At 38.0% G+C, this 72,089-nt stretch overlaps 2 protein-coding genes and 1 long non-coding RNA gene across 10 annotated transcripts; 2 read left to right on the forward strand and 1 right to left on the reverse strand.

Annotated features, from left to right (window-relative positions):
• Window positions 1-3,086: 3,086 nt before the first annotated feature.
• LOC148130730 (uncharacterized) lies at window positions 3,087-15,739 on the reverse strand. Of its 4 annotated transcripts, none has more exons than XR_015749254.1 (3): window positions 15,406-15,739; window positions 13,026-13,157; window positions 3,087-6,539 (listed from the first exon to the last, which is right to left on the reverse strand). It is a non-coding gene; the product is annotated as an uncharacterized LOC148130730 (long non-coding RNA). The 4 variants fall into 4 exon arrangements; XR_015749255.1 differs by having other exon boundaries at window positions 12,830-13,157; XR_015749253.1 differs by lacking the exon at window positions 13,026-13,157 and adding an exon at window positions 7,715-7,869 and having other exon boundaries at window positions 15,406-15,725.
• Window positions 15,740-15,817: 78 nt separating this feature from the next.
• On the forward strand, window positions 15,818-43,001 carry AADAT (aminoadipate aminotransferase). The gene is made up of 14 exons (XM_026678878.2): window positions 15,818-15,965; window positions 20,588-20,703; window positions 22,170-22,338; window positions 24,518-24,650; window positions 25,449-25,523; window positions 27,018-27,227; window positions 28,513-28,578; window positions 29,291-29,373; window positions 29,871-29,967; window positions 30,716-30,777; window positions 33,628-33,692; window positions 40,878-40,984; window positions 41,071-41,172; window positions 42,316-43,001. Exons 2-14 carry the CDS (start codon window positions 20,637-20,639, stop codon window positions 42,355-42,357), a joined length of 1,278 nt encoding a protein of 425 aa, XP_026534663.2. The 5' UTR covers window positions 15,818-15,965; window positions 20,588-20,636; the 3' UTR covers window positions 42,358-43,001.
• A 4,807-nt stretch (window positions 43,002-47,808) lies between these two features.
• MFAP3L (microfibril associated protein 3 like) lies at window positions 47,809-66,652 on the forward strand. Of its 5 annotated transcripts, none has more exons than XM_026678810.2 (3): window positions 48,165-48,396; window positions 55,607-56,007; window positions 61,393-66,651. In XM_026678810.2, the coding sequence occupies exons 2-3, from the start codon at window positions 55,731-55,733 to the stop codon at window positions 62,256-62,258; spliced, it is 1,143 nt and encodes a 380-aa protein (XP_026534595.2). In that variant the 5' UTR covers window positions 48,165-48,396; window positions 55,607-55,730; the 3' UTR covers window positions 62,259-66,651. The 5 variants fall into 5 exon arrangements, with proteins under 5 accessions (XP_087819459.1, XP_026534595.2, XP_087819462.1 ...); XM_087963336.1 differs by having other exon boundaries at window positions 48,210-48,396; window positions 61,396-66,651; XM_087963335.1 differs by having other exon boundaries at window positions 48,386-48,490.
• The last annotated feature ends 5,437 nt before the right edge of the window (window positions 66,653-72,089 follow it).

A 72,089-nucleotide genomic window follows, 5' to 3' on the forward strand; every position in this document is an offset into this window, starting at 1 on the left:
TCACAATAAAGTAAATAATCTGAACCATTCTTTCATCTCTTTTCATCACATTCTTTGCAACTATATTTTCTTTACATAAAACTGGCTGCTAAAGCCCAAAGCGCATCAAAATAGAACCCAGGTAGAGTGGACTGATTGAATGATTCAAGAAATAAGTCAAGAAAAAGATACATCAGTGGATCATTCATAAGACATATAAACATATCCAACAGATTGTTTTTATCTCTCTGTAAGAAAACAAATTTGGAAACTATTATGCTTTGCATGCCTGCATAGATAAATGTCACTCACTTTTGTTTTCATACTTCATATTATGTGTGCAAAGATGCACAGTATTGTGAAGACATACGTCTTCAACAGAAAAATAAAATTTATAATTCAGGATTTCTGTGTGATTTTATTCAGTGAAACAGTCTTTAACATCACTTTGTAGTTCAGTTTAACTTTCAATATGCTTTACAAAAGCATATTGCATTTTAGGGCAATAAAGTACAGTGTGAATTCATTAAATCTGCTTTTATTGCTGCCACATAAAGGTTTATGTTTGATAGTAGAAACTCCCTCTTGGCAATGCATTTTTTGTTTTAAGATATGAACATGCTTTTCATCATAAATTTATGAAGTTAAATATTCTTCAGTCATTGCTTTTTTTCTGAGGCAAACATTTCTAGAAGTTTATCAGATTAAAGCTTAAGAATCACTTGGTCACTTGTTTAAACTAGTTCTGTAAATTACAATTGTATAATTACATGTTCAAGAAATACAGAAGTAATGGACTACCCTGAGCAAAGAAAAACTTAACATGAAATAAACAGTTTTTATAAAAATCTATCAATTGACACCATGCTAATAGTTATTACATTAAATAATTCAGCATAATATATATGACAGTTTCGACCTCCAAAATAAATTAGTGCTCTGAGCCGAGATTAAATTCAGAACATTAATTTTTCTCTGGTTGTCAGGCCAACCAAAAGGCCTGTCAAATCCACTTAGACAAAGCCTGCATCATGTAATAATATTAAAGAGGATAAAATATTAATATAGGCTTACAATGGAACAGTAGCCAAATAAGCTACAATAAGGTAACTTTAATATATTAAACCGATAATCTGTTCATCTGCTGAAAATGAAATTTAAAGGTCTAACAACAATGTTGAAAAACCAACCACATTAATGAAACTTTTCAAGATTATTGATACACATGCTATGAGTAAATATGCCAATATTACATTGCCAAACAAACCAAAATCAGACCTTTGTTTCTTTTTTTTCAATTTTCCAGTTGCTTTATCTTCTTTTCTTTCAATCTTTCATACAAATTACCATGTATTGCTTTTCCCTGCCAGCATTCTATTCATGTTTTATTATATTGTTTCAGTATTCATGTTTTGTTTCCTATACATTTAGTAAGATCCAATTTTTAATTTGCATGAAAGCTTTTTCTTTGTTGTCTTTTACATAATCAGTCAATGCCTGATTTGTTTCTTCTTTTACAGTTCGTTTGATTTGAAGTAAACCTCTGTTTTCATTTCTGTGGGGTAGATGTAATCTATCAATATCACTATGGGGATGGAATATACAGTGAATAGTCAGCAGTTTTCTTATTCTTTGGTCCAAATGGTCCAGTTCAGCTTCTGTTCAGGACAGGTAATTACAGGACAAGTATTGATGGCTTTGACAATGTTTTCACCATTCAATTTTATCTTTAGTATTTTTCTCACTCTTTGAATGTATTTTTTTTTATTAATCACATTTTTAACTTGCTTGATGTTATCCAGCTGTAAAATGCTGTCATGCCTGCCCCAGCTCAGGACCTTAGGAAAGAAAGGCCCTCAACTCCATTTGATTGAAGTAATATGTTCTTTTACTAAAGTCCAATGATTGCAGCAAAAAAAGGGCTAAATCTGAAGATTCCCATGCAAAAAGTTACAATTTTTTTCCTTTCCTTGCCCCCCTTGACAGTCCACCTCTGTCCAATAACATGCCATTTGGATGTTTTGAGAATGGCTTGAATGTTTGGCGCCACTTGATGCAATTTTGCATTCCATTCCTAGGCCAAGTGCTTTTGAAGACTGGTATATGCTAATCCTGACACCTCTGGTTACCATCAAGGCTGTCATCTTTACATCCCACTCTACTTCCTACTCTCAATATTCCATTGCCCCGTCCTCCCCCCTTGCATTTTATGACATGATGCCATCAAAGCATAGAAGCTGAAAATGGCAGATCTGACAAATGCCCAGATACATATCCAATAATCCCACAGGACTAAGTCCTGTTTGGTCAGCCATAACTCCTCAGTCCTATTGTCCACTTATCAACAGATGCCCAAAACTCTAAGATCTGAGACAGTCCTTGTTGACCCAGGCAGTGACTGATCCAGTACAGGATTTTTTTGTTTTTATTTTTTTGTCATCAAATGGATTGATAAATACACTTAGCCTGACTCTTATACTGACACCCATTTGACATGGATAATTCTTCTGGTTATTATTATTATTATGGTTAATCTTCAGTTCAATTCACAGTCTGAGACGGATAAAAACTTAACAGTTCAAGTCCTAACCAGGACCTAAGATTTATTAAGATAACATCTGAGTATATATGCAGTTCTAATAGGGTGGTTTTATGCAAAGTCAGAATATTCAGGATTAATATATTCAAAATTTCCATGTATTTCGAAAGCCCTTTGGTTATTGCTCTAAGGGCTCCTATTACTATTGCTAGAACCATTGATTTCTTCCTCCATAATTGCTCAACTTCAATTTTTAAATCATGATATTTTGTTATTTTTCTAGCTGTTTCTTTTGAAATTGTGCATCACCTGGTATTACAAAATCAATGAACCAGACTTTTTTCTTTTCCACAATATTGAAGTCAGGAGTGTTGTGGGCCAGATGTCTGTCTGTTTGGATCTGAAGGTTCTACAGGATCTTGACCTGTTCATTTTCAAGAACTTTTGTCAACTTGGTGTTCCCTGTGATTTTGCTGCATTTGAACTCAAACTTTTAACAAAGTTTCCAATGTATGTGTAAGCACTGGACTTTTCCCCTTCAACCGAAAAAGAATGAACTTCTGAGAGGTAGGCACTTCAAAAGGAATTCTTTATTGAAAGGAAGTCATCCCAGTACTAGTCAAAGCAGAATCTAAGATGCTTCCAGGCATACAGTAATAGATAAAGGGAGATAGAACCCCTCCCCTTATTTAGATGTGGATTTAGTCAAACAAAGAACCAACATGTTAATTCCCCACTCCCCTTTTCTGGGAATGTATCTTAGAAGAGTTTCCCAGGGAGTATCTTCCAGAGCTGGAATTTTTTTGGTCCCTTCTCCTCTTGCTATCTCTCCAAGAGGTGACAAGTTTCTAGACATCTGGCTCCAATTATCCAGTTGTATATCATGTGCAAATTATACAGATTCAATATAAGATTTAATATATTCAGGTTACATCAAAAAGGATTGCTTGTACCAACTCTCCCCCCCACCTTCTTCCATTGAAGAATGGCAGATACACAAATCTGACAGTATGATTTTGGCAATTTGATCATGATGTTTTAGATATTCAGCTGCAGGGTAATTGGTTCACGTGATTAATGAGGTGTAGAAAAGCGGGTGGGGGTAGGTTGAATTTTGTGTGAAGTCTGGGAGTGACTTCAGTGCTGAAGTTTCAGACATTACCGGTACCTGTTTTAATAAAAAACCTTAAGATGATGCCTGTCTCGGAGTTAATGATTAATTCAGATAATTTCTGGAACCCTGGCAAAAGGAGAATATTTGTAGCTCAGGGGCGGAAATGAGAGATCTTGGTGCTCTCTGACTGTCGTTATTTTCTTGCAGAAGTTTCATTACCCAAACTAGATAACATCATCAGTGCATTTGCTATAAGAGGGAGCTATTTGGAGCACAAAAATAAAACTGCTCAATCTGATTGCTTAGTATCTCTAATACTGCCTTTTATTATAGCATTTTCTACCATCTTTATCACAAGATCACAAATACCAGAAAACTACCTATATCTAAAACAAAAATAATCCTATAAGTATGTTATAACACTGGGTCTGGAAATTTATGCCACCTTTGTTAGGGGTATGCCCAGTATTTTCAAACTGAACCAGAAACTCAGAAAAAGAAAGAGGAATAAATGTTACAGCTTTTATTCCATTGGAAGCCCAGACTTCATGGGATTTCTTACTATTTTTCTTACCCAATGTTAGAGTGTGGGTTAGAGAAAATGTGGGAGGCTCCAATCACTTAACTTCTTTATTTTGCTATTGCAGAACTGGGTTCGGCAGCCGCAGCAGCTCCTTTTACAGCAGAGCTGCTCGCAGCTTCAACCAGTGACAGCTGTTCCAATTCTCGCCGCTGTGGACCAACCAACCAGAAGTGAGTATGCTAATACCTAACATCCCTGCCCACCTGGTTCGGTCCACCCAATCCTGTCTTTGCCTTCCATAATCATGTAAGTAGGCGGGGATTTTGAGGGTGCAACTGGACCTGCGCAGCTTAGTCGCTAGTTGGTCTTCAAACTGTTTGGGTGGATTTACCATCTCTCCTGTTCTTCCCATTGGAACCTCCTGGAACCTTCTGGCTGGGGTGGCCATTTTGTCTGCACTAGAGGCTGCCCTTTCGACTTCTTCATGGGCCTGTTCCTGTCTGGCTATGCTGCCCTGCTCTTGGGACTCAGGTATGTGCCTGATTTTTTCATTCGGTGCTATTCTTAATTGTTGAGGTTGTGTCTTGTTAGTTGTCAGGGCCTGCTCTGTGTTTTTTCTTGTTTGTGATGGGTGTCTCTCCTCCTCACTGTGTTCGCCTGTTTGAGGGGTCTCCCCCCTCCTCTCTGGATGTGTTGCGCCTTTGTGAAGGGTCTCCCCCTTCCTCCCTTATGTCTGGGCTGACCCTCGTCCCTCAGACTCTAAGTTGATCTATGTGTCCTCCAACTTCACCCATCTGTTGTCTTCACTCTGTACAAATGGGGCCCAGTTATCTGGTCCACCTTTGCGGGTATCCATAGGGGCTCCCGTTAGATTCTTGGTGTAAACTGGGTTCCCTGTTTGGAATGTCCGGTATTTGCTGGACAAATCGACTGGATTGTCTGGGTTATATATTGAGTGTAGTCTGTCTAGGGGCGGTCTCAGCTTTCTTCCCATGAGTAGTTCGGCAGGGATTTTATTTGTTGTTGCACTAGGCATATGTGCTGTATACTAGTTATCTATTTTGGCTTGTGTGTCCCCAGGTCCTAGCTTTTGGAGAGTTTCCTTGGTGTAGCGTACCATGCATTCACTTGCCCATTTGTGGATGTGTGCCTTATCCCATTCTGTGCTAGGAACCCTTTGAATTGGGTGGCCGTGAACTGGGACCCATTGTCGGATACTATTATGTCCGGCAGGCCATGTGTTGCAAATAGTTTTCTCAGATTCCTAATGATGGCCTCTGTTGTGGTGGATTGCATGATGCTGACTTCCAGCCATTTAGAATATGCGTCCACTACTATTTAAAATGTTTGCCCCTTAACTGGCCCGGCGAAATCGATATGTACCCTTGACCAAGGTCCCCTGAGTGTTTCCCACTCATGGGTGGGTGCTATGGGAGGTGATGGTCTGGACTCCTGGCAGGCCTTGCAGGTTGCTACCCAGGCCTCTATTTGTTTATCCATCCCTGGCCACCACACATAGCTCCTTGCCAAGGATTTCATTTTTACTATCCCCAGGTGTCCCGCATGCAACATCCCCATTATATCATCCCTTAGACTTTCAGGAGTTATCACCCGGTCCCCCCACAGTACACACCCTTTCAGTATTAATAGTTCTTTTTGCCTGTTCCTAAATGGTTTAGTCTCTTTGGCTGTTTCTGTCTCAGGCCATCCCCTCACTACCCAATTCAATATTTGCACCAGAGCTTTGTCCTTAGCAGTTGCTCTCGCAATGTCTGTCGCTGTCACCGGTGCTTCCTGAACTGTCTCTATCAGGAACGTGGTTGTGGCTGGCACTGGGTCCTCGTCCAGGTTGGTAGAGGGCATCGACTGAGTGCGTCGGCATGGTCAATGTCTTTTCCGGGTTTGTAGATTAAGTTGTAATCATAGGCGGCTAGGAACTCAGTCCAGCATGTCATTCTGGGTGACAGGATATTTGGTGTAGCTCTATCTCCTGTGATGATTTCCAGTAAAGGTTTGTGGTCAGTGACCAGGGTAAATTTCCTTCCATAAATGTGTTCATGGAATCACTTGATTCCAGTGACTGCGGCTAGGGCTTTTTTGTTGAGTTGACTATAATTCCTTTCTGGTTTGGACAAAGTGTTTGAGTAAAATGCTATGGGGACTTCTTTTCCATCTGCTAGTATGTGGCTGATGATTGTGCCGACCCCGAATGGTGATGCGTCACAGGTTAAGATTAGGGGTAAGATCTCACTGTACTGGATTAGTACACAGTCTGACGTGATTATATTTTTTATTTCTTGGAACGCTGTTTCTTCCTTTTGCCCCCAGGCCCAGGCTGCCTTCTTGTCAAGAAGTCTGTGGAGTGGCTCCGCCACTGTTGCCTTCTGTGGTAAAAATATATTGTAAAAGTTAATAAGACCAAGGAAGGCTTGCAAGTCTGTTTGTTTGTTGGCTTTTACTCACTTTTAGTCTATTGGCCAGGGGGCTTCTTTGATTGCTTTAATTTTACTGTCCGTGGGGTGGATCCCTTCGCTGTCTATTAGATAGCCCAGGAATTCTACCTTGTTGGCTGCCAGTTGGCATTTTTCCTTTTTTACTTTTAGCCCCACCTCTTTAAATCAGCTTAGGACTTCCCTTAGGCATTCTTGTAATTGTTCCTTGTCCTCTGCTGATATGAGGACATTGTTGAAGTAAGGCACCACCCCTTTAATCCCTTGTAATAGGCATTCCATGAGGCTCTGGAATAGCCCTGGGGCAACGCTGACCCCAAATTGCAGGCGCTTACATTTGAAAGACCCTCAGTGTGTTACGATTGTCTGAGCTTCTGCTGTCTCAGTATCTACCAGGAATTGCTGGTAAGCTTGTGCAAGATCAAGTTTTGCGAAGATCTTCCCCTGCCCCAGGGAATTTAAAAGGTGTTGCACCACTGGGATGGGGTACACACTCTGTTGTAGGGTGCAGTTCAGGGTGGCCTTATAGTCAGCACAGATGTGTACAGACCCATCTGGCTTTATAGGTGTGACTATAGGTGTTTCCCATTTTGTATGGTCTATGGGTTCTAGGATTCCTTGGGTGATGAGCTTGTTTAATTGCTCATCTATTTTGGGCTTGAGCGCAAATGGGACTCACCTCACTTTTAATCTGATTGGGGCTATGGTTGGGTCTAGGTTAAAAGAAATAGGGGACCCCAAATACTTGCCCAATTTTCCGTCGAACATGTCACAGAATTCCTCCATCAGGTTGTCTTCCCATTTGCTTTCGGTGGTGATGTGGATTCTGGTGACTTCAATCCCCAATGGCTTGAACCACTCAAGTCCAAGCAGGCTTGGCCGATCCAGGTCGACCACTGTTAAGGGTAGGATTCTGGAGTAGTTCTTGAAAATCACTCAGAATTTCCCTATGCCTATGATGGGAATCTTGTTCCCTTGGTAGTCTTTTAGGATTATTTTCTGTTTATTCAGCTGGTCTTTGGTAAGTTTGGGGCTTAGTCTTTGGATGGTGTCCCAGGATACCATCGATAGGTAAGATCTGGAGTCCACTTCCATTCGGCATTTCTTACCCTCTATGGTGGCCTGGACATGGACTTTCCTAGCATTCGTCGTGCTGGAGTGGCCCACCATCACTGTCTGGTGCGTTTCACTCCTCGCAGTGGCTGACTCTGCCGGCTCCAGCTGAATTGGCTCCGTCGGTGAGTTACTTTCTTTCTCCTGAATCCTTCACAGAAAAATATGAAACTGGACATGAAAGGGTTCTTTAAACTGAACAGTATGAAGCACATCAAGACATAAACATACCTAAAATCTCTTTGCTTTACCTATGTCTGCTGAGAAGATTAAAACTATAGTATTTTCTCATTTATTATCAATCATTTTAGTAACTTGGAGTTGCTTTGTTTTCCTAAGTCTTCCTAAAACTTCAAAACACTCTTTTTTTGAACTATTACCATCTGGCAGACAGTATAGGATAATAAAAACAAGGACAAATAGGCTGAAAAATAGCCTCTATCCCAGAGCAGTAATTATACTTAATTCTACTGTATATTGCAATATTAATGCAATATTGGGGTTGCAATTCATTTGTATAGAATGCGAAGGATGTGTGTTGTGTTTTATTTTTATAGTTAAAATGTACACTGAAGATGGCATTTAATTTAGTTGTATGAGGTGTAATGACAATAAAGTAAACTAAACTAAACTTCAGCAGATCAGTAAAATACCCTAGACACCAGAATTGCATTAACCCATGTAAAACTCAAATTAATCACTGCACTAAACAAATCCTCCAGAAGCCAGTGCTGAGAATACAGGCTGAAGGGAAGGTAATCAAAAATACCATATGCTTGAAGAAGAGTCGATATATTATGTCTGGGATAACTGGTATGAATGGTTTAAGAATAAAAAGAAATCAAAATGACAATTAGGTAAAGAATAAGAAATTATATAAATACTAATTTATATAAATATTCATATTTATCTATATTTATTTATATATTAAGTTGAAATTGTATAATGAAAGAAATGTGTACACAGAAAGATAAGGAAATGTAAAAGATGTCTTGATGTTGATATAATGATGTATAAAGTTTTATTTTATGTTTTTAATTTTGAAAACTAAATAAAATTTAATGAAAAAAATACCATCTGCTTTTTTTTATCAATTTTTTGGTTTCCATTAATAGGAATTTTAGATATACCTAAGATAGGTATTGTTCATACATAATACAAAGAGATAATATGGTTCTTTGGCTTTGTCAGAACATGATCAAAAACACTCAAGAGTAGTTTTGTGAGAACAGATCTTCATGAACATTTAATTACCTCAAAATCTCTCAATGATCTTCGTTTTATCTGCACAGTAACAAAAAAATCACTCCTGAAACACTGCAAAAATCACTGCATGTTGGCATTTCAAATAGTGAAGATAGTTTTTTTTTTGAAAAAAAACACACCCTATAATAAATTATTCTTCAAACCTAGAGATTTATATCCTTCAATTACTTTGTACTGTAGAATTGTGTCATTATTATTGCATTAAAAAAATTGGGGTCCCAAGACCACTAATGGCCCTCTCTCTAAAGATTTTGGGGTGAACAGTTGCAATTTTGCAATGAAAACTCTATTATTTTCACGTGATAATTGAGAAATAATTAAATGTAATGTAAAATGTTGCTTCCTGTATGTCACATAAGTAGTGATGTTGACTGAATTTCAATAATTTAAATTTAAATAAAATGTTTTTGTCTGTCAGTTTTTTGAAACATGATCTTCAGCACACACCATAAAATTTTTAGCATTCAGTCAAAAAATAAAAGGACAGGGGAATTTGGAATCAGAACCTTGGTATTTGCTCATTGATTTCTGATTACATGTAGGTGCTCATTCACCAATTTCTACCTCTCATTTATCTTTATCAGGTGAATCTCCAAATCCTATTATCTCAACAGTCAATACACAAATCATTTGCGTGAAGTTATTGATTTATAATGAACAATTGTATTAATGTTACACTGACTCCTCTGTAGTATTATTTTCTATTCATTATAGAGCCTCCCACCCTATCCCTGCTTTATAATAACTTACTGATAAATTATTTCTTCTTTTTTTATATAATGAGGACCAAGGGATAGAGATAACTAGAAATATGAAATTGGGGAAACAATGAACTTACTTCATAATGCCCTGAATTTTTGGCATAAGTAGTTGGGTTAGGAAAAAAGCAGTAAGCAAATTCCTTTGTGTAGTGTTAAGTTAAAATACAAACATTTCTACAAAACGTGTCACAGCAGCTGGTATCTTCATTAATAGCAAATATGCTAGAGCGTAATTTGTTTAGGATGAATTCCAAATAAATTGCTCATTGTGCTACTTCACCTTGGTTTGATATTTTTAGAGTCATTCTTCAGCCTTTCCATTATCATAGAGAAACACCACACGAAGGAGTCTAGGTAATTGGTACTCAAGGTCATATCATATCAATGTCATATCATACTGATTAAATTCAAACTATTTTATGTTAATGTTTTATTAAATGCACCTGTTGTGGTTTGCCGGCAGTCTGTGCAGGCGGCAGCAGAATCGGACAATGGGGAAGAACAGGGACCAGTTTGGGAGTCGGGGAGGACTTGGACAGGGGTCCTACATCCAATACAGAGATGGGACCAGGACCATCTGGGAGTTATGTCCTGACTCTGGAGCTTCCAGAATCTGGCAGCAGCAAGACAGAGAAACAAGGGGAGCCTGTTACAGTGCATGTGTGCTCAGAGCTGCCAGAAGGCAAGAACAGCTAAGACAAAAGGGGGGAATCAGGAGTAAGGCTTGGAGGTGATTGCCCCTCCCATAAGGTATAAAGGAAGTGCAGAGGTAGGAAAACCTTTGCAGAAAGCAATGTTGTTCGTCTGATCGGTTTGCACTCTGAAAGCTCCGTGGTGAATTTGTTCTCTGGTTTTGGAAAGACTAATTGGGACTTTAGTCATTGGCAGCACTTCAAGTAAGATAAGATGCGTTCTTATCAAGATGTCTTACTAAGAACTTTGACAGATGTCCCTGGGACTACTTATAACCGGTTAAGACTCATTCCAGGCTGTGAATGATGATAATTCACAGCCATTGAACTAAAATAAAAGAGTTTTGGATTTTATATGTGTTTGTTGATGTCTCAGGAAGCCTTGATCAGAACAGCACTTGTCCAAAACACACTTTTGGTCTCCAGTGTATTTTATGCTATCCTGTGTGTATAGTATTTTATTGACAAGAGCTTTTCTGTCAGCAAAGTTTCTATTTTGAATGTTGAGTAAACTGAAGACTACAAAGCAGCCTCTTCAACAAAATGTTATCTAAATATGTTGGACTACAAATCTCATCTTTCACAAGCTGGCTGAAAATATTGGAGGTTCTAAACCAGGGGTGACAGATTTGCAGCCCACGGCCTGGATGTGTCAAGCTCTGGCCACACCCACACCTGGTTTAGCGAAGGGGGGAAAATCATGATACATCATGTGACAGTGCTGTGATGCGAGTTTGACACCTCTGTTCTAGACCAACATATCTGAAGTACCAGGTACCATGCCCAGCTTGGACACAAAAGATTCAGATGCCAAGGAATCTGTTCTTTATGCATCAGATGAAATCATGGTTAGGAAGTAGCCAGCAATCAAGCATCTGAGGCTGGTTTTACCAGCACTATCTGGAACAACTGGACTCAGATTTTGATGACAGGAAACGTAAACAACCACCTAGTCCCGAGCACACCACTTTCTGTATCAAGCCCAGCATTTGCATTGAACTATCAGGTGATGACAAAATAGAAGAACATTACTGCTCAGCCAGTAATCCTTCTGAAACTCTCTCTAAACCCTGAGGCAGCTGGCATGACCAACTAGACCATTGGACGATGACTTGTCATTGTTATTGATATGCACTTTCTTCCAAAAAGAGAGGTAAAAAGGTAAGAAGTTCAAAGAATGAAATATATAAATCAGAGTATGGACCTAAAAAAAAAAGTAAGGATAGTTTGCAAAAATATAAAGATATGGAGAACTCAGTGAAACACATTGACATTTAGCTAAATTTATTTATTTTTATTACCTTCTGCCTTGAATTATTTTCTTATTATTTCTTATGCCTTTTCACTCTGCATAATATTGATTACTCCAAAATGAAACAGCATGATCAGTATGTATATAGCACTGTCAAGTCTTAACGGTAAGTCATTTATTGATATAGTAGAGATGTTACTTGTGCATGGCAGATGGGTCATGCTTTTTATATGAATATGTGCCTTCTACAGGAACATTAAAATTAGTAGTCATCTTGTTATAAGCAAGCATCCTTTGAAAAAAAACTATCTTTGTTTTCCCTTTGCATATATCCCATTAGCCTTTAGATAAAGAGATAATGATGACCAAAAATATCAAGTCAAACTGGACGTAAATAAAATCTTTTTAATGCCATATATATAACTGTGGGATTGTATTCCATTATGAAGCAAATCTGAACTAGCAAAGAAAGATTGCTGGTTCTAATCTGCACTCCACCTAATCAAAATATTTTTTAAAGATACTTTAATAAAATAAATAAGTAGGAATCTGGCATGCAACAAAGTAAAGCATCAGTCTCTAGTATCACATTTACCTGCAACTATGTTTTTAGTACTCAAAAGGTCCCACTAGAATGACAGTAAGCAATCTATAAAGCTACTGTAGTTCACCTTCTGGTAAATCGATTATTTGTGACGATATGTGCAATTGCGATTTGCTTTCTAAATTCCAGATGTGCTCCCAGTCTAAAAAATACAGCCTATTTCTATCTTAGTAGGACATGTCAACCCAATCATTACCATTTGTCAATCCTAGTTTATAAACTTAGTCAACTGTGGTTTATTCAACAAACCATTGTATGGAAAATGTGTAGATCCAGGTACTTGCATCCCAATAAACAGAGTGAAATGTAGAAATAATTCCAGGGTGACAAAGGTTGAAGATCACCTTATCTGTGAAAACTCACTGGAAGATTCTCTTAACCCAATCTTCCTCAGAGATTTGCCAGTATGGGTAAACAGAAATAGTATTGCATAGTGTTCTGACCCAGCTCCCCAAACATGACAAATTGCAGGCTAACAAGTCTGGACAGCTGGAAGATGAATAGTTGTCTGCCACTTATTCACCTCCACCCTCTACCTTTTATCCCCAGAGCTAGAAGTAGGGCCTTGTTAGCAGCAGTGACTCTTCCTTCCCCAGGATCAGCCCACAGCTTTCCACTGCTCTCCCCTTCTTTGCCTTCTGCACTGCGGCTGTTCCTCTTCTTCTTCATCAACTACCTCCAGACCTGGGGACTGTTGATTCTCCGAGGGCTGATGGATGGCTCAGGACTCACCTCTCTCTCTCTGCCAGCTCCATTCCCTCTTCCCACTCGGAGCTCCAAGATTGCCCTGATGGTGACCTTGACTCCCTCCTCCTCCTCCTCCTCCTCCTCCTCCTCCTATTCGGCTGCTGGAGGGACCAGCGGCTGACAGGCCACAATACATAGGAAATAAATGCAAAATATAAATCTAATGAATAAAATATATTTAATGTAAAGTCCAAATAATTTTGTTATATAGTCTAGGGCCCACATATTTCTGATGCTCTTTCAACTTCCTGATTCTCACTCACTGGTTTCTTTACATATCATATTGTTGAATGTTCCTCATTTCCAAGTAATGAGAATTTATGAGAGCTTCAGTGTTACTGAGTTTACTTTAATGAAAAATTATAAGAGCTTCAATGCTGTTGTGTTAGGTTTTCTTTTGCCAAATCACTGAAAACAATGCAATTTCATACACTTCATTTATAATTTCACTGTTAATGGGTCCTGACTGAAATTAACTCTTCCAGTAAAATTCACAATTGGTAATGGTTCAAGTGGGACTCATTTTTTCCAGCTGCACAAACCACCTGGAGTGAAGCAATTCCTATAAAATGCTATAAACTAATACAGTGCTGCTTGGAATTGTATTTTCTTCCTAGTTTACATTTATAAAAGTACATAGATGACATCTTGTGGTCAAGTAGAAATAATGATCAGGCCACAAAGGCACCATATATACCTAAGTAACCCACTTCCTTTAAGACTACAAAAATAGAATACTTAAAAAAGCTTGAAATCTTCCCTTGAATAACAACAGTTTAGAAATTATTTATGTACTCTGAATTAACCCAGGGGGTCATAGCAAATAAATCACTTTGTGAGTTACAGAAAATATGGCTTTAAAAACTTTATTCATATTGCAGGGTTGATAAAAGGCCCTGAAATGGCACTGGTATTAAATCCTAAAAGTTGCTTTGGGAAAACTCTTTGATATAGTAATGGTGTAAATTATCATTTCTTATGACATCAAAACAAAAGTCAAGATGACAATTCATAATTAAAGGGGACATATAACCATATGCATATTTGGCAGTCCTCTTTTTATCCTTCTAGGTTTCATTTGCTCCAACGTGGTTTATAAGAAGCCAAGTCTACATTTTTAAGTTCAACTGATATTCAATTGATGAGAGATTAATACAATATCTTTCCTAAAGAATTCACAAATTCACAGCATTGTGGTAAGAATAAAACTGGCTAAGGAGGACTATGTATTCTGTCTTACAGAGAGCAAGATGCCATAAAAATAGTAATTAGTCACAACATGTTTTATAACATTTAAATATCTGTGGATATATTTAATATTGCCCTGTATACTCACTGAAATCAATGGCACTAGATAAAATGAGGCCCCACTGATTTTAATGGGTTTGGTGAAGTGTCCTGCAGAAAAACAGCATGATGTAGTAGTTAAAATGTTGCAGAAGTAACAAGGAGACATGGGTTCTAGTCATCCTCTGGTCATAGGTCAGCTGAGAAATCTTGGGCCAGCCATTCCCTCAGAACCTCAAATACTAACATTCTCTGTGAAAAGCCAACTGATATACAAAAACCCTTGGCATCATACATTGTAGATTTCCAACAAGAACAAGCCTGCAACCACTACAAAAACAACTAAAGAACAAGTTTACCTTTATATTTCATAGGACAGTTATCTTTCAATTATTGGCCTATGTATTTACATTTTTCGTTAGTTATTGGGAGGGTTAACAATACTGTTTCGTAGGTTTTTATTTATCAGTTAGCTTGCCACAGATGTCAAGGGACCTTGCAGAAGTGTTCAGTGAGGAGTCTGGTATGCTCCCTCCCCATCATCTCATGGACTGTGCAATTGAGGTATTATCAGGGGCAAAATTGCCTAAGCCCAAGATGTATGCAATGACCCCAGGGAGATGGAGGGAACTGAGGAATTTCATGGACAAGAACCTAGCTAGAGGATTTACAGCAGCACTCGGTTTACAGCATCACTGAGTTCACCCCATTCAAAGTTGCCACAGGGACCATATTTGTACCCATGCCAGAATTTCCAAGGGAGCCTCCCTCCTCAGTAACATTAACCGAGTAAATGGGCACCCTTGGGAAAATTTAACACCAACAAGTTAGTGAGAAGGTTATTCAAAATACCCACGAAAATCAGGAGGGGGAATGAAACCTCAAGAAATATTAATAATGATATTAATCTAGGTTTGATATCTTTCCAGGTCTCCCCTTTTTCCCAGGGGGTCGGCATGTCAAGGTTGAATCACTTCTGAAATGTTTAGGTCTTATCCATTAAACCAGCCTGCGTGGGACCACGACGCTGCCCCGCCCACCCACTAGCCCCCATACTTCCTCCCACCGCAGGACTTACCTTCGCGAGCTGGAAGTGGAAGGTAAGGCAGAGAGGTACTGGAGGGGGGGACAAAAACACGCCCATTTTTGGCCGGCAGAAGGCTTCTGGGGTCTGAAAAGGTGGAAAACGGGGCGCGCAGATGCCCCGGGAGACCAAAAACATGCCCATTTGAATGAGAAGGAGGCAGGCAGGGAAGGAAGAAAGGAGAAAGAGAGAGGGGGGGGGTTGTGCGGAGGCAGCAAAAGAAGCAGCATTCCTTGGCTGGGAACCCAGCAAAGGCAGAAAGGGAAAGTAAATTTCAGACCCTGCAAACCAAGCGCAGTTCCTGCCACTCGCTGAAAAGGAAGGAAGGAAGAAAAGCTTAAATCCCCCCCCCGAACTGACATTTGAGCTCTCCCACTTCAGCTTTCCTGCTCAATTGCTAGCCTTCTTTAGTTCGGAAGCAACCACGTGGGAGAGGAGGAGGGGGTTTCTCCCTGAGTTTTTAAAATTGCGTTGCTTTACCTTGCAGCTCTCCACCTCTGGGGGCTTCGTTTCTGGGCTGGGAGCTTTTTCCTTTGGATTCGGAAGAAAAACAGGTGTGAGTAGAGGAGGCAATGAATGGGGCTTGTAAGGGTCCCTTCTCTGACTTTGGATTCGTCTCCTCTTGTATGTGTGTTTGCTAAGGTGAACATACTGCTAAGGATATCTTCCAACTCTGGCTTCAATTGTTTAATTCTTTAGTTCAGAAAAAGCCACGTGGGAGAGGAGGAGGCTGGGGGAGGGTTTTTTTCTTGTTGTTTCATTGCCTGTGTTCTGGGACCTAAATTAATTAGCTGTGTAATTACCAGATTAAGCCTATGTAACTTTAAAGCAGGCTGAGGAATTCTGGGAGTTGAAGTCCACAAGTCTTAAAGTTGCCAAGGTTGGACACCCCTGCTTTAAAGCTTTTCTTTCTCTGCCACCTCTCCGATTCTAAATGAAACTTGAGGAGGACCAGTCCTTAGTTATCAGGGAATCACTTTCTGGTCAGTCCTCCTGATTTGGCCTCTTTTAGATTTAATCAGCATTAAGGTATTGCCTGTAACATTTACTTTATATATAATATTTACCTTTCAAAACAGATTGGGTGGGTGGGGGTGAGGGAGCACATCCATGGGGTTTATCTTTGCCTACAGACAATCTCAATGGGGTTTATATAATTTGAAATCTGTCCGTTTTAAATAAAGTAAGAAATGCAGATTAATATCGCTGGAAGTAGTAACAAAAGGTCATTCCATGAGTTAAATGCATCAGAAATCAATTTACAATACATAAGATAAAGGTATATGGTGCATTCAGAGAAATGCAATGCTAATGGATTTTAAAGTGGTTCTCTTTCCCAAATCTTGGGGGTTTTAATTACAGTCTTAATTGGTGCAGTTCTCAGTCTGGCTTATTATGTGGTCTTCTGAAACATCACCAGGAGTTATTTTGAAGGAAATCCTGTTTGTTTTGTTCTTTTTCTAATGGCCTATTTTAAGGAGCCTGAAGCTCCTATTATACTGAAGTTAGGCAAGTGGCAAGAAAGTTTGTGCTCTTTTTCTCAGGGGGAGGTGTCTTATTAAAATAATAGATGCCTTGGGTTCAGCAAGTACAGCTTAGGAAGAACAAGGACAAAATGGACTGCTAAATTGGCCACCAAGCCACGTCTATAGAACCAGTAGTAAAAAAAAAATTGGATTCCACCACTGGTCATGCAGCTGAATTTTTCCAGAATAGTGGTCCTCTCAAATATATTTCTAGACGAATTGTAATAGGAAGAAGAAACATAATTAAAATTCTGCTCCTCAGCATACATAATAGCTGGGAAGGGTAATAGCTAGGTAAAAATACCTAGTATATCAGTGGGCTCGCATGTCATTTATTGGATCGTTGTTAATATAAGAGGTGATGGGTGGTTGCTTATTGGAAAAATACATTTCATATATAAATATATATTTCATGTACGATCCCTTAAAAAACATTTTTTTCAACTGGAGTCTTCCCAATGTGTTAGACCAATGGCCCCCAACCTTTTGGACAGCAGGGACCGATTCTATGGGGAAAGGTTTTTCTGCAAACCAAAGCGGGCATGGCTTTGCATGCTGCCTGCATCACACAGATGGGGCTTTGCTTGTTTTTGTGGCCTGGTTGCTGGCATGCCACAGACTGATGCTGGTCTATAGATCAGGAGTTGGGAGACCCCTGTGTTAGACTACAACTCATTTACTTACTAGGAAGAATTCCAAGCTGAAAAGTATTGGACAGTGGCTAGTTAGTGCTTCTGTTCAAGAATTCATAGCAAGAATAGAAAATGGAAAGGGTGAACAGAGTCATATATAGGTTATTTTTATTTTCTATATGCCTAAAACATTTTCAAGAAACCAGTTGCACTTATTGTTTTAGCAGCTTTACCAGAATCCCAAAAGCTGCATGATATAATATGTTTAACTTGCGTATGTCTACCACCCATGCAATGAAGGGTCACATAATTGCACTTTTGTATGTACACTGTATCACCTTTGCATCCTCTTCCCACATACACAAATACTTTGGAGAACTGTTTAAGTGGCACTTAAATACATCTTGTTTTGGAAAATGAAAATGAAGCCTTGAAGTAAGGGGTAGCAAATGTTCGAATTTACATGATAAGCGTCCCCTAGCATTTACGAACAAGTCCCAAAACTACGAATGTTGCAACACCACGGCAGTTGTTTGCTCTTACGAATGACTGCAGAGGCTCTGTAACATTCGCCCTGCCTATTCCACCCCTCCTTCCCCCTGCGTCGGGTCTCCATAAGCACTAGGCCTATGGATACTCACCTTGCGAAGATCTAGAGAGCATTCACTGTCTTGCCTTTGGTGTTTACACAGAGAACAGAGGCCTAATGTACCGCTAGATCCCTCTCGATCAGTAGCGCAAGAACGCACACTATTGATCTCACAGTACTTGAGGCCTTTGTTCTCTGCAAACAGAGGCCTGGATGAGAGCTGCAGCAAAAGGCTTTGCAAACGGAGGGAAGACCTGAAACTTCGAAGCTTTTCCTCAGTTTGCAAAGGCTTTTGCCATCTTTGCCAAAAGCCTTTGCTGCCCAGAACAGAGACCCTGGAGGGAGTGCACATTACTCCAGAGCTCTGTTTGTGCCAGGAAAGGCCTTTCCTCAAGGTCTCTGCTGAAGAGAAGCTCCGTTTTCAAGTGCACCATTTCCATGCAGACAAAGTTTGCGGTCTCTGTCAGGGCAACAGGTGTTTAAGCGGCCCGGGGTGGTGGTGGTTTGTAAACAGCGAATTGTTTGAAAACAGAGTTTTTCACTCCGTTCCAACCTCCCCCAGGGTCACTCAAACACTTTTCACCCAGATGAAGACTGAAAATTTCTGGGGTTCATGGTCTCGCACGAATTCAGGCACCCATCTGCTTTTGCAGAGAATGGGTGCCTGACATCCCGCGGGATCAGGGCACCCAGAAGGTTCCAGTCTCCACGGGAAAAGTGGTTGCATGCTAATGAGGGGCTTGGAGCAATGCGAGTTCGCTGCCCCAAAGCCTCACTTCATGCAAACGCTTTTCCACGCAGAGTCTGAAAGTCTTTGGAGGTGACTCACAGAGGCTGCCCGCCACTCCAGAAGTGGCAGGTAGGCTCGGTGATCAGAGAAGCTTAACGAGCCTCGCATTCGCTAATGCAAATGTGTGGGCGAAAGGGAGTGATCACGTTCAAGGTACGAGATTCACTCCCATAAATCTTTGGGGTTACAAATGTAATGGGCAGGCCCCATTACATTTGTAACTCGAGGACTTACCTCAGAGGTGGTATTCAGCAGGTTCTAACCAGTTCTGGAGAACCGGTAGCAGAAATTTTGAGTAGTTGGAAGAACCGTCAAATACCACCTCTGACTGGAGATTTTACTGTGTCTTTCCCCTGCCATGCTCAACAAGCTACGCCCACAGAACCCGTAGTAAAAAAAAATTGAATCCCACCACTGACTTACCTGTATGCAGGTGTCATATCTAGCTAGAACAAAGATTTTCAAATGAAACAGCAATATTTCTGTTTTTGAAATATATCCCCACTATCTCTAAAGTTCTCAATCCGAAGAACGTCCCAGTTAATTTGGTGTTTTATCTGCATTTTTTCCTGTGCCATTCTCAGACACATGTACATAACCCTTTATTTATTTTTTCTGTTTCCAGAAATCTTGAATCACGAAAGAGAAAAAAAAGATTCCTCCCTGTTGCAACTAGGAAATTTTTCCTATTTCATTTTTTCCCTGTTGGCAAATAAGTCTTAAATAAATCTCCCATCCCACATCAATATGAAACAATTTTAAATGCAAAGAAAGATATTGAAGAAGGGGCCATACAGTTGTTGATAACTTCTAAATCTACAGATTTAGTGTGAAGTGTTACTCCATGTCTATGTGCTTTTGCTGCCTTTTAATACTCTCAAGAAATGTATGTGCATTTGTGCTTATACCTGTTTATGTCAGGGATGCATTTATTGTGGGGGGGGAGGTACAACACTTACTTCTGAATGGCACAAGGGACAAAGAATTAGAACAAAGAAGGACAAACCCTGACTTTATTCCTTGTTAAAATTAATGTCCCTAATACTCCTTCTCATATATTTTTAATATAGGCATTCTGATTATGTTGTAATATATTTTGTAATCTATATATTTATATATTTTACCATTTCTTATTGGAGTTATGTATGTCCAGTTTTTGAAGTAGGGGTAAAAAACAAGATTTTTAACTGTCCAGATAATCAATTTTTTAAAAAAATCAAAATAGTTGGACGATGTCTTTTGTTTGGCAGTCCTAGAAAGTCCTAGGTATCCTTAAGAAGAGCTAAAATAGGGAACAGAAAATGGTGGTAATGTAAATAAGAGGCTTTCAACTTTATGACAAACAGCATGAAAATTATCATTAATTTTAATATTTCATATTGTACATCTTACATTGAATGTTTACTATTTTATGCTGTGTATCTTGACATTGAATATTTGGTAATATTTTCCCCAAAATTACATCTCCAACAGGAATATTTTTTGAGAAAAATATCTTCAACAAATAAAGTTTAAGTAATAAGTGATAGATGCGACCCATTCTCTTTTGAATGTTATAATTTCTTCAAATGCTTGTTGCTGGTAATAGTGTTTTAAAGCATGCATTTTGTGTGCTTATGTGTATTTGTCTTGATTTTAGCTATATCCAGTTAATTTGAAGATTGACTTTGCTACTTGGTGCATTAAGCATGAATTATTCACGATTCATTACTGCAGTAAGTGCAGCAAGAAAAGCATCTCCAATAAGAGTCCTCAGTAAGTATATATTTTGCAATTAGTTCTTCAGCTTTTCCTCAAGTTCTAGTTAGGGGATGTCATACACATGATTTTATTTATTTTGCCTTTGGCAAATACATGGACTTATAGTGATTGAAATATTAATGTCCATCCACCTAGCCATTAAAGGACAGGATGGTCTATATTGAAAAAATTAGACATTGGGCCTCTTAATGGGCATTCGGGCGCAATGTGATGGATATTTTGTCAAGGAGCACCACAGTCACACTGAGGCGTAGAGACAAGACCCCAGTTAAACAATGAATCTTGGCAGACACCATGTTGGGTACGGATCCTGTTCAGAGTTGACCAATGCTGGTACAGTCATCTACATAACTGCTTGTATCTGGCCATTTAGCAATCTATTTGGCTTTCCACTGTGAATTGATGTCAAAGTTGTTAGACAGCTGTTGAGCAAGTGTCAGAGAGGGCTTCCTGGATTTAAGCATGCCAATTGATAGATGAGGAAGATCAGTGCGCACAGGAAGGATTTGTCATAATTTTGTTGTACTCCTTCACTAAGGCTTCCTGCCTCCATAGAGCTGGTGGTGCAATGTGGCTCAAGACAGGGAGCCAGCAAGTAGTAGATTTTATGTAACCATTTATGATCCTCATTGTATCATTTAGTCTAGCATCGATCTCACTAGTGTGGCAACTATTAAGCCAAATGGGCAAAATATTCAGCTGTGGAGTAGGCATGATTATTAAGAAGACATGATATATGGAGGTGGGCACCCCTGGAATTTGTAAAGTGTTGTGATTTTTTCCCCACAAAATTGCTGACATAACAGGAACTTCCCATTCAGAAGAAAAGGTGCCATCGTATCTTTGGCCACTTACTTCGAAGAAGACAAATTGGGAGGGGCGGGGGAGAAAAATAACAATGTTCAGAAATTACATAGGAAACAATTATGTGAGCTCTGAATCTTCTTGGGAGTTTTTGTTCCAAAATTTGTTTCATATGAAGTGCGGAAATTCATTATTTCTGAAAATGTGTCATGGAAGATGGTACTTTCAGTACTATGGTACTATGGTACTATCAGCTTTCTAGATAAATAAGTGAATAAATAAATGAGAAAGTACAGAAAACTAGGCAGCTATTTTTAAAAATGTCCACACAATAGTTTACTAGTTTACCTAAGGTTGGATTCCATGTTGTACGATACTGTTATTTCCCAGATAGCATAATTTTTGGTGACTGGAGAATATGAGGTTTAAATGCCAAGTAATGTTATATACCAAGTTTAGGAAGGCCTAAAGTTTATGTTAATATTGTATAAGGCTACCAGATTTGGCAAAAATCTAGATGACACCTAGGGGGACAACAAAGTGGGTTTTTTTTTTTTGTTGCTATCTCATAATCTGGATTTTTGCAATTCAGACTAGTAGCACTATTCATATCAGGTATAATTTAAGTTTTCTTTTTGTGTATTCTTTTACTCTAGCTGAATTGATGCAGCAATCTCCCCCATCTTTAATTTCTCTGGCTGGAGGAGCACCAAATCCCAACACGTTTCCTTTCAAAACTGCTACCATTATCATTAAAGATGAAACAAGAGTTGAAATCAAAGAAGAGCTGATGAAGAGAGCTCTCCAGTATTCTGCTTCAGCAGGGTATTTTAATGGCAAATAAAAGCTGTGAATTTTGAAACTACAAATGTCGGGCAGGAGAGATAGTCTCCTTTATCTACTGTAGAGTTTTCTTTCCATTGTTGACCTTCCTGAAAATGTTTAATATACAGTACATAAGATACGGAAATAGAACAAGGATGGATACTTTACTTTCCAGAAAGCAGCAGATGGTCTTGTGATCCCGACTTAACAAAACTGCATTCTTTTGGAATAGCAGGTCCATAACTTGGGGAATCCTTTTAAACCAAAGTGGAAAATGTAGCTATCCAGTTAAAGCTAGTACACCAGTTGCAGATGTCTTTAGAGTGGGAGATTTTAAAGATAATCATTAGAATTAGAATACTCTATTTCACCAAGTGTGAATAGATTCACAAGCAATTTGTTTCCAATGAAGAAGCTCTATACATAATAGCAATGGGGGGTAGTAAAAAGAAGGATAATAATAATGCTACAGCCATACAACATGGGTAAATGTACATAGGCATTAGATAATACTGTGAGAATTAGATGTTCAGCAGAATGATGGCACAAGGGAAGAAACTCCGTGTCTAGTTTTTTTGGCATGCAATGCCCTATAGCAGGGGTCCCCAACCACCGGTTCGCGGACTGGTACCGGTCCGTGGAACAAGTCCTACCGGGCCGCTGGTTTGCTGGGCGCCGCCATCTTTTTTTGATGAAAAAGTGCTTCCGGTGAGCTTTTCCGGGTAGAAAGCTCACCGGAAGCACTTTTTCATCAAAAAAAGATGGCGGCGCCCAGCTGATGCCGGTACCGGGCCGCAGCATAAAAAAGGTTGGGGATCACTGCCCTATAGCATTGTTCTGATCGTTCAGTATAGAGGTGTTCTATGGAAGGCAGGCTGGTTACAATTGTTCTTTTTGCAGTCCTAAACTATCTATTTGCATTTGTATCCATCCTGTTTGGTTGCTATACCAAACCAGACAAGTATAAAAATATAAATGACAAACTCAATAATTTCTCAGTAAAACTGTATCAACAGCTCCTAGAGCAGTCTGAACTTCCTGAGCTAACACAGGAAGAACATTATTTGTTGTGCTTTTTTAAAAATGGTTCTATTGTTGGGTATCCATTTCAAATCCTGGGAAATTATAGAACCCTAAAACTTGAAGAATTCTACTGCTGATCTTGTGCTGTTGAATATAGTAAGCGATGATAGAATGGGCGGGTTCCTCTAAAATACACTTTCATCTCATTCATTCTCTTGTTAATTCAAACATGGACAGTTGCAACCTACTCTAATTGAATTTGCTTTTGAAGACTATTCAGGTGATACAAATGCAATGGCCTATATGGTAGCGGGTGAAAATCACTATGGCAGAGCTACACCAATATTATAGAAGTTGCATTAGTTATGAGGATTACTTAGGTTCAGGATATGTATAGGGCCATCTCCACCAGAGGCTCCAGCTTTTTCCTGAACAAATCAGGGCAGAATGGCTCCAAAGGGCTCCAAGACTTTTTGAATCTGTCCAGAGGTGGTATTCAGCAGGTTCTGACCAGTTCTGGAGAACCAGTAGTTTGGAGAACCAGCAAATACCACCTCTGACTGGCCTCACCCCCATATATTCTTTGCCTCCTGAGTTCCAACTGATTGGCTGGGTCTTATTTTATTGCCCTGCACAGGAGAACGGAGCTGGAAAGCAGATTAGTAGGGAGGGGAGAGAATGGAGATTTTACAGTATCCTTCCCCTGCCACGCCCACCAAGCCATGCCCACAGAACCAGTAGTAAAACAATTTGAATCCCACCATCTGTCCCCATACAACATTCTTTTCCTGAAATCTACAATGCCCCTATGGATTTATTTTTCAGAGCAACTAAGACTTAATTCTTTCAAAGAACATTTGGAAATTAAGAGATGCATCTTGAATTGTTTTTAACCATCAGATATTTTTGTTTAATTATCACTGAAATAGCAGTAATGAAGGTAATGGTAATGACAACTGCAAGAGTAAGTCTAAACTAGGATGTATTTGAAGTAAGCAGCAAAAGCTGGTAGTATTTTAACTAAGATCTAAAGGAAGATACTTGTTCAGATTAGTGACTGCATAATAAAATAATTAAAATATTTGTCTAAGAAATGCAAAAAGAATGACAATCTTATGAAGTGCATGATACACTTTACTAATGTAATCATGTTTAGCATTCCAGAACTATTGTCCTGGTTGAAGGATTTGCAGAAGACTGTCCATAACCCTCCAACGGTTGACTACAGTCCTCAGGAAGGACAAATGGAAATGTGTATCACCACTGGAAGCCAAGAAGGGCTATGTAAAGTAAGAAAAAGGAACTATAATATACAGCAAGCATAATTTCTAACTTCTGTGAATCTTTAAAAAGTGGTGTTATGTCTCCAGATATGTAGGACTTGTAGGGATTTTACGAGTCTAATCCTGAACATCAAATTGCTTACCCTTGCAGATAGCTTATCTTTAGTTCCAGGTTGTCCTATTTTCTTATTATTATTACAGGTATCACCAGTATTTACTCTGAACTTTACAAACATCTCTGTTTTATCTCTTCCTTCTCAGCTTCCTTCCTTCTCACATATTAATGAATGCAGTAGCGAGAAGGGACATTTCGGTGAAGCCATTATAGATCCTACTTATTTCAATGAAATCTTCCCTTAGAGAGATGTGCCTTTTCATGAGTTTGTACATAAGCTCACAAGGGCTATTCATGTTGCTTGTTCTTTTCATTTAGATAAAAGTTTGTTACATGTAATCCCGTAAAATTTTTAAAACATGAAGTAAGCAGTGGTATAGATAAACTATGAAGCCATTTGCCAGATATATACTTACATTCTTAAAGAACCAAAAATGAATTGTAATGGAACAATGTTTTACAATTCTTTAACTTTGGTATGTGCATAATTGGTTTTGGTTTTTAAACAATTTACTACAATAAACAAAGTTTACTTTCCTTTTTATGCTTCCCCTTCCCATTGTGTTTCGTATTACTGTACACCAGACTTTATTTTACTTTTGTGATTTAAAAATCATCTCTCTATCTCTTATTATCAAAGGCCATATTTGTCTGCATCAGGAAAAATGACTGTCCTGTATATTTTTTAGGTGTTTGAAATGCTTATTAATCCTGGAGATAACATCCTTTTGGATGCCCCCACTTACCCTGGGACACTAGCTGCTGTGAGTATTCCACAAATCTGAAAGGCTGTGATGATAAAAAGATACAATTTTGCTTCTACATATTTAGGTCTGGCTCCCATTTCTTAGATTTTTGCTAAACTAGGAAAGAAGGGGCAGAAATTATTTCCAGTAAAAAATAATGTAATTTGCATTTCCTGAACTAACTTTCAAAGTGGTAAATAATTATCCTTCAGTTTTGCAGCTTTTCAGATTCTATAGCATGATTTTCCAAGAAAAAACAATCTATGAAGGTTTGTAATTTAGTAACAGGAAAGAGCATGCAAAAATTAGAAAATGTTGACAGTATATTTTTTGCAATTTTTTTTTTTCATTATACAATTCAAATAAAATATAAAATTCATTTATAAGTTAATAAATGGATGGCTACTTGGTACAGAAAAAAAAGTTTTCTTTAAACTTTTGCTGTGATTGTTTACACATTCTATTATTCTTTAATCACTCCAGTAATATTATTGAAATTATTATCTTATTACTAGCTATATGAGACAGATGCCATTTCTTTTATTGAGGTAAATCATTCATGTTTCACCTGTTCAGAGCTAAGAAGAAGAGAGCCTTTCCTAATACTTGTGTCACTACATCCGACCAGTATAGCTACATTTTAACTGAGAAGTCTGAGTTGTAGTCTGAGCATACTGGGAGAGTACCAGACTGAGAAAAGTTGAACTAGGAGCTTTCCTATATTTCAAAGAAACAAATTTGAATGTGCATCTGTATCCAATCCTGATTATCCAATGATCTCATACAGTACAGAAAATGTTGTAATTAACATAATTACATCTTTAATATATGCTTAAATATGTCATATAATATGCAATAAAATGTAGACATATTAATAAAATAAAAGACATATTAACATATTACAGTAGCAAATATGATGTGAGACCAGGTCACATTGACATTGCATACAAATGAAAACAGGGAGACTTTAGATGCAATGCCACAACTCCCATCTTGTTTTAAACTGCCCTTGCAGACATCATTGTGTGCATATAATGAAATTCTCAAAATCAAAAAGCTGGCCTGCTCCATATAAACAACATCCTGCATAATGAATATCACCACACAGACTTCATTTCCCAGAATTCCTACTCAGCAATCTCAACATATTTGGAGAAGGCCAGATATGTCTTATTTTGATAAGACTAAAGTAAACTAATCTCATACAACCTCTGCCTAACCAGATCACACACTATATTGTCTTGTCACATATCTTATGAGCCACCCTTTAGGAACCCAACAGAAAAGAAAGACAAATTGCAGTAAGAAAAACGTACATCAAAGCTGAGTATTTTTTCTAATATATTTTAAGAATATTATTATTTTAATATATTCTCCCAAAATGTGAAATAAGAATGATTTAGTTTACAGGAATATGAGCATGTTATAGCAATTTTAGACATTAATTTATCAAAAGCTGAATAGAATGCATATGTACAATAATTGCTTGTGTTTCTTATTTTATTAAAATAGCTTAGACCGCTGGGTTGTAACATCATCAATGTGCCCAGTGATCAGCATGGTATGATTCCAAAAGCTTTGAAAGAAGTTCTCTCCAGGTGGGATCCTGAAGATGTAAAAAAGCTCAAAAATGATACGCCAAAATTTCTATATACAATTCCTAATGGTGGCAATCCAACAGGAGCCTCATTGACAACAGAACGGAAGAAAGAAATCTATCAGGTATAACTATCCAATACATGATGTGGTCTCTATGCACAATTTTATAGCATTTAATCTAAGACAGTGGTCGCCAACCAGTGGGCCGCAGCCTACTGGTGGTCCGCAAGAAAATTTTGGTGGGCCACAGAGAAATGTCACGCCCAGAGCACCCCCTAAAGCAATTAATCCAGGCTGCGCCGCCCACATGGCCCGCGGGAACCGTTCCCACCCACCCACTCCTTACCTGCCAAACTTGCCTGCTAAGTTACTATTTTTCCTTTTTTTTTCCCTGACCATCAGCTGTTCTGCTGTGCTAGGAGATTTAAATTAGGTAGAAAGCAGGAAACCATTGGATTTCTTGCTTTTTAGCTAATCTTTAGATCTTCAGCTCTGTTTTTAAACAGCCGAATCTTTCTTAGGACTGAAGCTTCTATTATTCAGTACAGACTAAGGTAGCCGATGGCAGAAAGATAGATCTCTGAAAGAAACTGTGATTTTGTGAGCAACTCAATCTGCCTTCCTGCTTTGCCTGATTTTGGGTAAAAGTTGTTCTTTTTTTATAAAAAAATTCAATATTTACATAAATATTTATAATATTTACATACAAGCCATGCCCAGCCTGTCACATGACCACCAAGCCACACCCACAAATTAGGCCACCTCCACAGAACCAGTTGTTAAGAAATTTGAATCCCACCCTGGCCTCTGTGTGTTTGTGAGTGTGAGGCAGAGGGAGAGGGAGAGAGAGAGAGGTTAGGTCAGATCTCTCTCTCTCTCTCTCTTCCTCCCTCCTTCCCACCCACCAATGTCAGCAAGCCACCACCAGTCAAAATTCATATTAGTGGTCCTCGGGATTTAAAATTTGGTGGTCCCTGAGGTTCAAAAGGTTGGCGATCCCTGATCTAAGATGCAGTTAGGCTTCAGTCTAAAATAAATGACTGGTTGTTATCAGCCACATAGGGAAGGCTTGCTCTGAAAGTCAGAATGCAAACTAAAAGATACACATTTCAAAAGGCAATCTGTGATGTAGATATAAAATAATGTTTCCTCTCTATGGGATTCCCATTGTATGCCTTGACTCAGGTTTTGGGAACAATGTTGATCCCAATAAGGAAATTGAAACAGACTTCAGAATTTCCAACTGAAAATAACTGAATATTTCAACAATAGAAAAGAGTTAATCAGTAACAATAATATTTCAACAATAGAAAAGAGTTAATCGGTAACAATAATATATGATTATGAAACAATTCTTTTATTTTTATTATTTTGTTTGTATGAATATAAGTGTATATATTTCTTTCAGCTTGCAAGACAATACGATTTCCTTATAATAGAAGATGATCCATATTATTTCCTTCAATTTAACAAGGTGAGTTTTTGTCAATTGGTTTTGAATCAGAGGCCACAGCAAAGAATGCGAGAATTTGGTATTCTTTGGATACTTCTTTATAAATTGTGTTACGATTTGTCACTATTGTTTCCACAGTATGTAGAATATTTTTTCCATTAATTAGCCATTTTTTCCACGGCTACAGACATGAAAGTATACCATGGTACATATGCATTTCAAGCCACAAAACAGCATCCATAAGAGAGTATCATTATGGTTATGGACTTAAATGATGAGCAATATCACAGTTTTTAATCAGTTATTAAAAATAGGAGTAGCATACCTGTGATTTCATCTACACATATTTTAATTTAAGGAAAAAAACACTAACCCAAAACATTCTGTTTAGACTTTCTGTATCTTTAATAATATATTACAGTCAAGAGGCATCATTTATAATGGTAATTCTCCATTGCCAAATATGCCACTTCTTGTACATATTGTGGTTATACTTTAAATAGTTGATGGACCTTACAGAGTAAATTTGGGGCAGATATTGAGATGGGCAGGAGGATAATCGGAAATCCTCCTTCCTGAATGGAAATGTTGGGTGCAGCCCAGTTTTAATGCATGAATACATTTCTTAATGCATGTACACGTGTTTTTTTTTTAAACTTTTCCACAACATGTTGTGAGCCACCACTTGCAAGTATTATTTACTAACAGCAAATCTTTATTTTCTTTCCTAAAGCCTTGGGCACCAACTTTTCTTTCAATGGACATTGATGGGCGAGTTATCAGGACTGACTCCTTTTCTAAGATCCTCTCATCTGGGTAAATTCAGTTGCACCATAGCTGGACAATCAATTGTCTGGCCAAGCACACACTTGAAAATCCCTAAAACTACTGGTATTAATTTAATTTGAACAAAGACATTTTTGTTGCAGTCTTTCTTGAAAACTTACATGGTGTAACAGTCAAGTGCTGTTCCATGTATACATCTTCTGTCCTTCAATTTTCATCACACTAATCTTTTTCCTGAAACAGTATCAGATATTTCTTTTGTCTTAGTTGTTCCATAATTACAACTACCTGGATTCCTACTTCATTAACTTTTATCAAATTGGTTTGTTTTTCTGATACTTTCATAATTCCCTTTTGTTGCCGCAAAATCAATATAAATATTAGGATATATATTGTCTTCCACAATTTTGGACATGGCATTTTATGTGTATATGTAAAGAACTATTTTGTGTGGTTATGGGTGTATGTATGTATTTATTTGTTTATTTGTTTGTTTATTTATCTATCTATCTATCTATCTTGCACAGGCTACGAATTGGATTTCTAACTGGTCCCAAGCCATTAATTGATAGAGTTATTCTACATATACAGGTTTCCACAATGCACACCAGTACCTTCACCCAGGTAAGAATTATCATAGTTCTAACTATATATAAAGACATACTATCTTAACTTTTAGACACAGACATCAGTATAACATTCATGTATTTAAAGAATCATCTAAAACTGAACACTGAAGAAAAGCTCTTCATTATTTATAATTCCTCAATCCTGTATAATGTATGATTATAGTTTTAATAAAAATTAAAATTTTCATATGGAAAAAAGTACCAACAGGATGAAAAGTTAGCCCATTTTAAAAAGAAAATATTCTCTCACTGATTTTATTTAATAGCATGTTAAAATACTTTATAACTTGTTTACAGTTGTGAGCATTTGAAAGCTGTTATGGACACAGTATTAGATTTTCTACAGTGAGCCCTTTCTCTGTCCCATATCTTTAGCTGTTATTAATAAGGCTGTGAACAAGCCTGAATTAAGCAGTGCTTTGAACATTACCCAAAAGTACACCAAACTACTATTACTTACTACTGTTAATACTAGCAGAATAGTTAGTACTGTTAGTATTAGCAGAATAGTATCGGTGCCTGGCATATCTATTTATAAAAATGATTGTAGAGCTTAAATCTTAACTCCTAATAATTATCTAGACAAGGCCCTGCAGTAGCTTATTGAGAATAACCATCCTATTCATAGGATGGTGTTATATGGCCTTTTTTTCTCTCTCTGTAAAGCCATTTTAGATTTTTTTTTTACTAGTGTCTGTTGATGAGCAAATAGCATACTGACTGTAGCCTCACTATTTCTATAGCTTATGATAGCCCAGCTTCTTCAACAATGGGGACTGAATGGTTTCCTGGATCATGTAGACAGGTAGCTGTATTTAGTATATTTCATTTTTGGCATATTGTATGTTTTTTTAATTACTGTATGCTCTTGTATATATTTTAAATGTATGTTGTTTTAATATTACTGTCACAAGTAATTCTACATATACACATACATATACTGTACATAAATACATATTTATATAATGGCTACAATAATATACACAATTTATTGTACATTGTCCATTCATTTGAATGTACAGAATTTAGATTTAATTGCCTGAAAGCTACCCTTGAAATACCTGCTAGGAATTCTGGACATTGTAATCTAAAACATCTGGGAATGCAGCAAGTGTACAGGTATCCTGTTAAACATGGTGGTACTAACTTCTAATTAGAAATATTTAGAATGAAATTTCTAACAGTATCAGAAATTACTTACTATATATGTTTTGCAGGACTCTGCATTTTATATGCTAGCTTTTGGAAATTGTAGAAATAAATAAGTTACAAATTGGGGAACCTGGGAAAATTGCAAGCAAAATTGGTAGTTCTGGATAGTTTATATCAAATGGATATAAGTTCACAAGAAATTAATATAAAGTGGTTAAAAGGTATAATCGCTGCACTGATAGCAGCTGCAATCTGTCCTGTACATTTGAAAGGACCAGACAGAAAAAAAAGGAATGCTTTCTCGTGAACTCTGTTCAGAGACCAATTCTGTTTAAATTCCTGCTACCAAAGTGTTTCAATTGATAGTGGTTACTACCCTGTTTATCCAACAATACGGCCTCCCCCAATAGGAAGTCCCAGCATGTTTTATAGGCATGAATGAAATTAAGCCCCTCCCCCAAATTAAGGCCTATATTAAAACATGCGAAATGGGGGAATGGTGGGGGGGCTTGCCGTTAGGAAATACTTTTGTTGCACACCGGATATGGTGCTGCCTGCGTTGACCCCGATCGAAGTGCCCCACCAACACCGAGGTCAACATCCAAGCCGTCGCCGCCCGCCCGAAGATGCAAGGGGGGGAATTAAGTCACCCCGAAAAGACAGCCTAGCCATTTTTCAGGGCTCAAAAAAAAAAAAAAAGACCTGGCCTTATTATATGAGAAACATGGTAGAACTAAAAATTAAGTTTCTATTTGATTTGTTTCTATTTGATTTGATCCCATATTGTTTTCCTTTTGGATCACAATTTTAGTTGTAGCTTGCATATATTTCTTTATATAGAAATGCCATAGTCCACATTATTTGGACATCCTCTTCCACTAGGTATACAATGTATAAATATCATTTTGTGCTACAGTAGAAAAGAACTACGAGACAGAAATGTATTCAGGTTTCTGCTGCTCTGGGGTGGGCTTCAAAAATTTTAGCAAAGGTTCTCTGCCTGGTTGTTGGATGGGTCTGGCCATGGTGGGTGTGGCCTAGTTGCCCTCCTGCACCATGGGGGGGGGGCATTTTTGCCCTTCCCAGGCTATGGAGCAGGGGTGGGATTCAATTTTTTTAACAACCAGTTCTGTAGGCGTGGCTTAGGTGGTGGGCATGGCTTGGTGGTCATGTTATTGGCTGGGCGTGGCCAACTCAATATCATTCACATCGAGGCACACATCTCCTTGCCTTGCCTTTCATGACTGTGGGGATGCTGCAACAGTCGTAAGTGTCAAAAATGGTCATAAGTCACTTTTTTCAGTGCCATTGTAACTTTGAATGATCACTCCACACAAGCAAAGTACCAGCAAAGGAGGGGAAAAAAAACTCCAGAGAAGTTCCTAAGTCAAGAAGTCTATTCCTGCCAAGAATGTAATAAGGGTTAATGGAGAGGCAGTTTCTGTAAGCAACACCAGAATGTTTCCTTCCTGCCTTCCTTACAGGATTAGGCCAGTAATTTATTCTAACAACCAGTTCTCTGAACTGCTTAGAAAGTTAACAACCGGTTCTAGCAATTCTACCAGTGCGTAGAATCCCACCCCTGCTATGGAGGCTTTTCTTGAACCTCCAGGAGGGCGAAAACTGCCTCCCTGGGCTCTTTGGAAGCCGGAAACAGGCCCATTTCCAGCCTTCCCGAACTTCCAGAAGGACCATTTTTTGCCCTCCCTGAGTCTCCACGCGCGCCCTGCACTTACCTGCATCCAAAGCAGGCCGCGTGGGGACTCCTGGGAGGGGCGGGGTGGGGTGGGCCAGGAGTAGGATTTTGGGGTTCTCCAAACTGCACAGAATCTTACCTAGGAGTTCTCCTGAACCCTTGTGAACCCCCCCCAGCAGCCCACCCTTGGTGCTGCAGTCACTGAAAATTGAAATCCAATACTGTACATTCACATTTATATCATCTTCGTCTGAACAATAAATGATCCTAATAATGATACACATATTTTTTTTGTTCTTTAATGATTCTAAAATTATTAAAGAACAAAAAAAATCTGTCTATCATTATTAGGAATTATGCATCCAAGTGCATAATCAGTATAGTTTGGATGCATCAAAAAGATATACACAAAGCAACCATTTAGAGGAAGGCCATTTAATGTTCTTTGCATAATAGTTATATATACAGTATTCCTTCTGGCAGATTTTTATTTAAAAATTGCTTGCAGTGATTAAAAAAGATGCCTTAATCTTGGAGAATATCTACAAACTGTCATTTAGGGCACAGAAGTCTTTAAAACCAATTGCTCTTTCTATAAAGTCCACAAAGTCTTCTCTAAACCAGGGAATTGACAATCTGTGGACTTTCAACTCGAATTTCTCAGCCAGCCATCTGAGTCTTCAAGTTGCCATAGTTGGACTTCCCTGTCCTAAATGACCTTCCTTGTTTTCAGCATCAGAACGGTTAATTTGGAAGAGTTTCTTCATCAATATGCTTTTTTCTTTTGTTTTTCTCATCTTCTGCTAGTGTGGTGGATTTTTATAAACAACAGCGAGATGTGATGCTTAACTCAGCAGACAAATGGCTAAAAGGTTAGAGTCAATAATGAACATTTGAACTATTAACATATGACAGAAATATACTACAAGAAAGATTATTAAAAAGGAAAATGTATAACTTTTTGTCTTGAGAAGTGTGTAAAAAGTTAATGTATCCCACTTTAGGGTTATTTTTAAAAAAATATTTAAATAAGCAATTATAGTGGGCAATTTAAAGTAGCTCTTATAACATAGCAATTTAAGAGAAAACCATCATCTTTTTCCCTTTGAAGGTTGTTCAGTGTTCAATGATGACTTTCTTGTGAAAATACAATATGGTTCCTTGCCTTTTGCATTTCATCCCTGCTATTGCTGTACTCCTACAAGTGTTCCAGATAATATACTTATATTTGTAGTTCCTTTTAGTAAAGAAGCTCCTCTGTTAGGCTAAGTTCATTTACTGGCATCATTACTAGCCAATAAAACTCAACATAGTTCTTGGATATAGGTATATATATATATATGGACATATCAAGTCAAGTCATGTCTGTAATATTATTATTACCTTTATTGTCAAACTACAATATGTGCACAATGAGATTGGTTGAGCCTCCCTTCATGCACCCCCCCCAACAGAATTCACAGTGAGGACAGTCTACAATCTACTAATGGTGATGCCAATTGTTCAGAAGCACTTATTCAATAAACTGTGTATAGATAATACTAAGTTTGTGACAACTGTTAGGACCAGAATTTCCATTGCTAAGTAAGATCTATTTTGCTGCAGTTTTTAAGTGAATCCAGCTTTTCTCATTTACTTTGCTTGTTGGAAATCAGCTGGAAATATCCCAAATCGTGATAACATGACCCCAGAAGGCTGCAATTCTCATAAATAAATGTGAATCGCCAAGCACCTGAATTTTGATCATGTGACGCATGGGGATGCTGCAACAATCATAAGTGTGAGGCCTACTTCCAAGCCATTTTTTTCAGAGCCATTGTAATTGAACAGTCACTAAACAAATGGTTAAGTCAAGGACTACCTGTACTGGAGCTAACCATTATAACTAATACGGTAGCTATTTCACTAGACACAACCTGATGGATGTCTTTGTGTCAGCTTCACTAGATAGACCAGACCAGGGATTCAACCTCATAGAAAAGCTAAAACGAACTATATTAGTAACACTTAAGGTAAACAGAATTTTGCACATCTAATTGTGATCCATAAAGACCATCTTCCTTATGTCTGGTACCAGCCTAAAACTCATCCATATATGCAGAAGTTTACTCAAAAGGAAATCGTATTTTCTTCATTTGAACAGATTTTTCAATACAGCCACTTGTAGTGAAGAAAATAAGTTGCATTTATTTTACCAGCAGCTATTTAAAATGAAAACAAACATATACCATACATATAGTGTTTAGTCTGTACCCAGCCACGATTTTGTAGTTTGCGTCAATCAATCAGAATAGAATTGGAAGGGACTTTGGAGGTCTTCTGTCCAACACCCTGCTCAAGCAGAAGAACCAATATCATTTCAGACAAGTGACTGTCCAGATTCTTCTTAAAAATCTTCAGTAATGAAGCACCCACAACTTCTGAAGGCAAGCTGTCCACTAGTTAATTGTTCTCACTGTTAGGAAGTTCTCCTTAATTTGTAATTGCTTCTCTATTTGATTAGTTTCCATCCATTGTCCTGCCCTCTAGCGCTATGCAAAATAAATTGACCCCCTCCTCTTTGTGGCAGCCTCTCAAATACTGGAAGACTGCTATCATGTACCCCCAGATCTTCTTTTCTCTAGACTAGCCAAACCCAAATCTTGCAACCGTTCTCTTTTTTTTTTTTTTGTAAATTTTATTTGAGTTTTCACAAAAAGAAAAAAAAATACAAATAAAACATCATTTTTGAAAGCGTAATCCCAAGTTACATTTCTTCGTACAGACACAAATTCAAGTTCATGCTCATGTTTATATTCTATTCCATATCTTATTACTATTTTACATTTTCTGCATAGCTTCTCCCCTCTTTTAATTTTCTCAATTTTATTTTAATTATCTCATCACAATTCAAATCATTATATTTATATTTTTTGTTTGTCCTGTTTCAATTATCTATTATCTTTTCTCATTAAACAAAATTTCTCCTGTAGTTACTGATTGGAGTATGACGCCTTTATATCTTTTAAGTTTATCCATTTAACTCTTATTTAGGCTTCAATATATACCCCAAAGTTATAACATTCAATATAATACATAACTTCCATTCGGATTCTGCTTGGTACATTCTTAAAATACACACTATAATCTTAAAAAAGAAAAAAATATAAATGTATGTAATTAAAACAACACATTCCATTCCAATTCAATTCTATCATTAATATTAATATTCATTAAAGTCTTAACTTCTTTAACATTACTTTTCAATTAAATATCATACTTCTATGGGAACAATTATAAGCTTTCCATAATTAATTACCCCCTCTTCACTTATATTTTATAAAACATTAACTAATTAAAATGTTCCCATTCCTTCCTAATTCAATTTTCTCATTTATTTTATTTCACTTATTTTATTAACAAACATTTCACTAAATTACACACTATTTTATCCCTCATTTTAATCATACATTGTTTCCAATTTTCTAAAGTTATTTCTATTACTAATATAACAATACAATCTTATGTACCTTTACAGGATCCCTTTTTCAGTTAGATTTTCACCCATTATCTCTAAATAGGTCCTGTTTCTCTATATCTTGCTCCGGTTCTTTGTAACTTCTTTTCCTTTCCTTCTTCCCTCTTTTCTTCTTTCTCCCCTTTTTAGCCCTTTGTCTCTCTACCTCTATTTCTCTCTTCTGTATTCCCCTTTTCTTTTGCTTTCTAGTATTATACTTATTTTTTGAATTATTTTTCTTTTCTTTGGTTTTTTTAAATCTTAAATTCTCCATTCTCTTTCCCCCCTTTCCTTTTTCTTCCCCACATAAAATTACTTGCTCATTAAAGATGGCTTCTTCTTTGTCCCAGTCTTCTTGTTTTGCAGACGTTTCTTGTTGTTTCTCATAGTTCCAAATCTCCATTTCTAAGAATTGAAAAACAAAGCCAAAAGAACCCTTCCCTCTTGTGCATCTTCTTTGTACTTTTTAAGTTCCATTTTCAATTCATCCAGAAGTGGTGCCATTGTATAAATTTTTAAACAACCACCCGATTAATTTTAGTCATTCAAATGTAATAACCAAGAATCCAAAGATCACCAAATAATCCAAATACACGCAAGCTGTTTCTTTTTGCTCTTTTTTTTTCACTTTCTCTTCTTGGGGTTACTGTTTAGTTACAAAGTTTCAGTTAAAATGTATCTTTTAGAAGTCTTGTTAAAGTTTTACTGTAGATTCTTTTTAATTCCAGGCAGTCTCCTCCCTCTTCCAGATCCTGCCCTTATTCTTTTTCTCTCTCTTCCTGCTTATAAAAAAAAATTAGTGTCCAGAAATCTTTATTATCCCTTTGGCATTTTATTTTATTTTCAGCTTAATTGCCTATTGATGTCAAAGTGGATTTTTCCGATTTCTTATTTAAGTCTCTTAGTTGTCAGTATAGGGAAGGAGAGAGAAGAAAAAAAGCCAAACCTTTCCCTTTTCACTTTCCTTCGCTGCTTCCGACTCTTCTTTGGGAGCGATGTTATTTTTTTGTAAGTTTAAATTCCAGGGTACCTTAGTTGTTGCTTTTACAATTTAACCCGGTCAGCCAAAACTTTCACTTCTTATCTTCCTCCTGCACATTCTTTTCCGGTCGAGTTCTTCTTTGTGGTGGCCATTTCTGACCACTGCTGCAACCGCCTTCGGGAAAGGGAGTAATGGCCAGCTGAGGAGGAGAGATGCGGCTCTCCTCAACCCTGCTGGCAGTCTCCCTCCTCTTCACCACCTCTACGGGGTGGCTTAGCCCCGAAACCAGCCGGCTCAGGGCGCTCCAGCGGCGAGCCCAGACCGAAACCGCGCACGATCGTGGATTTTTGTCTGTCGCCGAAAAGACTTCAAACCGGAACCCCCATCTTGCAACCGTTTTTCATATGTTTTAGTCTCCAGGCCTTTAATCATCTTAGTTGCTCTTCTTCACAATTTCTCCAACGTCTCAACATCCTTTTTGTAATCTGACCAAAATCTGATGCAGTATTCCCCAGGTGTGGCTTTACTAAGGCTTTATAAAGTGGTACTAATACTTCACGTGATTTTGATTCTGTAGGGTTTTGGCTATTCCTGCCAGTTTAGTGTCATCTGCAAATTTGATAAGTTTCTTCATCTATTCCTTCGTCTAAGTCATTTATGAAGATGTTGAAGAATACTGGGCCTAAGACAGAACCTTGTAGTACCCCACTGCTTACTCCCCTCCATGTAGACTTAGACCCATTAAGGACTACTTGTTGAGTATGGTTTGTCAGCCAGTTACAAATCCCTCTGGTGATGATACTATCTATCTCACATTTTTCCAGCTTATCAAGAAGAAGCTTGTGGTCTACTTTGTCGAATGCCTTGCTGAAGTCTAAGTATACTATGTCTACAGCATTTTGCTGGTTTACTAATTTAGTCACTTTGTCAAATAATGAAAAGATTGGTTTGGCATGATCTGTTTTTAACAAACCCATGCTGGCTTTATTTGTTTATAGATGTTTGCAGATCTGTTGTTTTTTTATTATCTTTTCCAGTATCTTCCCAGGTATTGATGTTAGGCTGATTGGTCTGTAGTTTCGTGGGTCTGTTTTTTCCCCTTTTTAAAAGATGGGAATCACATCAGCTCTTTTCCAACCCTCAGGTAATTCCCCGATGTTCCAGGATTTTTGAAAGATATGGTACAATGGTTCTGAGATAACATCTGCCAGTACTTCAGAACTTTGGGGTGTAATCCGTCAGGTCCCATTGATTCATCAAGATCAGATAGGTGTTTTCTAACCATTTTCTTGCTTATTTTAATTTTTATTTCTAGTCAATCTTTTATGGTTAGGTTTTTGGTAAGTTGGGCTATAATTCCTTTTTTGCATGAAGATTGATGCAAAGAATGAGTTAAGCAAGTCTGCTTTCTGTCTGCTGCCTATTTCTTCTTTGCCATCTTCTCTCATTAGTGAATACTGTTTCCTTGACTTTTTTATATGCTGAAAGAATTTTTTATTATTATCTTTGATTTTTGTTGCATATTTTTTTGTTCATTCTGACTCTTTGCTTTCTTTCCTGACTTCATCTTTGCGGATTCAGGCTATCTGTTGATATTCTACCTTAGTTATGTGTTCCTCTTCCATTTTTTTGTATTTATCCTTTTTCTTTCAGTTTATCAGAGAGATCTTGGTGCAGTCATGCTGGTTTCTTGGATTTCTTGTTTTTTTCCTTCAGTGCTATTGTGGTGGACTGGGCTTTCATGGTTATATTTTTCAGAATTTCCCACGCTTCTTGAGTTGTTTTTCCTTTTAGGATTTTCATCCATGGAATCTTTCTTAGGCTCTCTCTAAGTTTGTTAAAATCAGTTCTTTTGAAGTTTAAGACATCGGTTGAATTACATTCTATTGCTTATACTTGCATTATATTGAATTTCAATATGATGTGGTCACTCTTGCCCAAAGTTCCGGCAACTTCAGCTCCCTCTATCACTTCTTCTCTATTAGGAAAAATTAAGTCGAGTATAGTTTTTCCTCTAGTACCCTCCACTACCTTTTGGATGACAAAAGTGTGAACTAGGTTGGTTGCTCTCCCACTTGTTGCAAAGTTTTTCTCCCAATTGATATCAGGTAATTTAAATCTCCCATTACTAGGGTGATATGTTTCCTAAATACATTTCTTAATTGTTCATCTATTTCTTCTGCTTGGTTGGGTGGCCTATAGCAATGTCATTCTTTTTTTCCTTTTATATTGAACCATTTGAATTCTAGGTGGTTTTCATCCTTGGTTTTGTGGATATCTGTAGAGATGTAGTGCTTTTATATATAATATAACTCATCCTCTTTTGTTAGGTCTGTTTCTTTTGAATAGCTTGTATCCTTCCATCAGTGCATTCCAGTCATGAGTTTCATCCCACCATGTTTCAGTAATCGCAACTATATCATATTTATCTTCATGTACTAGTACTTCAAGTTTACCCTGTTTGTTCCCCAAAATATGAGCATTTGTATATAGGCATTTCAGTCTTTTATGGGTCTCAGGTATGTTTCTTATATCTCCTATTTTTTAACTGAGTTTTCCATCACTTTCTATCTCATTGTGGGTTTTTCTTTCTTTCTTCTTTCTCTTTACTCCCTACCTCCTTATATGATTTGTTATCTAATGATTTTTGCTTGGAATTAAGTTCTAAAGGTCTTGAAGATTTCCCCCCTCTCCTCCCTCAATTTTAGTTTAAAGCCCTTCTGATAAGATGAGCCAGTCATTTTCCTAATATATTCTTTCCAATTCTTGTGAGGCTCACTCTATGCCATAGCCCTTCTTCATGGAGGTCATGCAGGCATCTAGGAAACAGAAGTTCTCTTGACGGCACCAGTTTTTAAGCCAGTGGTTCATTTCTACAATCCTTTGGTCCCTCATTGGGTGTTGCCCTTTTGTTAGAAGTATAGATGAAAACACCATTTGTGCTCCTAATTCTTTAACTTTCTTCCCTAGCTGTTCGTAATCTCCTGTTATTCTTTTCAGATTCATTGTTGTGTCATTGGACCCCATATGTAGGAGGGGTAGTAATCCATGGGGCTGATTTATCTTAGAAAGATACTGAGTTACATCTTTGATTTTTGCTCCAGGGAGACAACATACCTCTCTAGATTGACTGTTCAGTGTGCAGACTATAGTTTCTGTTCCCTGAAAAATTGAACCTCCTATCACCAGTATTTGCCCTTTTTGCCCCCTAGGGAAGTCTAGGATACTATTCTTCCTGTCACAGGAATGCTGGGTTGTATCTTTTTTTTAGAAACTATTGATGAGTTTTCCTCAACCTGTTCTTTCTCACAGTATAACTTGTAGGACAAGATCAGCTAAGGAGAAAGCCTTTTCACCTCAGCTTTATCTTAAAAGGAGAAACCTTTGCTGCTCTGATAAGAGATCTGAGTCTACTTTCTGCTCATTCATAGGGTAAAGAAGTCAGCACATGCAGTTAAGTTTTAAATCATGACTTGCACTTCAGTGCATTTCTAAAGTAATTTCTTAAGTTAGTTGTTGGTAGGCATGGTTTTTTTTTTTTCTGTTTTTCACTCTGCTATTTCATTTCTCTCATTTAAGGTCTGGCAGACTGGCATATCCCTGCTGCTGGAATGTTTCTATGGATTAAGATTAAGGGAGTTCGTGATACCCAAGAACTGATCATGAAAAAAGCTTTGGAGAAACAAGTATGAAAAATAAATACTGAACCTAAAACAAAATGGGGAGAGAGAGCTAATAAAATTTTTAACAATTTCTAATTTCTAATCCTTAGGTGTTGCTGGTCCCTGGATGTTCATTTAATATTGACAGTTCTGATCCCAGTTCTCATGTCAGGGCCTCCTTCTCTCTCTCTTCTCCAAGTCAGATTGATCAGGTGAGTGAAGTTTGTCTTGTCTCCACATCTACCATTTCATCAGACTCACAGTCATTATTATTATGTTACAGGTGATCTATCTATTATGTTATAGTGTTCTATTAAATTTCAGTCTTTCCCTCTTTCTGTGAGAAACCAGCTGAATTTGAGCTATTAAATTTGAATCTTTCATGTATGTTACATTACTTTTTATGTGTATGTTGATAGGATGATTTAGTTATTTGCTGTAAATTTTTAAGGACTAGAAAGTTAATTCAATCTTACAGAGTAGGGTATTGATATAGGCAGTAGTAGGATCCTGCTTTTATGTAACATTAGAATCATCTCCATGTAACAATGAAATATTGCTATGAATTTCTGAACACTATGTACATTTAGATATATCCATGAAATATTGTAGGCATTTGCAGATATTTAGTTATCAAGTCAATTTGCCCAGGAATAGTACCAATATAGTTAATGTAGGATTTTTTAAAAAAGATTTCTTTCTACCTATTCAAATTCATGAATAGTGCCAATGCATAGAAGAGTGATTTCTCTTCATCTAAATCTTAATTCCACTTAGACAATAAGAAATATACGTAAGAGAAATGTATGTATAGGCATTGCATGAAACAATTCAGTGCACATTCAAGGTGGTATCTTTTTGTATGTGGCATTGATTATGAGAAATATTCATGGTAAATGGAAAAAAGGTTGGGTAACATATGGATCATCTATGTAGTTATTTCGTATCTTGGAATTCCAACATGTTTCTGCATTTATATTGATGAAACTACATTGGAAAGAATCTTCATCTCCTTTACATACCCGCCTAGTGCCCCCTCTGAGCCATAAAATAAGGCTCAAAATATTATTGGTTTTATTTTGTTATTATAATAATTCATAATGCTATTCTTATTATAATTATATACCCACTATTATTTTTAGGAATAAACAATATTATACAAAAAAAAGTACAAAATAGTAGGCTGCAGAAATTAAATGGATGAGATAAAAGGAAATACAGCTAAATCTAATTTCCAAATCATCAGCATTCACTGTATCTTTCAAACTTTGTTTTTGCAAACCAGCCTTATTTATACCACATCTTTTTACTGATTCATGTCATATAAATAGTAGTTATTCTTGTTTTTGTTACAGGGTTTCCAAAGATTGGCTGGCCTCATTAAAGAAGCTGCATGATTTTATTAAATGAAAAATCCTTAAGAAGCTAAAGGATTACAATATAAAACTTTTAAAAAATGTTTCTCCAGCTGTACAGAATATACAATGATACAGAATATATGTGATAAAGAATTTTTTATGTACATTAACAATATCACAATATATGTGATAAATTTTAAAATGTACACTAACATCTCAAAACATTGTATGAATACATGCAAAACTTACCTATTAATTAGGTTGCCACAAAACTTTACTTTACTTTGGTGAAATCACCAAAGTTTTAATACTTTTCAGATTTCACAAGGATGCTCTTGTTTTGTCTTAGTATTCTCCCTGAAGGTAAGCATTATACATTTCAAAATCAGGCTTATTTCTGAGGAATTGATTTAATTTCTGTTTCTTTTAGTAACGTTCTGTGTCTTCTAATACTTGTCATGGTTCTTTCAGAAATTCTCTTAAATCTACTGTATGTTTTGTATTAATATATTATTTTGAAGTTTAAAACAAAATTAAGTGGAAGAACGTTTTCTGCAAATGGAAACTTGGAACTCAAGGAAACCACATTTTTACATGTAAGAATGAGCAGAATTTGAGAATAGATTCTCTAATATAAGCAACTTTATTTTTGACCGATTTAAATTAAATATTTCATTCTATAATGGTGTTTATCTCTTATAAATTAAAGGGTATATTTGATGTTATCAGGGATTCTTTCACAGCAATGTTTTCCATGGAAATCCTGATCTCCTATACTTAAAATTTTGGATTAAGAAAACAAACCTTCTTCATTTCAATGTATAAAATTTCAGTGTGTAAAAGCAGGATATTTTATATTATTTATAAAAAATTATATTTACATTTTACTGAGTTTCCTTCTACTCAACTATAAAATTCCCATCCTCTGGTCTAGAAAAACAAACACCTATATCAATAAATAACATTGTGCCTATTTTTTTCTGAGAGTAGATAGAGCTTTATTTTCAGGATGCATATTTTAATACGCAATAATTAAATTATAGAAGTCAGGTCATATAATACTTATGAGAAGAGAAATACTTTCTCTGCCTGTTTATTGGCCAAGCAAAACTGGCTTAGTTGAAGAGCCAAGAAAAGTCAAAAATTCTTTTGCACTACCAGTGCATTTATTTGTCATACTTTTTAGTACTTTAAAATAGAAATGCTGATACTTTCATGAGGATACTTTTTTTAACAATTATGCTTTCTTCTCTAGGATTACTAGAGAAGGATACTGAGCCTTGGTGGTACAGTTGTTAGAGTGCAGTACTGCAGGCTACCCTCTGCTGACTGCTGGCTGCCTGCAGTTTGGCAGATCAAATCTCACCAGGCTCAAGGTCGACTCAGCCTTCCATCCTTCCGAAGTGGGTAAAATGAGGAACCAGATTGTTGGGGACAATATGCTGACTCTGTAAACTGCTTAGAGAGGGCTGTAAAGCACTATAAAATGGCTTATAAGTCTAAGTGCTATTAGCAGCAGCTCCCAAATGTAAGCAAAAAGTCAGTGGGATGAGTAAACGAATCCAGTAGTCTGCATCACATGCCTCCCCCCACCTGCTGTTGATGCTGCCACCATGCCTGCTGCTTCGACGGCCAGCCCAGTGGCGGCAGCGGGCTCTGGAGCTGCAGAGTTGCCAGCTGAAAGGCCAGCAGGCTGCGTCTGCTGCTAGAAACCATCAGCCCCTGCCACAAAGGCCGATGAGTGCACGGTAGCCAACAGTTTCTGGCAGCAGCAATCCCATCTCCTTACCTTGCCTCATGATGGTGGCACCCCACCCTGCTCCCTGCCTCGCCTCATCCTGCAGGACAATTCTCCACTGCCCCACCTGCCAGAGACCCCTGGGTTCCCTCCCAACCCCACCTGGCCTCCACAGGGTCCCCCCCTAGCAAACAATGTCGAGCTGGCCACACTCCTGGGCTATGCCTGGGCACTCACAGCCAAACCCCTTTTGCCCCAGGCTCCCAAGGACAACCACAATGCTGATCTGGCCCTCAATTAAATCGAATTTGACACCCCTGCTATAAAGTGAGATAACTGAAATGGATTAGTTGCTGGTCATTCTTTTTTAAAGTGGGTAGATTTTTAATTGAAATGTACAATAGAGTTGCCAGAACAACAACAATGGCAGCAGATGGATGGATGGATGGATGGGTGGATGGATGGATGGATAGATAGATAGATAGATAGATAGATAGATAGATAGATAGATAGATAGATAGATAGATAGATAGATAGATAAAAAGAGAGAGATGGAGGGAGTGTGGGAAGGAAGGAAGAAAAGAGAAAAAGGAAAGAGGAAAGGAAGAGAAAGAAAAGAAAGAAAGAAAAAAGAAAGAAAGAAAACTGACCACACATAACACTCCCTAATCCCAGTCCAATATCAGGCAATGCCTTGCCAAAAACCCACCTATCTTATTCTCATCCTGTGTAAGTCCATCTTTATAGGTTTCAGTTTCATGGATAGGCCTTTGCAGTGAAAGATTTCATGTTATGGATCTTCCCTATGGAGGAATGCACAGTCCTGTGCTGTAGGAATTGGAGCAACTGAAGCACTCACTGGTGATCTTTTATTATTTCTATTTAATTTTCAATATTTATGCGGTCTTTTATTTGGAATATACCATTCAAAATTTAGTTCGAGTGGAACAGGCTGTAAATATTACTAAGCAAAACCATGAGTATGAAGGAATACTAGGAATCAAAATGCTTATGGAGAGGCTAAAGACTAATAATGAAATTGGTGTGGCAGAGGCTAGCTAATAACCAGAGAGGGCATATTTCCCCTCCTCACACTCCCCAAATACACCTCAGATCACACCCACAGGTCAGTAAAAAAAAGTTTACAGATTTTACATACCTAGATGCAATGGTGGAAGGACTGGGTTAAGGGAAGAAATAAGTTTTAAAAACTGGAATACCTAATGATACCATAAAGTTATTTGACCCACAGGCTGGGAACAAGATGATGTTTTAGGTGCAATAAGGAAACTTCCTGTTGTCAAGATGTGAGTGAATGTCTATTGTGAACTATGGGCAGCTTTTCAAGTAATTCTTGAAATCTGGTCAGGTGAACTTGTCGGCAGGTGTTCAATTCTTCCAATTCTCCATTCTGTTTCTCTTCAAATGTCACACCCTGCCCATTAGTGGGTAACCACAGAAAAATTCAAGAGATTTAAGTTATGATATGAATCAACTTTATATCAACACCACAGCCAACTAGTGATCAGAGGGCATCATTTCAAATAAAGAAATTACATGTGCAGGCTGAATAACATTAGAGTGGAGGCTGTGAGTACATTCACTGGAAAATGCTACATGTTGACAACAATAAGGTAATCCTCAATTTAGAACAGTTCATTTAGTGACTGTTGGAAATTTCAACAACACTGAAAAAAGTGACTTAAGATCATTTTTCACACAACCATTTGCAGTATCCCCATGGTCACATGATTAAAATTCAGATGGTTGGCCACTGACTTATATTTATGATGGCTGCAGTGTCCTGGGGACATGTGATCACAATTAATGACCTTCGGACAAGCAACATCAATAGGGAAGCCAGATTTACCTAACAATCATGTTACTAATTTAACAACTGCAGAGACCCATCTTCAAAAAAGGGGAAAAAACAGACCCAGGAAACTATAGACCAATCAGCCTAACATTAATTCCCAAGAAGATACCGGAAAAGATAATAAAAAACAGATCTGCCAACATCTAGAAACAAGTAATAACTAGCAGTCAGCACAGGTTTGTTAAAAACAGATCATGCCAAAGCAATCTTATTTCATTCTTCAACATAGTGACTAAATTAGTAAACCAGTGAAATAATGTGGACATAATATGCTTAGATTTCAAGCAAGGCATTCAACAAAGTAGACCACAACCTACTTCTTGGTAAGCTAGAAAAAAGTGGGCTTGATAGCACCACCACCAGATGGATTTGCAACTGGCTGACAAACTACTCAAGGATTAGTCCTTCATTGGGTCTAAGTCTACATGGAGGGAAGTAAGCAGTGAGGTGCCACAAGGTTCTGTCTTAGGCCCAGTACTCTTCAATATCTTCATTAACAACTTAGATGAGGGAATAGAATAGCTTGACCCCTTCCTCTCTGTGGCAGTTCCCCAAATATTGGAAGACTATCATATCTTCCCTGGTCCTTCTCTTCACTAGACTAGCCGTGCCCAGTTCCTGTAACCGTTCTTCATATTTTAGTCTCCAGTCCCCTAATCATCCTGGTTGCTCTTCTTTGTACTTTTTCTACAGCCTCAACATCTTTTTTTATAGTATGATGACCAAAACTGGATGCAGTACTCTAGATGTGGTCTTACTAAGGCTTTATAGAGTGGTATTAGTACTTCACTTGATCTTGATTGTATCCCTGTTAATGCACCTTAGGGTTGCATTAGTTTTGGCGGCGGCTGCACATGGCTGGCTCATATTTAGCTGGTTGTCCACTAAGACTCCAAGATCCCTCTCACAGTTACTGCTATTGAGCCTGGTTTCACTCAGTCTATATGTGTGCTTTTGGTTTTTCTTGCCTAAGTGTAGGACTTTACTTTTCTCTACATTGAATTTCATTTTGTTGGATAATGGCCCAGTGTTCGAGTCTGTCAAGATCCATCTGGATCTTGAGCCTATCTTCTTGGGTGTTAGCTATTCCTGCCAGCTTAGTATCATCTGCAAATTTGGCAAGTTCCCCTTTTCTAAAGCATCTGTAAGCCAGACAAGGAATAATGGATGGAAACTGAACAAGGAGAGATTTAACCTGGAAATAAGCAGAAATTTTCTGACAGAACAATCAACCAATGGAAGAGCTTGTTCTCAGAAGTTGTGGGAGCATCATCATTTGAGACTTTCAAGAAGAGATTTGTCAGAAATGGTATAGGGTCTCCTGCCTGGGCGGGGGGCTTGGACTAGATGACCTGCAAGGTCCCTTCCAACTCTGATTATCTCTAACATACAACCGTTTTTTCCACACTTATGAATCTCTCCTTGATAGTTTCCATCCATTATTCCTTGTCTGGCTTTCAGGTGCCTTGGAAAATAGCTTGACTTCCTGCTCTCTGTGGCAGCCCCTCTTTAAATTACTTAGCCTATGATGAAGGTAATGCTGATGCACCAAGAAATCCTTGTCAAGTCTTAAGAGCTCACATATTTTTCCCCTGACATCTATTCCTAACCTGGTGTTTCAGATCTTCTAATGGTGCATCCACTGCTAATGTAATTGAATCTATTCAGCTGGTCCCCGACTTCAATGTAGACTTGTTTTGAACTTTTTTCTCTCTAATCCCTTCTCTCCAGCTTTGAGTATTAGGCCAATTGACAAACTGCGGACAGAAACTCAACACTGCATACCCGATTTACTCTTAGTTGTGAATAAACTAAAATATTGGAAGAACCAGAATGATCACTGAAGCAAGTGGAAAAGATAGGCGCAAACTCGCCTCTGCTGAATAAAAAGCAAATACGTTAACAGCCGAATGACCGCATACAGAGATACATTTTAAAGTACCTCCATCGTATCTTACGATCCATCTACTAACAGCGCGGCGCTACACGTTAGATGCTGTCTCTTCTGCGCCTATCTGAGGGGAACGAATTCCCCAGGGCCTAAGCCTCCCGCATCGTCTTTCACTCCCGCATCTAAACACTGATGTGACCTTCGCTGGAGACGAAAAGAAAGAGGCAGAGGGTAACTCCTGAGCAGTTCCACAGCAGCCTGGCTCAACAGCGAGCATGCTCAGTGCCTCTCTGACCTACTTGTGCAAGCTGAGTCCGGGGAGCTCAGTCTCTGCAGCCTTTGCTGGGAGCGCGCGGAAGAGAGAGCGCAAGGCAGCAGGGACTGTGGCGGCGGCGGCAGAAGCGCGAGTAAGAAGGGTGCAACGCGCTGAGGTTCCCCGGGAGAGCAAGTCCTCCTGCACCTGCTGGCGCTCCAAAAAGACCGGAAGTAGCTTCCAAATTTGCCTAAACCGCAGCTCTAGGGAAAAACGCTGCGGACAAGAAGACTCTCATCGGCCAACGAAGCTGCCTCTTGGTAAACATTTCTGTCCGGTTTATCTCCATCCCTCCTGGGAATCGCCGAACGTCCTGCCATTGAGCAATGCAGATAGGGCGCCTCACGCTAGGAGGTGGGGGTTGATCAAGACAGCCAGGAGGGAGAAAGAACCTTCGCCTCTTTCCCAACTATCCCTGACAGATTCGACCAGCAAAGGTAGTGGTGGGTGGGAAGAAAAGGACTATAAAGGGCGATATTGCAGAGGAAGGTAGCGACGGCTCTTTGGTGGCTTCTTGTGTGCCAACTTCTGCGGGCGCAGCGCCCAAATCCACCGTTTGGGTTAACGAAAACCTGAGGCGGTAGTTGTGATGGGAATTAGTTGACGCGATGCAATTGAGTCAGCGTTTAAACCATTAGGCATAAGTTATCTATTCTTTTCCTTTTGTTCTGCCCACTTTCCTAGAGCGAAGTTTGGTTGGCCTCATCTGACTCTTGACTAGACTTAGGAGGCATCCTGCTTTCAGAAACTTAATGAGAATGGAAAATTAGAAGAAAAATTTCTGGGGCTGGCATAGGAACATATGAGTTGATAGTTCTGTGAAAAGATTGTAAGATAAGAACCCTGTTGGTCTGTAGGAAAGGGCTGCAGAGGGGCAAAATATTTCCTCCTTAATCCTAGCCATGTATTGTGTCTAAGGAAAACTTGATTCCCAACCAGAAGGCTTGAATTAAATCAAGGGAGAGGAGGTAACTTGCCTTCCATCTATTCCAGAGCTACAATTCCCAAAAGCCTGAAATAGTTTGTGAATGCTAGGAGTTGCAGTTCAACAACATCTGGAGTGCCAGAGATTCTGTGTGCCTGTTTTAGAATATTAAAAATACCAATAGAAGTTCAGGATTGAATTGTGGGATCCTTGCTTCTGTGGGCTTGTTAGTTTCCTTGCAGGCATTTCATTACCAAACTGGGTAACATCATCAGTGTTAGTAGGGAGTGGCATTATGATTCAGAGATCACCAAGGACCCCATAATATTAAAAGTAGACTGCAACGGGACTCTAAAGAGGCCCATATAAGAAAGGCAGATCAGCAACTGAGAGACTGCTTCGATTCCGACTTCTTTTCTGTTGATAGACATGGAAGAGTAGGGAGTGCCTTAACCTCTGCTGAACCACTCTGGCTCTGATGCTTTCCAAGAGAGCAAACCTTGTCCTTGCAACATCTTATTTGGGAAAGGGTCTCTGGTTTAACAGTCCCAGAGCTTTATGCAGAAACAGGGACATGAGGTGGCATCAATGCTGGAATTAAATACATGGGGGGGAAAACAATAGCAAGTATATTTGAACCGGTGTCAGTGTTTTCACTTGGGGGGGGGGGGAACTGAATAAATATGATAACTAGCATCGAGGTTGGCCAGATATTCACCCTTATTGAGACCAAGGCAAATTCAGTTGATTAAGTACAGATAGTTCTCTACTTACAACCACAACTGGGACCAGAATTTCCTTTGATAAGTACAGCAATTAAGTGAGTCACACCTCATTTTATGGCCTTTTTCTCATGATCGTTAAACAAATCTCTGCAGTTGTTAAATGTATTATGCTGTCCTTAAATGAATTCCCCCATTAAGTGATTTTACTTGTCTAAACCAGCTGGGAAGATCTGGGATACTGCAACTGTTGTAAATACATGCCAGTTACCAAGTATCCAAATTTTGATCATATGACTGTGTGAATAGTGCTATAGTCATAAGTGTGAGGAATCATTGTGTGTTACTGTTTTCAATGTCATTGTAACTTTGAACAGTTGCTAAATGAATGATTGTAAGTTGAGGATTACCTGTATGGCAGAATAAGTGCAAACGAGGCCAGTAACGCTTCTATCAGTATCAAATATGAAAGCATACCTAAAAGCACATTATGCTTCACAATTTTGCTCTTTGTTTTACCATTAATATACTGTACATTTGCTGTGGTGCAGTTATTGGTTGCCAAAAACTGTAGGTGGCTAACACTTGTTTCACAACTAAAAGAGACAGCTGGGATTCTTAGCACGATTTAGTAAGAGCAGAATGTCATCCACCTGACTAAATTTGGTAGGGTGTATATTTATTTTAAATTATTAATCAGTTTCCATTATTTGCCTTACCTCCTAAACATTGTGCCTTGGATCCTTTTCAGGAAGTTTCTCCGTGCATGCTGCAGATTCTCCCTGCAAGCACCTGTTTCTCCTAGATAAAAGAATAATTGCTCCTGAGATTATGGGACCAGACTAAGATAGGGGAGTTGTTTAGGAAAGGGAATCAAGGAAGCTTAATCTCCATGAAATTTCCTAAAGCAACTTATCTTAGGAACCAAGCTGTCATAATAAATAATTATAATGTAAGTAAGAGTAAAGTGCCATCTAAAGGGGAGAGGGAAGCATCAACATAATACACAGTAAAGTTCTCAAAATATTTTTTTGAAATGGGATTTGATAATAAGCCTCAAAGCAGGGTTCTAGGAGCAAGGAAAGAATTTCAGAAAAGAGAAACAACGGTACAGTTCTGTGCATGGAAAATGGATTTAGGCTATTTCCCATCCTTTTGTTCCTGATGTTTTATTTAAACTGGACATTTCAAACTTCGAACCTGGGAACTTAAACTTTCCTACAGGTAGAAGTTGTGGGTGCTCCATCACTGGAGGTTTTTAAGAAGAGATTCGACCGCCATTTGTCTAGAATGGTATAGGGCAAGGGTTTTCAAACTTGGCAAGTTTAAGACTTGTGGACTACAGCTCCCAAAATTCCTGAGCTAACATGACTGGAGGAGGAATTCTGGGAGTTGAAGTCCATAAGTCTTAAAGCTATCAAGTTTGAAGACCCCTAGTATAGGGTCTACTGCTTCTGCAGAGGGTTAGACCAGAAGACCTCCAATGTCTCTTCCAATTCTGTTATTCTGCTATATAAGGATTGGTGAAAGATGTTTCAGTTACTATGGCTTATCAAATTAGATATTGGGAAATGCTCAATTGATTAAAAAACATTAAAAAACGTAATTTCTCTCCAATTATTTAGTGGCAAAACACATACAGAAGATTCCATTATGCCACCTAAACTTCTTCAGAGCCCTCAGTCTGGTCCGCCTAGAATGCCAAGGACATAATTAAGAGTAGTGTTATATTATATTAAAGAACAATCATAAACATAAATCGTTCCCCAAACAAAAGCTCATAAAGGGTTGGGAAAATTAATTGCCACTTAGAAACTTAATAGATTCTGGAAAAAACAAGAAAAAGTAATGGGAGCCTACAATATTTAATTATTAACTTGAAATGGTTAACTTGAAATTAACTTGAATTCATTATAACTCATTTCAAATTATTTCTAACATTTATGATCCTAAGCACAAAATTAATAATTTCACTCATGTATTTTATGAAATAAAAATAAAATAGGGAAAATTAAATAAGTACCTTCTGTTGCATAAAAATGAAAAAATATTAATTACTAAAGCTTTTCTTCAATAATTGGTGACAGGAGTGTGTGTGCAAAACAAAAAAGAAAATCATCTGTAAGGAAGCTTGACCAAGTCATACTGTACATAATATCCTATAGTCTAGTCCAGCGGTCGCCAACCAGTGGGCCGCGGCCCACTGGTGAGCCTTGAGAAAATTTTGGTGGGCCGCAGAGAAATCTCACCCCCAGAGCACCCTCCCAAAGCAATTAATCCAGGCTGTGCAGAAACACAAGGCTGCGCCGCCCACATGGCCCGCGGGAACGCTCCCTGCCCACTCACTCCTTACCCGGCAAACTTGCCTGCTAAAATTGCTATTTTTCCTTTCTCCAACCATCATCTGTTCTGCTGTGCTGGGAGATTTAGATTAGCTAGGAAGCAGGAAATGGTTGGATTTCTTGCTTTCTAACTAGTCTTTAGATCTTCAGCTCTGCTTCCCTTAGGACTGAAGGTTTGCTTGCAAGCAAATTCAGTGCAGACTCACGGCAAGCAAATTTGAGAGACTGAGCTAGCCGATGGCAGATAGATGGATCACTGAATGATTCTGTGAGCAACTCAATCTGCCTGCTTTGCCTGATTTTGGGTAAAAATTGCTTTTTTAATAAAAAAAATTCAATATTTACATACATGGTGTGTTGTGAGTTAATTTTGTGAGTCAGTTTGCTAGCAAATTTTATGAGTTTGCTTGCAAGCAAAATTTATGTGACAGACTGAGCTAGCCAATGGCAGATAGATTTCTGAATGAATCTGTGATTCTGTGAGCAACTCAATCTGCCTGCCTGCTTTGCCTGATTTTGGGTAAAAGTTGCTCTTTTTTATAAAAAAATCAATATTTATATAAATAGTTATAATATTTACATACATGCCATGCCCAGCCAGTCACATGACCACCAAACCACACCCACAAATTAGGTCACACCCACAGAACCGGATAGTGGTCCCTGGGATCTAAAATTAGGAGTTTGGTGGTCCCTGAGGTCCAAAAGATTGGCGACCCCTGGTCTAGTCTAACATAGTCTAGTGCAGGCTTGTCAAACTCAAGGCCCTTGGGCTGGATCTGGCCCGCAGAGTTCTTAGATCTGGCCCATAGGGCTAGCCTGGAAACAGTGAAGGACCAGCCCACCGTGCCTCTGCCAGGTAAAACAGAGCTTGGTAGGGCTGCCTTCCTCTTGTTTTTGCTGGCAGAGCATTGCAGGAGGCTGTTGCAGCTGAAAATGGAGCTGGCAAAGTCCCCAACACGAGTGACGTTGAGCTAGCCACGCTTATCCCGGCTCCCCAAGGTCAAACACCACCATGATGCAACCCTCAATGAAATCAAGTTTGACACCCTGGTCTAGTGAGTAGAGACTAGTCTATAGAACAGACTAGTTTATATTCACTAGATTACACTAGACTAAAATAGTCTAATGAAAATAAGGATTAGGGGCATCATTGTAGCAGTGTTCCAATATTTGAGGGGCAGCTACAAAAAAGAAGAGGGTGACCTATGTTCCAAAGCACCAGAAAGCAAGACAAAAAACAATGGATGGAAGTTAATCAAAGGGAGGAGCAATCTTAGAACTAAAGAGAAATTACCTAGCAATGAGAACAATTAACCAGTGGAACAGCTTGCCTTCAGAAGTTGTAGCTGCTCACATCACTGAAGGCTTTTAACTACTTTAACTACTACTTCCTGTACAATAGGAAGGATTTAAATGCTTGGGTTGTTTTGTATGTGTGACTCAGACACTGCAGCTGAGAAGAAGCAGCTGCACTCACAATCATCATAGTCTTGGGTATTCCTGTGAGTTAAACAAATATCTAATAAAGAGATACAGCTGTTTCCAGAATACTAGCTTTGTGCACTAAACTGGAAACGTGATTTGCTTGTCATTGTAAATAAACATGACTGTAAATAAATCCAGGTTGATTAATGCAGCTATAGTATTCACAAAACTTACAGGACATTTATAAAAAAACAAATCAGCTAAATTGACATAAAATAAGATTTTAATCAAATAAAATTTAAACAAAAACATTTCTCTTTTTTTGCATACAGTTCTGTTTAACATAAATTTCATAAACAACGCTCTACATGAAATACAATCCATTAAATTTCTCCACATCCCCAGGTTTTCTGGTCATCTAACATCTTGACAAAACACCATATTCTTCTATAATTTTTATTTCTAAGACTGCCTCTGATTCCCAATGAACCCCATAAACCCAGTATTTTATTTGGACATATCTCACCTGCCCAGAACAGTACAGAACCAGATGGAACAGCTGATAGACCATTCTGGATCATCTATGTTGAATTAAACATGTTCCTAAGCATTAAAGGAGGCTGTTGCAGCCGAAAGCAACAGAGAAGCAATACAGGTTGTCCTCGATTTACGACCACAACTGAGCCCAAAATTTCTGTTGCTAAGTCAGGCATTTGTTAAATAAATTTTGCCCCATTTTACCATCTGTCTTGCCACATTTGTTAGGTGAGTCACTTCACTTGTTAATTTAGTAACAAGTTTGTTAAGTGAATCTGGTTTCCTCATTGACTTTCTTTTGTCAGAAAGCTGCAAAAGGAGATTACATAACTCCGGGACACTGCAATTGTCATAAATATGAATCAGTTGCCAAATATCTGAATTTTGATCGTATGACCATGGTGATGTTGTAATCATCATAAGCGTGGAAAAACTGTCATGTCACTTTTTTCAGTGCCGTTGTAACTTTGAATGGTCACTAAATGAACTACTGTAAGCTGAGGCTTACCTGTATGCAGTTCTAGGAAACAAATAATATTACAGTCACCTGAACAGACCATTGATTTTTCTAGCCAATAACCCTGCCAACTGAGATCTCTTTAACTGGCAATGACACACACCAAACCAAGGATATTTTATATGCAAAGCAGAACTTTAACTTTGAATTAATGTTCCCTTCCCTATTCTCTCACATGTCTTCACTGAGAATTATGCTGACTAACAAGCCAGTTACTCTTAGGTTTAAGCAACAGAAGTGGGATGATACTAAATTCTTTTTGTATGATGATCAAATGCAAATATGTAAGGATATTCTTTGAAATATATGCAATATACAGCTATAAAATTATTTTGACATTAATACTATTATCCATAGTATATCTATTTAAAAGAACTGCACACAAATTGAATTCTAGATCAAACATCCTAACTTATTTCCAGTGGAAAGGTCTTCGTTTGGATAGATATTTGCTAAAATGTTGTACAAATAAAAAAAACATGTAAAGAATCTATTTGAAATACATGCTAAACCCTTAGCTACATTGTATCATGTACACAAAATGTTTACATTCATATTATATGTGTATTACAGCTTTTTTCATCTAGCATAACCTGAGACATTTTAGATACGCATTTTGGCATAAGTAGATTAGTTAAGAACATTCATTTCTGTTACATTAATCTTTAATCCTACACAATGTTAGTGATATGAACTCAATTGTAAAAATCATTTTTGTTTTGTTCCTTTAGATTTTTTTTAAAAAAAGAAACATTATTTCTGATATTTTTTAAAATTAAAATCACTGATCTGAACAAAACAGTGTTTTTCTGTCATTGAAATTGTATCAGACAATACACAAAAAAGCAAAAAAAATATCAGGAGTTGTGATAGCACTAACATTGAATATTAAACTTTTGAAACAATGAATTCTGAGATAGATTATTAGTTTAAATCAAAATTGCTTTAACTACTTCTGCTACGTCTATTTTTATTGCTATAACTTGTTTTATTTTGCAGGTCTAGATTTTGTTTGCTTTTGAAATTTGAGGGATCAAATTTGATAGGCTGCTCCAGCCTGGTATATTTCCCAGTTCCAGGTCCACTAATTGTGATTGGCAGATATATTTGAAGACAGGTGAACATGTTCAAGAGCCACCTTGTTTTGTATTACTGGACCATCTTTCATGTTTTCAATTTATTAGCAGTATGGACAACTGCTGAAGATGTCATTAACAGCACTTTAAATTACACAGACCTGCTGACAGGATCTGTACCGATGATAATCTCCAGAATTGACCATATCATAGTCAAGGAAGGTTATAGTGCCTTGATTGACTGCAATGTTCAAGGTTATCCAGAACCAGTGTACAAGTGGTACAACTCAAATGGCCATTTGGTGAAAGAAGATGGTGACAGAGGTACAGTTTTCAGATGTTTTTCTATGCAATCTATGCAAACATATTGAATTCATGCAATATTGCCTTAAAAGCACCAACTATTGTAAATTTGATTTTCTCTATTTACTCATGGTAAATGAGTAAATGGATTCAATAGTATTTATTCAAGGTAAATAAATGCAAAGTTTTAAATATATTTGATAGACTGAGGCAACTATCAACAGGAAGATTTTTTTCCCAAACTTAATCTGCATATTTTAGAGAATGCTGGTGGAGCTGAGAAAGTTGTCTCTATAACTGCGTATAAAAGATTTGTACGTCCATTAACCATTTATAAGAGCCACAGTGGCACAATGGTTAGAATGCAGTACTGGAGACTACTTCTGCTGACTGCCGGCTGACTGCAATTTGGCAGTTCGAATCCCACCAGGCTCAAGGTTGGCTCAGCCTTCCATACTTCCGAGGTGGGTAAAATGAGGGCCCAGAGTGTTGGGGGCAATATGTTGACTCTGTAAACCGCTTATAGAGGGCTGTAAAAGCACTGTGAAATGGTATATAAGTCTAAGTGCTATTGCTAATATTTCTGTGTACCATGGGTGCCTTATACCACACCACACGTCAAATCACTCAGATTAGGACCAGTCTTTAATCCCAATCATGTTGATTCTGGCTATTGCTGTTACTTCTCTTATTCTTTTTAATTTATCTGTGAAATCATGATGAATAACAGTGTTTAACTTCCTAATGCTCACCACATATTCAGAAACATCACTTTTTGTTAAGGGAAGAATTATAGCCATCCTACCCATTGCAGTGTTGATCCTGATTACTCTGCCCATATTCCCATGCACTTGCAGTATTCATACTAAACAAAAACAAAACCATGCAGGTGACATTAATTTAAAAAAACTGCATGGAAATATCACAGTATCTGTAAATTATTTATTAATTAAATAATAAATAAATTTATAGGTAAAAGGCAGTGATGGTGAGAACATGATAAAGGTTTAGAGTGATTTTTATCCTTTAATTATAACTGATATTGAGATTCGGGTGAATTAAAGAAAATCACTTATTTACAAATTATATATTGATGTATGGAACATGCTTGTTAAAAGATGGGATGATAGTCCAAAAGATGACTCTAGATATGCTACTAAAGATAAGTGTATTATTAGTTGTTGCTAAGATGACTGTATGCAAACTCAAAAACCAGAAGCCAAATCCTATTGATGGGAAGAGGACATGTAGGAGAAAAACATTCTCATAGGTTCCTGCTCATGGAACCTCATTGTCAGAAAGTTTCTCCTTATTTCCAGGTTAAATCTCTCCTTGTTCAGTTTCCATCCATTATTCCTTGTCTGGCCTATAGGCCCTTTAGAAAATAGGTTGACCCCTCCCTCTCTGTGGCAGCCCCTCAAATATTGGAGCACTGCTATCATGTCTCCCCTGATCCTTCTCTTCACTAGACTAGCCATGCCCAGTTCCTGTAACCGTTCTTCATATGTTTTAGTCTCCAGTCCCCTAACCATCCTGGTTGCTCTTCTCTGCACTTCTTCTAGAGTCTCAACATCTTTTTTATAGTGTGGTGACCAAAACTAGATGCAGTATTCCTACTAAGGCTTTATAGAGTGGTATTAGTACTTGATCTTGATTGTACCCCTCTATTAATGCAATTTAAGGATTGCATTAGCTTTTTTGGCGGCGGCTGCACACTGTTGGCTCATATTTAGTTGTTTGTCCACTAAGACTCCAAGATCCCTCCCACAGTTACTGCTATTAAGCCTGGTTTCACCCAGTCTATATGTGTACTTTTGGTTTTTCTTGCCTAAGTGTAGGACTTTACTTTTCTCTACATTGAATTTCATTTTGTTGGATAATGGCCCAGTGTTCGAGTCTGTCAAGATCCATCTGGATCTTGAGCCTATCTTCTTGGGTGTTAGCTATTCCTGCCAGCTTAGTATCATCTGCAAATTTGGTAAGTTCCCCTTCTATTCCTTCATCTAAGTCGTTAATGAAGATATTGAAGAGTGCTGGGCCTAAGATGGAACCTTGTGGCACCCCACTGCTTACTTCCCTCCATGTAGACTTAGACCCATTAAGGACTACTCATTGAATATGGTTTGTCAGCCAGTTGCGAATCCATCTGGTTGTTGTGCTATCTATCCCACTTTTTTCTAGCTTACCAAGAAGTAGGTTGTGGTCTACTTTGTTGAATGCCTTGCTTGAAATCTAAGCATATTTTGTCCACATTATTTCACTGGTCTACTAATTTAGTCGCTATGTTTAAGAATGATCTGTTTTTTACATGATCTGCATGATCTGTTTTTTACAAACGCGTGCTGACTGCTAGTTATTACTTTACTTGTTTCTGGATGTTGGCAGATCTGTTTTTTATTATCTTTTCCAGTATTGTCTTGAATATTAATGTTAGGCTGATTGGTGTGTAGTTTCTTGGGTCTGTTTTTTTTTTTTCCTTTTTTGAAGATGGGAACCACATCAGCTCTTTTCCAGTCCTCTGGTAGTTCCCCGGTGCTCCAGGATTTTTGAAAGTTATGGTGCAGTGGTTCTGAGATGACCTCTGCCAGCTCCTTTAAAACTCTGGGATGTAATCCATTAGGGCCCAATGGTTTGTATTCAATTTGTATTCATGCAGAACATGGTTCCTAACAGGAGGGCCTTCTGTCCTTACTATTTTGCCATACATACAGAAGGGTCTTTTTGAAGCTATTTCTTCCCTTCCTTGAAATATTTATCAAGGCAAGGAGAAACCAAAGGTACAAATTTCATCCAGGATTTTGAATGATAATTACAACATTTGTCAGCAGTTCAGCCTTGTTTTGACAAGGGAATTGGCATTCTTTTTCAAAATTCCAGTTCTGATACACTAAACCAGTCTAAATACAAGCCTGAAGAACAGCTGATTACCAGCTGAACAGTCAAGCTAGTGAGCTGCATGTCTTCAAATTCAGGGTCATGGGGTTTTGAGAAAACCAGTTTTCCTGTGCACAGAGTTGCGCCCCTATCTCTATTAGCTGTTCTGCAGGCTTCAGGGAACTGCAGGTATGGGAGCAATTGACATCTGTAGCCAGAACTCTCTTCATACTCTACACAAATGACCTCTGTGATCATATTAAGAGCAACTGCGTTCTCTTTGCTGATGATGTAAAGCTGTTCAATACCACAGACAACACTGCTACCCTTCAAAAAGATCTTGACTAGGTATCAGAATGGTCAAACAAATGGCAACTTCAAAACTCAACAAATAAATGCTCTGTCTTACATATTGGCAAAAAAAATCAGAAAATAAAATACAAGCTGAATAGTCAAGACCTTGTTGATGATCCAAGCTCTGTAAAGGACCTTGGAATACTCCTCTCTAATGATCTAAGTGCTAGAGCCCACTGTAACTACATAGCCAAAAAGGCATTAAGAGTTGTTAACCTAATCCTATGTAGCTTTTTCTCTGGTAATATCACACTACTAACTAGAGCATACAAAACATTTGCTAGACCAATACTCGAATACAGCTCATCAGGCTGGAACCCACATTACGTATCTGATATTAGCACAGTTGAGAAAGTCCAGAAATATTTCACAAGAAGAGTTCTCCACTCCTCTACTCATTGTAGAATACCTTATGCCACCAGACTTGAAATTCTAGACCTAGAAAACCTTGAATTACGCCGTCTTCGGTCTGATCTAAGTATGGTATATAAAATCATACATTGCAATGACTTACCTGTCAATGAATACTTCAGCTTCAACCATAACAACACAAGAGCACACAATAGATACAAACTCAAGGTTAACCGCACCAAACTTGAATGCAGGAAATACAACTTCAGCAACAGAGTGGTCAATGTCTGGAATACTCTATCTGACTCTGTGGTTTCTTCCCCAAACCCCAAAAACTTTAACCTTAGACTGTCTCCTATTAACCTCACTCCTTTCCTAAGAGGTCTGTATGGGACGTGCATAAGCGCACCAATGTGCCTACTGTCCCTGTCCTATTGTTTCTTTTATTTTTCTTATATGTACCCATTTCATGTATTCATAACTATGTATATACTTATACCTATTATCTTGTAAGTGATTGACAAATCAAATAAATAAATAAATAAAAATAAAAAGTATTTCTTCAGCCAAAGAAAGATCCAGACCCAGGGAGAGGACGCATGTGTACAGATTAAAGGAATTAACCCTAAGTGTATGTACAATTCACTTGAGGCTAGAAAGCCACCCAATTTCAGGTGTTTGAAACTGCCATGTATGTCTGCTGGCTTAAAGAGGGAAACATTATTTTAAAACTGGCTATTTGTTCATGGACTAAAGATGAGATACAGACAACCTCATTAAAACACAGCAAAATAAAAAGGTTGCCATGACATATTCATATTTTAGTTAGTTACAAGTGAGGCAAAGTGCAAAGACTGGCATTATTGTTTAAGCATGCCCCTCAGTTGCTTTTCTGATATAGTTCTCCTAGCCCAGATCTTTACTGTGATCTCTTTGGCCTTGGAAATTTTCAAGAAGTATACCAGTTAAATAGTATAGGACACACAAAGTTTGATCCAGAAAGTTAAACATGTGACATGGTCAAAACTAGGAAGGATTTTAATCTAAAATTATGAAGAGCTGCTATCAGAGCTGTGACCAATTCAAAACTAAATGGACCAATAGTAAGATAATACCCTGGGTACTCCAAGCATTAGAAATAAAATTCTGAGATTTACTTGTGCCAGAGAGCTGTGACAATCAAAATAGACAATAGGAGCTTGGGCAATCAAGTAATCTGATCTGTTATAGTATAAGGGAATCTCTTGCTTAAACATTAAACAGCTCGTTCCTCATAAATATTCTGTATTGTTATGCCTCTATTGTGTCAAAATAAATGTAAGCATCTTTTGAAATAAATGTGCAATAAAATACTGCTTTATTTGGACTTAAGTCCAGAAATACATCAAAGTCCTTTGTTACTTGCCCTTAATTTATAGGAACAGATTACTTTTTTGCTTATATACAAATCATTTACAGTCTCTTACCTACACAAAGAAACCATAAGATTTCCTTCAGATTAGATGACTTTAAAATCATTGGAAATGTGTGCAAGATAATCACAGAATGATTTAAGGGATAATTTTGCTTGGGAACCTACACGGTTTTACAACCTAGCAATATCATGGGACATTCTATCTATGGCAACCTTGGACAAACAGTTTGGGGTATTTAGACCTAATTAATGGCCAAGATTCAAGTTTCTTAGCAGCAGTTATTCCAGAATATTGTAGGCATATTATAAGATGTCTTTGAATCAGTTACTTGAATGTATTGTGATATTTCCTGAATGATGATGAGAAGAAAAAATAGATAACATTTCACTAATTAATTCTCACTTCTTTCCAGCAGGAAAATGGATTCTCAATAGCGGGCAACTAAATATTACCAGTGTGTCATTTGAAGATCGAGGAAAATACACATGTGTTGCTTCTAACATCTATGGCAAAATGAATAATACTGTCACCCTGAGGGTTGTATTTACCGCTGGAGACATGGGGATCTACTACATGATTGTATGTCTTGTAGCATTTACAGTTGTTTTGATCTTAAATATTACTAGACTATGCATGATGAGTAGCCACTTGAAAAAGACTGAGAAAGCGATCAATGATTTTTTTCGGACGGAAGGAGCTGAAAAGCTGCAAAAAGCTTTTGAGATTGCTAAGCGCATCCCAATCATCACCTCAGCAAAAACTCTTGAGCTTGCCAAAGTAACCCAGTTTAAGACAATGGAGTTTGCCCGCTACATTGAGGAATTAGCTAGAAGCGTTCCTCTACCACCTCTTATTATGAATTGTAGGGCTATCATGGAAGAAATCATAGAAGTAGTCAAATTAGAGGAACAAGGCCATAAATTTGTGCAACAATCAGCTGTGGGGCAAGGGATCACGGACCCTGATGAAATGTACATGATTCCCAGTCCCCTAAAGCGTAGTGACTCTTTTGCCGCTGATTCAGATGCATCTTCTTTGCATGAACCACCACTCAAGATTGCTATAAAAGTCTCAGTTCACCAATTAACTAAGAAGGACTGTATTGATCACCCGACACAGGATAGTATAGTTTTAGAAATGGAAGAAGAGAAAGAAGTTGCTCAGGTACAGGCACAACCTAGTGACCTGGTCTTGGACCCTTCTACTGAATTCAACTCAACAGAGACAATTGTGGGAAGCAGCAAGGACACATGTACTATTTATGAAACCCATTTATGAACATTTATCAGCAAATGTATATTGATAAACATAGTGATAAAATGAGGTGGCAGGGTTGATAAGCCTTATCTGAACACCATAATTGCAAAAATGACTATGGATTTCTTGATAAATTCTTCCTCATTATATACTGTGCAGTATATTTAGCTGAGACACCTGATATAATAATTTCTATGACACTAATATTTAATTACTTTTTTTGATCAAGGGAAGTTTTAATTAAATTATTTTAGCTCACAAAACACCTCAGATAATGAATTAGGATTCCGTTGTATGCAAGAACATCTGGAAATTGTGTTTACCACTTAGAAATAAGATCTTAAAATTCTCACTAGGAACATTCCATTTCAGAGCAAAGCTGTTGAAGTCAGGTGAGCTCTTGATAAGATCTATATTAGCAAGATGCTATAATACCTAATGCTAAATTACATAAACCAAAAAATGGTGTATTTTTCATTTTCTTCTATTATTCTTTGTGTACTTTTGTATATTCAAATATTGTACATGAAGAACATTCCAGTAGCCAAACTAAAATGTGTAAGACACCATTGTCTTACATTTATTTCATCTGATAGTTTATATTTAAAGCAGTATATCTTTTGGGTGTTTTTTTTTTAATTTAATAGAAGAAAGTAATTATTTTCTTCACAAACAGGATAATTGGCTACTTCTTTCTTTCACAAGACAGTAGCTGGTCTCTAGGCAGAAAGTCTCAAGATAGCTACCCATTATCCCAATACAAGCACAAAATGGGAGTCATCATAACCTACATCACTGAGCTGAAGGCCTGCCTACCAACAAAGATGGGGGGGGGATCTAAACACATCAAAGAAGCCCTCAAGTGTAGTTATCCCAAGTCGGCCTTCATCAAATCCAAAAAAAAAGACCCAGCAGGAGCTTCTCCATAACATACAACAAAGAGAAGAGTAAACTAAACAACATTGTCATTCCATACATTGCAGGAATATCGGAAAAGCTCAGGAGGATCTTCAGCCCACACAACATAGTGCACGCTTCAAACTCAAAAATACATTAAGGCAGAAGCTTGTGTACCCCAAGGATAAAGCACCCACATACAAACTGAGCAACGTGGTATATGCAGTACAATGCAGTGAGCCATATGTAGATCAGTACATTGGGGAAACAAAACAACCACTTCATAAATGCATGGCATAACATAGGAGAACAAGCCCATCAGGACTAGATTCAGAAGTCCATCTGTATTTAAAAGACAAAGGCCCCTCTTTTTGAAGACAGCAAAGTCCACATTTTGGACAGAGAGGACCTCTGGTTTGAAAAAGGGATCAAAGAGGCCATCTATGTCAAAATTGAACAGCCTTCTCTCAACAGAGGGGGAAGGATACAACATCATCTATCTCCAGTCTACACGGTCTTTTCAACAGTTCCAAGAAGGCTCCACACCCATTTGCACCACTCAGTGGACCATGATGACACAGATAAGCTTCCAGGTAGTCTTAATGACTCACTAAAAAATGCAAATGATCAGCTGTCTGCCAGCAGTATAAATTCTTCTATTCCCCATCATCCAGTCAGAGCTGAAGAAGCTTCTTGGATGAGGAAAGGGAAAATCTTCAAATAAAAACCAGAAACTCCAGTTGCCTCTTGAAAAAGCATTTTTGGGACATCCATGACCTGGATGACTGAGAATCTCCATAAACATTCAGTTCAAATAGCGTTAAGCAAGCAGAATTATTTTTCAGAATATCCATGTCATAGGATGACGATATCAAAAATGGAATCTGATCCTTATGCAACAGAGGGGACTTTTTATAACTATAAACTAGACCAAGCAATCACAAGGAATCTACAGTGGTTCAAAGAGGCATATGTGTGTGGGTATGCAGGGACAGATTCTGTAGTGCATCACATTACACTTTATCTATAATCCTCTCTTCATGTGGCATACCAAATAAGGGGAACTCTGCCCACAGATAAGCCCAATCTATGCAGGAATCTCATTTCATATAGTAAAATGTGACTTTGTATTGCTACTATTATTATGAGGATAGAATTTACAATGTATAGTTATAGGAGCAATTTGCTTCTGTGTGTTTTCAAGAACAAGAAACTGAAGATCTGCATAAAAAGCTGCCCTGAATGATGGCTGCCAAGTAGGAATATCTGCATCAGATGAAAAAACTTCACTGCATGAATAGATGTGAACAAGTTACAGTTTCAGTTATCCAGCAAATAACCATAGAATGATAGTGATTGGGTTTGTGCCTTACTCATTATAATATATAATTTAAGTTCAGAAGTTTGCTAGGATACAGGTAGGCAACTTAATGCTGCAGTAATAAGCAATAATTGCTAGTGTACAGGGAGAAATCTCATTAAAACTCCGCCAGGTATTATTTCCCAGGCATCTTCACAAAGCAGGTTTTCTTACATCTTTATATAGCAATTCAATTATTAGTAGGCTTTAATATGAGCTTATGTAACCATGTTTGTGATTCTTAAATGCTCATGTTTTTGTTGTGGTTGAAGGGATTACTCTCCCTTCCTTTAAAAACAGAAGCATGTCCTTACTGGGTTAAATCAAAGGCCACCAAATTCTTGCAGTAACTCATCTAATGATGCTGGAAAGTCCATTTGCTAATAGGTGTCCAGACTCCTCCTCTACTCTTTTACCATGCCAGATGGTATTTAGAGTGCCTTGGTGTTTTAGAATCTAGACTTTATTTTGAATAGGAGCAGGTGATAAGAGTGATACTGAATTTATCTAATTCCATTTAGATTAGAATTTATTTCATTTATAAAGGCAGTCATCATCAAAACAATAGGCTATGTGTTATGCTTTCTTCTGAATTTCCTACTTTGGCTGAGTTCCAGTATTGTAATGGTGAATCTTCTCCAGATCTCTGCTGTTTCTATTCATTTGTTTTTCCCATTAACTAAAAACATATTCTTATAATTTTCCCCTTCTTTCCACCCATTTTTGTTGTAAATCATTTAAGATTGACATACTTAGTTAGTAACTATGGTATAATATAAACATTGTTTCAATAAAGAATTTGCACAGCTTTTGAGTTAACGGTATCACAGTGAGGGTATATGTTCCTGCATAATTCATCTGCAAAAACTTAAATAACAGCAAACCTTTCCATCAGTACTAGGGAATTTCAGATGCGATGTTGCTGAACCTATCAGCATTCCTCACAATTGGGCACGTTGACTTGGGCTTCTAGAAGTTGTACATTAAAAACATTGGGGATAGACACAGATATCTCACTCATTCTCCTTCCTAGCCTTAAAGTCCTCAGGATTAATCGTGGCACTTTCTAGGCCATACAGCATATACTGTCTGCTTACTGTATGTGCAAGTGCAGATTGTTGAGAAAGACACATAGACTTACATGTATTTATGGTGAAAAAAGAATAGGAAAGCCAGAAAATTTAAAAATCATAGATTGTAAATTATGAGACGATGGCAACTATAGAAATACTCTTATATCAACTAGCTTTTTGTCACAATTGTGGTGTTCAGAATCATATTAACAGTCTACAATGAGTTGGTTCGCAGTACATGCAAAGCTACACCAAACAATTCATGTTATAGTCATACATTATGGTCTAGTTTTGTATGACGTTGAATTGTTCAACAAAACAGATTTGAAAAACATGGTTTAGTATGCGTGAAACTATGACATTTTCATATTTAAAAATAGTTCAGGCTATTATTTGTAATCCTTGCAGGCACCATAGAACTAAGCATAAAAGCAAAAGATCTTGGCCCATACTGTGCTTTGCTTTTATCATAATGAAGCCTCTGAATCAGAAAAACTAAACCAGAGAAGCTCAGAGGCACTTATTTTCTGGGATGCTAAAAGAAAAGAAGAACAGACCTTCCAACTCTGTTATCCTGTTATTCTTTGTAATTATGGAAAAATTGTGAGAAAAATGTAAAAATGTGTTATTCTTTTCTCAATTATCAATATGTTGTTTGGCATTTTAAAGCACTATGCAAATGAATGGTACAACGCATAATATACAAACAAGATGTATGAGTACTTAACATTTTAAATGCCCTATTGAGAAAAAATAAAAAGCAATTCCTGGAAGCAGTATGAAAAACAGTCCAAAAATAACAACTGATTTTCATCTTGGGTGATTTATGATCAGACACATGTGCATAGAATAGGAAGGTAGTTCTGAGGAGGCTTTCGTTTTCTAATAACTCTTGTGACATTCATTAAAGGCGTCTTTAAAAATCAGATATCTAAGCTGGTTAAACCTACTGATCTCTCATATGCTTCTTAGAGACTAATCCAATTAAGAGTCTTTTTATTATAAGTGGAACCAGTTTTATTTACATAAGAGTATAAAGCTTAAATTGCTTTATGCAAAATCATATTGGAGCAATCAGAAGCTGGATAGTGTTGGAAATTATACTGTTCCAGTGCTTTCAAAGAGTAATGGTACAAATAAACACTTAAGTTAAATATTTATCACTTGATTTATACACTTTACTAAGCTGTATGATTAAGCTTGTTTGGTTTTGGTTGAATGTAAACCCAACCACTACATGTTTTAGAATTTGATAGATAGCTTAGTATGTTTTACAGGTCCAATCACTTTATTAAGTGTCAGGGCTTAATCATGAATTGTCATAGCATGAACAGACTCCTTTCTTTGCTGCAGCCTTGTCTGACCTGGGATATTTCTGATGTAGAAATACCAACGCTAAGGCAGAGGTTATGCTGTCATCTCATATAGAGTCAGTGTATTCAGCCCTGCCCTGCGCCTCTGCTTTTGGTATACACCAGTGGTAGTCAACCTGGACCCTACCGCCCACTAGTGGGTGTTCCAGCTTTCATGGTGGGCGGTAGGGGTTTTGTCCCCTACTTTATAAATCACCATTACTGTGGATCTGGTGGGCGGTTAGAGAAAACTTTACTACTAACAGAGTTACAAAAGTGGGCGGTAGGTACAAAAAGGTTGGCTACCCCTGGTATACACACTCAGGGAATATAATCCAAATTTTGAAACAACCCAAGGAAGTAGGACTGCCTTTTCTGGTAATTTTGGCAACACCAACTTTTAGGTTTATCAGAAAATAATGGCTCCAGGTTGATAGTGTCTAATTATGCATCACTGTGTTTAATAATCTCACAGGAACATCCTTGCTTCCTGGCAAAATGGCTATCTTACTTTAAGATCATTTTCAGGAGGGCCTCTTCTGAAAATCTTACAAAGATAATTTGTATAAATCACAAGGACAATTTGTAATGGGAAAATCAACCTTCGTATTCAGAAAAAGCAGCTTTATTCTTTATTTAAATCTGAAAAGTGAATACAAACACACCTTGATAAGCAGTTAGTATGCAGTGTAGGAAGTCAGCCCCCCTCTTCTTTCTTCTAAAATAATCAGCCAAAATTCCCAAAAGTAAGAAGAAAATTCCCTCTTGACAAGAGCTGACTTGCCTCCTCCCACTAATAAGAAATCGCACAGCGCAATAAGCCAAAGCGCCTGTGAATGGGAACTTGTATCCATTCATAAAGCAGAATGCTCTCTGTGAATGGAAACTAGGTAGCTGGACAACTCCATTCATAAACAAAAGCATTGCCAGCTGCAGTCTATTCATAGGCAAAGTGCTGCTGTTTATAGCCAGTACAGAGAAATGAAACCCAATAGATTAAGAATATAAAGTCAATATCACTCAAATTTGCATTCCCCCATCAGACCTCAAGGACAGAGTATGATCTCTCAGCCACAACAGAAACCAAGCCACCACAATTAGAATAACCAAAGACACAAACTTGAAACCTATTGCCCAACAAGCCCAGAAATCTCAATCACACAGCCCAGAACTGATGCTGTGTCATTTGGCTTCTGATTCCTAAATAATGGAGACCTCCTTTCTTGCAGCTTGCCTCTAAATTCATTTCTTCTGCGTCTTTCTCCTGGCTTGAAACTGGACCAAATTTAACTTTCAACAGCAGTATAGTTATTTCAATATATGATGGTGGTTGTAAGTCCATAGTTTCAAATGGAGCCCACGGGATTTTATTTAGATATTGAATATCATATTGGAAAAGATGGAAACCCATGGATCAAGCCAATAGATACCAGCACTGAGTTTTGTATAAGCACCTTCTCTCCCTCCCTCCCCCCAAAAAGGCATGAATCACTAAAATCAATTACTATAATGAACTCTATGCTCTCTCCTTGAAGACCTCTTGGAAGGTACAACTAGTTCAGAATGCAGTGGCATGGACAGTCTTGGGCATGCCTCATTATGCCCACACGACCACATAGCTCAACAAGTTGTACTTGCTACTGGTTGACTTCAAGTATTTCAATGTCCTGGTTATCATCTATATAGATCTTCATGGCATGGCCAGTCCCTAGCTGTTTCTGTCTCTCTGATGAGAGTGGACATGCTTTGGGTCATATTGATTAAACAGGGTGATCTAGTAGGACCCAGGAAGCATGCCATCTCTATCATGGCACCTATCCTCTAAAATGCTAAAGTATCATATTAGAGATCTGGATGTCTCCCATTTTGATACCGTGTTTCTCCAACAATATGGCCTCCACCAATAGGAAGGCCCAGCATGATTTCTAGGCATGAGGTCAAATTAAGCCCTGCCCCCAAAATTTAGGCCTATTCAAACCATGCTTTTCCCCGCCATTTCTCACATCGTTTGTTAGAACTACACGAGGTGAAGAGAAATGGGCGGGGGAAGGGTGGGGGGATGGGGAGAAAACTTGCCTTTAGGAGTGCCCTGCAGGTAGCCTATGCTAGAATACCCAGATAGCCGATAGAATTTCCCTGAAGGCAGAGTCCCCAGCCGCTTCAGGGCGTGGCGTGGCTACCCGTGTCCCCTCACCTTTAGGGCAGTCTCTTTTGGGTGATGGAAGCTCCCCAAATGCAGTCACCAGCTACTTCAATCGGCTGGTAGAAGCGGCCTCGCAGCGAAGGGAGTGTGTGTGTGCCACGCCTCACCCCGAAGCGGCTAGGGACTCTGCCTTCAAGGGAGCTTTCGTCTGCCGAAAGAAGCGACCTCGCAGCGAGGGGAGTGTGTGTGTGTGTGTGTGTGCTTGCCCTGAGGCCACTTCTACCGGCCGATCGAAGTGGCTGGTGACTGTATTTGGGGAGCTTCCATCACCCGAAAGAGACTGCCTAAAGACAAGGGGACATGGGCAGCCACGCCTCGCCCTGAAGCAGCTGGGGACTCTGCCTTCAAGGGAGCTTTCGTCTGCCGATAGAAGTGGCCTCGTGGTGAGGGGAGTGTGTGTGTGTGTGTGCACTCGCCCGAGGCCGCTTCTACCGGCCAATCGAAGTGGCTGGTGACTGTATTTGGGGAGCTTCCATCGTCCGAAAGAGACTGCTTAAAGGCGAGGGGACATGGGCAGCCACACCACGCCCTGAAGCAGCTGGGGACTCTGCCTTCGGGGAGCTTTCGTCGGCTGATAGAAGCGGCCTCGCGGCGAGGTACATGCGTATGGGCTGCTCTAGGTGGGGGAGGAAATTAAGTCACCCCCGAAAAGACGGCCTACCCGTTTTTTCAGGGGTCAAAAAAAATAAGGCAAGGCCTTATTTTGTGAGAAACACAGTAATATTTAGAAATCTATTAAAAATCTGGCTATTCCTGGGCCTTGTGGTTGTGTTCCTGTTGGATAGGATTTCTTTTAGACACATGATTTCTTTTCTGTTTTGGGTATAAGTTGCCCAGAGATATCAGGAGTTGAGTGCTCTAAATTGTATAGATAAAATAAAAATATAGCATTTTCCCAAGATCCAATTCAGCCAGCTGGTCCAGATGACTACTAATTTGTTTTAAAAAGCAAATAAATTAGAAGTAATTAAAATTTATCATCTATATTATCTATAGTAAAAACACCAGATATTTAAAAAGCCCATTAACTTTGTTTTTATTATAAAACAGTTTTCTGAGGAAGAACATCAATCGATCTTTTCCCAACCACAATCAAACAATTGGGATATTTGATATTTTAAATTAAGGGCTTGTTTTGAAGGTTGGGAAAGTCCTCTCATAGTCCATTCTGTAAAAAAAACAAAAAACTACTTTATGTCTGAAATTCTTGATGCAATAATGTGGCAGTAACTGTAAATCCAAATAGAAAGACAGGGAGAGAGAGAATATTGAAAATTGCTTCTCAAGACAAAGCATTTGTGACCTTTTGGTTTGGGCCTCTGGTTAACAAGATTTCAGCAATGTATAGTTTCTACAGCTTAGCGCCTCTGTGTATTGCCAATTATCTTTAGCAAGGAACAGAATATACTTTACGTCATTATCATTTTACCAGTGAAAAGATATCCTTGAATCAATCATTATTCTAAAAGTGTTCCCACCTACTCACAAATCCAAAATCACACGCTGTGATTCACACTATTACTCAGGCTGGTTGCCAATTATCTGAGGTTTCCATGACAACTTTTCTATGCAGAATTAAATTTCATCTTTCTATTTGAAGTTCAGTTCCTTTAAAGTAAGAAATATCCAGCTTTGAAACAGAATATTGCCTACTAATGCAACCTGGAAGCTATAGCCAGAATCTGCAAAGACAAAGTCAGGATAGCAAAGGTTCAGAACGAACAAAGACTTGCAACAAAAGTCAAAGATAATAAAAAAAGTTTCTTCCAACATATAAATAACAAGAAAAAAAATCAAGGAAACAGTTGGTTCACTAAAGAGAGAAGATGGCAAGGATGTAACAGGCAACAGAGAGAAAGCAGAACTGCTTAACTCATTATTTTATTTATTTATTTATTTATTTATTTATTTATTTATTTATTTGATTTGCCAATTGTTTACAAGATAATAAGTATAAGTGTATACATAGTTGTGAATACATGAAATGGGTACATATAAGAAAAATAAAAGAAGAATAAGAGAAACAATAGGACAGGGACGGTAGGCACGTTGGTGCACTTATGCACGCCCCCTACAGACCTCTTAGGAAAGGGGTGAGGTCAATAGTAGACAGTCTAAGGTTAAAGTTTTTGGGGTTTGGGAAGAAACTACAGAGTCGGGTAGAGTATTCCAGACATTGACCACTCTATTGCTGAAGTCGTATTTCCTGCAATCAAGTTTGGTGCGGTTAACTTTGAGTTTGTATCTATTGTGTGCTCTTGTGTTGTTATGGTTGAAGCTGAAGTATTCATTGACAGGTAGGACATTGCAATGTATGATTTTATATACCATGCTTAAATCAGACCGACGACGGCGTAATTCAAGGTTTTCTAGTTCTAGAATTTCAAGTCTGGTGGCATAAGGTATTCTACAACGAGTAGAGGAGTGGAGAACTCTTCTTGTGAAATATTTCTGGACTTTCTCAATTGTGCTAATATCAGATACGTAATGTGGGTTCCAGACTGATGAACTGTATTCGAGTATTGGTCTAGCAAATGTTTTGTATGCTCTGGTTAGTAGTGTGATATTACCAGAGAAAAAGCTACGTAGGATTAGGTTAACAACTCTTAATGCCTTTTTGGCTATGTAGTTGCAGTGGGCTCTAGCACTTAGATCATTAGAGGTGAGTATTCCAAGGTCCTTTACAGAGCTTGGGTCATCAACAAGATCTTGACTATTCAGCTTGTATTTTATTTTCTGATTTTTTTGCCAATATGTAAGACAGAGCATTTATTTGTTGAGATTTGAAGTTGCCATTTGTTTGACCATTCTGATACATAGTCAAGATCTTTTTGTAGGGTAGCAGTATTGTCTGTGGTATTGAACAGCTTTACATCATCAGCAAAAGAACGCAATTGCTCTTAATATGATCACAGAGGTCATTTATGTAGAGTATGAAGAGAGTTGGTCCTAGAACACTGCCTTGGG

The sequence above is a fragment of the Notechis scutatus genome, chromosome 4 (assembly GCF_049901735.1).
Source record: "Notechis scutatus isolate UNSWTSFEM ecotype Mainland chromosome 4, rNotScu1.2, whole genome shotgun sequence".
Lineage (NCBI taxonomy): Eukaryota > Metazoa > Chordata > Lepidosauria > Squamata > Elapidae > Notechis > Notechis scutatus.

Bases quoted from the DNA above. Each gene is read 5' to 3' on its own strand.
- AADAT (XM_026678878.2), top strand. From the start codon at position 20,637: ATGAATTATTCACGATTCATTACTGCAGTAAGTGCAGCAAGAAAAGCA. The intron at 28,579-29,290 runs GTGAGTTTTTGT...TCTTTCCTAAAG, and splicing joins ATTTCCTTCAATTTAACAAG to CCTTGGGCACCAACTTTTCT. The intron at 41,173-42,315 runs GTGAGTGAAGTT...TTTTTGTTACAG, and splicing joins CTCCAAGTCAGATTGATCAG to GGTTTCCAAAGATTGGCTGG.
- MFAP3L (XM_087963333.1), top strand. From the start codon at position 48,099: ATGCTCAGTGCCTCTCTGACCTACTTGTGCAAGCTGAGTCCGGGGAGC. The intron at 48,397-61,392 runs GTAAACATTTCT...ACTTCTTTCCAG, and splicing joins GCCAACGAAGCTGCCTCTTG to CAGGAAAATGGATTCTCAAT.